This window comes from Pempheris klunzingeri, chromosome 4, assembly GCF_042242105.1.
Source record: "Pempheris klunzingeri isolate RE-2024b chromosome 4, fPemKlu1.hap1, whole genome shotgun sequence".
In the NCBI taxonomy this organism is placed as follows: domain Eukaryota; kingdom Metazoa; phylum Chordata; class Actinopteri; order Acropomatiformes; family Pempheridae; genus Pempheris; species Pempheris klunzingeri.
The window spans coordinates 15,222,478-15,294,566 of NC_092015.1; the positions used below are offsets into that span (position 1 = coordinate 15,222,478).

Below are 72,089 nucleotides of genomic sequence, written 5' to 3' on the forward strand. Positions count from 1 at the left end.
TGCACCACAGTTTGTCAGAAAATTGTACAAAGTGGCGCAGGCATGGACGTTTAAGGTCACAGGAGAGTCATAGGCCACTTAAAACTGTTATAGTATGAGCACAGTCTTGTATGATTTACTACTTGCAGCACAGTCAGTTGTGATTTTACTCTCTTACTGTACATACTCATATACTCGCCCACATCACTACTGTACTCCTGTGAATCATGTCCTTTTAGGTTTTTATGACATCATCAATTCCCGTCATTGCACTTTTGGGTGCAATCTTGCGGTCACGTTGATAAGTGTAATAATATAGCATCCTCGTATTATAAAAAATGTTTCCGTTTGACGGGAGACTCTTTCCATTTGACTTCCGTATATGTTTAGACATTTATATTGCCAAAATAGTTGGGCCTCCATCCATGATGACAACCTTGATATTTTTAGTGAGTGGAAACATTGTCAGCTGTAATTAAGAAAATAATGATTACAGACTGATCTGCATGGTAACACAGCGGGCAGCCTAAAGGACCGAGCCGTTGAATGTTGCAGGTTTTTTCCACTATAAGAGCTGAAAAGGGAGAACAGAGTGGAAACAAACACTGAAACAAACTCTCAAGGACGAGAGCTGGTGGTGATGATGAAAACTGGAAGAAGAGGGACTGCGGATGAACTGCAGTAACTTGCCCAGCAGATTCCCCGTCACTTCCCAGTCGTGGTCATTTACTTGGTTAACTGTGACTAACTTTGCTGTTAGTATATCTAATATCAGGCCTCTCATCACCATGTGTGGAAGTCTGTATATGCTAATTTTCAATGCCAGAGGAGGAAAATACACAAGTACATTCACTCAAATACACTTAAGTACATATTTGAAGTACTTCACTCGAGTATTTACATTTCATGTTACTTTACATTTCTACTCCACTACATTTCAGAGGCATGTATTAACTTTTTACTGACATCTAAAGTTAATTAAAGTGATTCACAGATTGAGACCTGACTTTGAAAAAAAACATGCGATCAGCTCATGAAACATAATACACTGTTAAAGATTAAACCAACCAAGTTCAGCTTCTGACCCTTTGAATAAAAAGCGGTGTCTGTCTGTGTGCCCTTGTCATCTTTTGAATGTTAATGCGTTGTTAGGGAGAAACATTTCACCTCTAAATGTCTCAGTTACAGTTTTGTCAAAATAAACATTCAAGCAACAAAGTAGGCAAATTATACAAAATTATACAGATTATACCTTTGGTTTTTCTTCATTCCTTCTCCATTAATCATCTGATGACCCCTCAGATTTATGTTGTGGCCCTTTGGAGGTGCCAGATCACTATTTTGAGACTTTAAAAGTAAGAGACTGCTAATACAGTTATATATATCAGTATTTACAGTCTAATAATGTCATATGTCAGTCACAGGAGAAACTTTTTTTATTTTTACTCGTAACAGGAGTTTAAAATTCATTGTACTGGTACTTTTACTTGAGTAAACAAACTTGAATACTTGTTCCATCACTGTCACAATCGATACTAGATAATGTAGGAACAGTGAAACAAATCTCAGCCTGGTTGCAAATCGACAAATTGGCTTTTTTTTCAGCAGTACTTGATGGATTTGAATCATATTGGGCTCTACAAAATCGGAAGAGTTCAAGATCGACCTAATACGACAGTTCTGAGAAATAGTGCATTCCTTTACGCCTGTCAAGCACCAGCATGAAGGGTCCCAGCTGTTGTCCTCATGCTGTGCACTCAGCTCTGCTCAAACCCACATAGCACACATTCCTCACTGACTCACCAAACGTGTGTGTGCGTGCATCAGAGTGTGTGTGTGCGTGTGTGTGTGTTCATCTCTCTACCTCTTTTAATCTTCCTCCCTTCCCTCAGTCACTCACACATCATGGGCCTGTGTGTGTGTGTTGTCTGTCATATAAACAAGTCAAATGACTCACAGTCCATTATATAATGTGGTCTGCCTCAGCCACTACTTAAACTGCCAGTCAAAACACTCCGTCCACCCTTTTGCTGCCTGTTGAGAGCAAGTGCCATCTTCTCAAGAGCTAAAGTTCATACTGAATCAGGAACCAGGTTTTACAGTTTGTGTATATACGTTCAAACGCAGCATTTATAATAATTGTTCATGTTGTTGTTTTAAGACACACGCTAGGAGATACGAGGATTGTTTTATCGCTGTACCCACATACACAAACTCACACCGGTGCCTGCATCATTTCCTGCCACAAACTGAAAACAGGTTTCACCTGCTGATGTCATAAGACCTCGCCTTGCTCAAACTGAAGCAATGCCAGACCACACCCTAGATCTTGTCTCCAAGTTTCGCACACACAGAAACACACACATGCAAAGACAGATGCACTCCAACATGTTTGTGGTATACATAACTATGTCTATTGGAGCATTTTTAACAATACTGCATTGTTCCATGCTGTTTTCTATACTGCCAAATTTTTTTTGCTGTACATAGTTGTTACATACTTTTTTGAAAACCATGTTTGCATTATGTGTGTAGTTCATTTCTCCTCAGCTCGTCTAGCTTAACACACCAGTGATCAACAGTGTTGTAGCAATGTTCCTGTCAATGTAAGGACGATGCATTTCAGGGATTGCTTTGTGTTCCAGATGCTTTTCCAAGGCATTATATATTATATTATAGTGTGTGTGTGTGTGTGTGTGTGTGTGTGGGTGGGTAATGGTTATTTTGCGTAAATTGCAGCATGTGTCAAAGTCACAGCATTTTGACCCAGTTAGCATTACAAAAGAGGTGTTGACGCTTTTAATGCCTTGATGACAGATCGAAGACAGCCCATAGAAGAAGAACAGTGACTTGGATTTAGTCTTGGGGTTATTAATAAAGATCTGTTTGCCAGGTCGGGCTGTTGGCTACATTCTGCTCTCATTTCTCAACGAAGCCACGAGGCCAGATGGAGACTTCAGCACTTGACATGAACAGCAAAACCCTTCAGAAGGAAAAATCAGTACATGTACTGCGTCCATTGAGAACAAACTGGAAGTCTGAAATCTGTTACTTTCCACATGATCAAACAGCAGCGAAGGCAACAGAGAATCTGTGCATTTGTGAGGTGGAAATTGTGAAGTTAAACTGCACTGTCACTGTCACCTGAGAAGTGTGACTTGACAAACCTGATCAACATTCTTAAGGAACATGCAAACTGTCTACTGTGTGAATTCCCTGGTGAAGTAAAGGACAAGGATACGAAGGAAGCCTGTTTGCTTTTATACTTTTTGATTCACATTGGAGCTTTTGCACATGAGGCCACAAATAACTTCATGCCAGAGGCTGATAAATTAATTTAATCCTGCCTGATACTGAGGCTGAAAAAACACAAACTAGCATTAGCTCATGGATGACTCTGCGTTTCATGTAATTTAAACTTGAATATGAAATGTCGAGACTTTTTGGGGACAGCTATGCTCTTCCTCCTGTGCACAGTAACATCCCTAAAAGTGTGTGTCCCTCCTTTTTGATTTGCAAAGAGGATCTGGAATGTGACATATGAACATGATCTTGTGTTTTTACCATCTATGTGAAAAAACACACGCACATATACACGCTCACGCTACCTTCCCATTACATCTTTACACCCTCATACTGTTTCACACACTTTACAAGAGAGGCTTTCAAATGTGAAGAGCGAGTAGCAGTAGGCAGTGAGTGTGTGTGTGTCTGTGTGTGTGTGTGTGTGTGTGTGTGTGGGAGAAATTGTGTGTGAAATACAGCTGACATCGTATGTGTTTGTGTGCTTGTGTGTGTGTACCTGGGTGTGTGTCAATAGTGGTGTGGTGGCAAATACAAAGTGTATGTGAGAGAGAGGAAAAGAGCTGAGAGACTGGATAGAGGTTTCAGTCTCTCTTTGTATTCTGTTTCCTTAGCTTTATGTTAGATACATTTTTATTTAGACCTCATTCACGTTTGATTTTATTACTATTATTGTTGTGGTTGTTGTTATCGATGTATTATTCGTCTTTATAATTCAGAATTCATCGTCTTTTCGTCTCCTCCAACTCCAATGTGGACCTGCTCACAATTCTCCCCAAATTTAAGATTAGATACAAATTAAGAAAAATGAATACACATAAATATAACAACAGTAAAGTGTAACAAATCCATGACTCACATGGACTTTCACTTGTCATAAATTTAAATAGTTGAAGTCAGGTCATCTTTGATCCCAAATGATCTTATAAAAGTATAAAGCGATTAGATAATGAACCCTTATTGTCTTGTTTGGTTGCCCCTAGTTAAACTGCTACGTGACGACTAATCCAGGTGGCTTGTCATTGATTTTCTACAACAATAGACAAACGTTTTTCAGAGCTTAGAAAAGGGATGACTTTAAAACTAAGTAAATATTCTGAACAAGCCAACAGGGTCTTAACTGTTAACTGGCATCAAGCCCGGTAAACAAAATTCATAGAAAAAAAAGGAAGAAAATAATTTGATTCAAATTCAAACCCCATGTGTCAGTTATTGAGTATTATTACAACTTTAGCCAAGACACATCTGTGAAACTCCCCTCTTCCCTCATTCTGATCTCTCTCTCGTCTTTCAGTGTGTGCATTGTTCCTGCAGTGCAGCCAGGAACATACTTTTCCTTTTAAAGAAACAGAGTCAGGAGGGAGACAGAATCAGAAAGAAAAGCGTAAGGCAGAATGCTTCATGGCATACAGATATAAAGGTAGGGTCAATACAGCTGAATAAGGGTTCAAGACACAGGGGTGTTATCAGCTCTGTCTGGCACTCAGTCAGGAAGGACTGAGTGATAAGAGAAGATAGTGGCACAACATCAAAGAGGCAGACCATGTAATGACGTAGAGGGGGATAAATGTCAAATATCCATATGTAGGTTGCATTAATTACCCTACTGATGTCTCCTTCAGAATATACCATAGAGTGAATAGTTTGTCGTATCCTAGAGACCTCCACTGGGCTTCGGTGAGCTGCTGGGTGTGTTCCTTCTAGGCAAGTAAAGGATAAAATTTAATTGCTCCATTTTTTAATTAAATTCAGCAAATGTAAAATCTCCCTTGGGCTTTGCTCTTGAAGGTGCTGCGAGCCAGCCAACCTGACATCTGACATCTGTGAGATTCAATCTATGTTATCTTAAAATTCACCACAAGAGTCTCCAGAAAAAAAAAACCAGAGGAACAGGAGCCATGGTCCTCTTAAGCCCCGAAGCCCTCTCTTCTGACAGGGTTAAGTGATGATAAATGAAGGTGAAATACCCTGAAACCACGCAAGTGGAAAAGCAGCCAAGAGTATAAGTTATTTTATTACAGTTCATTTGTCAATATATTCATATAGCCTATCATTCAATAACAGGGTTAACGGGGTTAAGCAAGTGGCGTGCAATGAATACATAAAACTAATGATATGCAGTAAATACTGATACATGAAGGAAAAGGGGAAGGTTCACTGTAGTTCACTGTATAAAGAAGAACTAAGGAAGAAACACATAGCACAATAAAGCATTGCACAGGTATAAAATCATATTCCCTAACAGAGTGAAATTTCAGAATTTCCCTCCAGTTTGTAGAGTCAGAAGAGTCCAGTTTTACTGGAAGCTGCCCGAAAACGTTGAACATTTATCTTTGGCTCTTTTTTTCCTCTCACAGGCAACAAAAATCGATATCACAAGGGGCTGTTTTATGCGGCAGATCAAATTGAAGCATTCCTAAAAATCTGTGTCTAAAACTTACCAAGCTCCCTCAGTAATGTCACAGTGATGACACTGTTGGTGCATTAGTTCAATTTTCTTTTTGCTTTTAGGGACGCTTTTCAGCTTTCACCCAATTTCGGAGCAGTTTCTCCTCAAACTTGAGCTCATTTTCTGGCAGTTGCTTCAGACTGCACTTCAGAACATTTTGTTTCATTTGTTTTATTTTTCCGACTGTGGCTTCCCGTCTATCCCTCCCCCTTCATTCTTCTGCCTCTCTCTTCAACCTGGCCCCATTTCCGTGTGAGAAGGAAGAGCGCTGGTGCTCTGGAAAAGTGGGAAGGGAAATGGAGGCGGGGGAAAGACCAAAGTTTTGAGAAGTGGTACAATTTCAGAGAACCTATTAAGAGCCTCAGCGGGAGTTGACACACATGCTGGGGGGGCAAAAAAAGTAAACAGATGACACACAGGCCAAGTGAAAAAGTTAAAGAAAAACTAAAGAAGCCGACATGTATGCAGCTGTGTCTATTCACCTCTGTTCTATTTTGTAACAACACTATTGGTCAATACTGAAGAGTTTCTGATAAGAGAGATGAAAGGTTGGAGTTTTGAAAACTCTGCCAGTAGATTACCTGTCGAAAATCTACTGCCTTTCCTAGAATAGCACAGACACACACAGTGTACAAATGTTGCATCTACTGTCCTCTTCTGCTTCTCCACTCAAAACCAGGCAATGTGCTGGAGGAAGCACATTTCCACTCAGCCATAACTGACAGGACTTCTTCCTGGTGCTTTTGTTTCTTGTAGCCCTTCTGCTTCACAGTGGTTTAATGTATGACTCCTATTGGGCTTTATCACAAAACCCTTGCTAGTGCAGCCTATGTGATGCCCCCACTGGAGACTCAGTGTCAGAGGGTGGTGTCAGCAGCACAGAAATCTGGCCATGTTATTCCAGCTTTATATATATATATATATATATATATAAATAGATAACTCCTAAAAATAAAAACATCTGCTGAGTTTTTGCAGCTTAACGTGGCGTTCAGAGGACACAGGCTGAAACCTGGACGGCAGCCACAGAGCCGGCCTGCTTTATTTGTGGTGTGGGCTCGCAGTAGATGTGCTGTGGGGCCGGCACAGCGGGAAAACACCTCCATACCAAGTGAGTCATAATGTAGTCAACGACGGACGCACACATCTCCTGACAACACGCAGTGGTGACCTTGAACTAACAGAGAACCTGCAGCACACACACACACACACGCATGCACAGAGGCTTTAGCTCACCAACTTGCTGATAAAGCGTTTTCCTGTTCCATGTTGAGTTTTTTTTAAGGGATAGCTTAGTATTTGAAACATATTCTCAGAGAGAAAGTCAAGTCATGGCTTTTTATTACTTTTACTATGTTTTACATATGTTTTTTTTACGTGTTGGAGGGATGGAAACAGCTAGATTCCCTGCATTGTACTCATAAGTGGTGGAGAATAGACCCCCGAAGCTCACAGCGGTTACTTTGTACCTTGTAGCTCAACATTAGCAACTTCATCAGCTTGAAAGTTCACTGACATTTATGATAATACGTATTTTGTAACAATTTGTCTGCACAGCAATGGAAGACGTTATTATACATACATACACATATCTAAGTCTTTGCAAGAAGGAAATACAGTCAGATTTCTCACACATCCATTCCCAGAAAAAAACACTTCCAGCCAAGGAGCCTCAGCTGAAATTAGATCAGTATGAAATTAGTACTGTACAGAATTGTACAAGTTGTTGCAAAATTGCTCAAGAAGCTCCATCTTACAACATGGTCCAGATTGTTTTCTCTTGCACAAGAAGTTAAATACCATCAGGCCTTCCTCTCTTATTTTCTTGACAGGTAAAGTAAGGAACTCAATGACCTGTTTCCATATGTCTGCTGCATAAGTGAAAAGTTAAAAAAGAGACATATTTTCCTTCAGTCAGAACAAAGATCAAATATATTCCACAACAGAATTAGATTTGTTTTATGCCACAATCCTTCACGCCGACCGTGAAGGATTGTGGCATAAAGCTGATGTGAGATCTTTTTTTCTTCCTCATCTGTTAAGTGCCTGTTTGTTCCTGAGGGGGGAAAACTTCACTCTGAGAAATTTGTTTGGGATGTGGATGAGAAATGTATAACTCTGCAGAGAAAACACACATGTGCACACACTTACAGACACGCACACTCCAGATTTCACTCATTTACAAAAATCCACCACTTCTGGCTCCCCTGAGGCAAAAAGGCTGATGGGCATTTTTAAAACTCCATGCTGGGAAACACAAGCACCAATGGTAATACTCTCAAGTCTAGTTTCAGCTGTAATGATAAATCAAAATTTGAACTATTGCTATTTTTATTTGAACATCTGTCTTTTGACAGAGTTTGGCCTACAGCAGAAATTCCTCCAAAAACCATACCTTTGTACTGATAGAGGAAGCAGGACAACCATTTCCTCATGTTTGATGAGGTTTGCCAAAATCAATATATATATATAAATATAAGCATATGAAAGCCTGGAACCTGGACTGCTTGATAGACTCACATTACATTTGTACATTCTGTACAACTCTAATGATTCATTCAAGGACATCGTTGTTGTCTTACTGGACAAGAAAGATGTGAGTGTGCACACGTTTTTTTCCGCACTGATGACTGTTTTACTACTGCTTTTGAGTGTTTGGCTGCATTGCACATGATCCTGCCTTGGGAAGAAACCTTGCAGAAACAAGTCTAACCAGTCCAGCGTCACGCTGACTAGAGCCAAAGGCTACACCTTAGTGCTGTGTGCATCTTTAACCCACTACAGCTCACAGTGTGACATCCTCAGAACAATCCTCAGTGTGGAAAAGGCTGAAAATGGCTCAGGGCTCATGCTTGTCTATTTCCTCTTGTCCTTTATAGACTTTTTTAGGTAATTCTTAAATGATTTATTCATATAGAGGTTATCACTCATAATTTAATATTTTTATTCTCTCATTCTGTTTTTCCTGCTCTGTGTCTTTGTTTAAAGCTGCCGAACTAATTAATCAATCAATTAACTAAATAGACATTGCATTTGAAGCAAAAGATAATCAATATTATATTATCAGTATCGACATCGGATGCACTGAAGTGAAGCTGTTATTGTCACCACTGTTTTTGTCGGTGAAATCATGGAAAATGAGTTCAAAGTGCAGAAAAAGAATGAACAAATAGACTAAGAATAAGAATCATACACTTTCCTTATTGCCTTCAGTGCCATTAGTTTATAATGCCATTGTTAGTTTCATAACCCCACACCAGGAAACAGACTTGGTTAAAAGATTTTGTGGAAATGCTGCTTGAGAAAGGAAACCACCAGAGTAGGACTGCCAAATGGAGGCTTTGTGTTTCCCTGCTGCTCCCATACGGTGACACATTCACAAAAAATTCTGACCAGTCATCATGTCATTTGGCCTGTCAGATTACTGGTAATGGCAGTCATAATTTACTCAGCATATGGACTGATGTAAACAGAGAGATAGGCTATTGTTTCAACATGCGGGGATTTCTCATGTCATTCTAAGGTTTTTAGGCCATTCACTGCAGCACTGCCATGACTTTAGCCAGCCCTCTCAGAGTGATTTGTTCACTGGATAAGAGCTAATTATGTCCACTCAAATGACCTTCATAATAATGCACGTGTTTGCACGTTCGCAGTCCATTGTGGTGCAGTGTGTGGCGTTTCCAAAATCCACAGTCACTATGAAATCATACTCGAGAGAAACATCCTTATCTGTTACATGACACATATAAGATCAAGATGGAAAGACACTGTGTACGAGCCTCTCCAAATACATATAGCTGGAGTGGCAGGTACTTTCCCCAGCCATAAAGTCAACATGTGCTCTCAACCAGCTTAAACCACTGACTCACTTTCCCTCCTCCCTCCTCATGCTCCCAACTCTCCCATCTCTCCATCTACCTCTCCATGCTGATGAATCACCTGATAAATTCAGAGACATGAGCAGCTTGGTCTCATCACATTTCTGCGGCAGCCATGTTAGCTATACAAACCTGCTCCACAGCTGTTGCCAAGTAACTGCTGAACCCGTGCCTGCTTATGTGTGCAATGTTTGGCATGTCACCATAGCGATGTTATGGAGGGCATGGTTAAATATTTGCAAACTATCACTTATTAGAGGCACCGGCTGGTCAAACTGTATCTGTCAGGGTCTTTAAGTGAAACTGGGCCAAGATAGAGGGATAAAGGAAATGAAAAAAGAAAGGTAATAGAAACTGAGGAGGGATTAAGGGCACAATGTTGTCGTGTTGCTGAGGCCAGCAACTAAAACCATCACATCATATTTCATGAATAAAATCTCAAAATGTAACAAAAATCGATTCAGTTTTAAAATGGAAAAGGTTTTTGAACACCTTATCTTTAACATACTCCTATATACTCTTCATCTCCATCATCGGCAGCAGCATCAATTTTGTTTCAGCACAATGGAAACCTCTGTAGCTTTCGGACGTCTCCTCTGTCTGCTGACTTCACCTTCATCAGCTGTCAGACTCCCGAAGAGTTGCAGCACTTGTTGCCTCTTAACGAAGGAATTCCTGAGGGAAGTAAATATACCAGTACAGTTTGCTTTTCAGTGTTATTATGAACATTGTATATTTCATAGTGGCATTAAAATGATTAAGTTGTTTTGAACAGAAACTGCCATTAATAATCTATAATATTGCGCATATTATACATTATAATGCTCACTTTCATGTGAATTTGCCGAATAAGACTTAACATACAAAGCACATGGTTGAGTTATAAAATATGACACAGATTAAACTACATCACAGTGTTAAATGGTTAAAATTAGCTCCAGCTCAACCATCTGGAACAGTAAAATGTTCTGTAGTTTTGTAATGATACACCAGCAACAACAAGAGGGCCATTTGTCTGTATGATAACATCTTTCACCTTTGCTACTTAAAAGTACATGCTGCTTTGACTTTACATTTCAGTGCTTTTCATTAGTAAGATTTCAAGTCTGCTTGACAACATTTGTGCTTTTCAATTGTTACTTTTACTTAAGGAAAGTGCCTTTTCACTTCCAGAGCATTCAGTCAGTGTAAAAACAAAAGTAATCCGTATTAACTTTAGGTTGTGTTACCCACTAGTGGGGCATCTTTATTAAAGTTAAAGTCAACATTTAAGAGCAATTGTGCCGACTTTATGGACGTTTCCAAACCCTAATCTGGTCTCCTGATTGACTTACGTGTAAACACTGCATGGCTGATAACGGCAAACACTGGCCTATTTCAGTTAATCATCCATCTATATAGCTCAGTGACATTATGCAGTGACAGTATGTTGACACCAGGTAAGCACACTATAGGGATGTGGCACATATATTCACTTCTTCTTTTCTTCGTGTTGTACAGTTACAGTAAACACAGAGTATCACTTTCCTTTGTTCTCATGCTAATTTAAAGCAAAACCACAGGTCACAATTTACAATGTACAATATTAATTTTTTTTTTTTTATCAATTTCATGCAAAGGACATAAAAGACAACACCCATTTCAGTGTATTGGAAGAGCACAGCAAGACAATGAGTCAATTTGGTTTTACGCCATGGAATAACAACTTTTTCATATTAAGGGTCCTGTGATGAGAGGGAACTCGCTTGAGTTAGAAAATTAGATTAAGCATAGACTGTTTGCCACCAAGGGATTTGAAGCCAGGACTTTCCAATTGAGGAATAGTCTTCCCTAAACATTTACATGACAAAACACTCAAAATGTGTTTCATAATGAGAAGTGTACACTGTGTTTGACACTGTAAACACCTGTCTATTGTCCAGGTTCTGTTAGATCTCATTTTTTATTTGTTTATTTATTTCTATACATTAATCCCAACATATCCATCTCCCATATTGCATATTTTCTCACAGCCCACTCACACTCAGACTCTTTTAAAACATATCTGACGTAGCATTATGCCAGCATGTCCCAGCATGTTCTAGAGCAGCATGTACGCTGGTATGTCACTTAAGAAAAACCCCAGTGGAAATCTTGGCATTGAGCAGTCACTCACTTAGTCACCAAGGAAAAAAAAAAAATAGCACAACAACCTAGAAGCCACCGTTAGAAGGAATGCGCCTATTAGCTCGTGTTTGTGTGAGCATGTATGTGTGTGCGAGTGCCCCTCCCTGTTGGAGTGACTTTCCATGCAACTGAGGCAAGAAACAGAACAGAAACAAGTAGCTACAGCAAGGTAAACACACTCATACACCCGAGCACAGACACACAGACTACAAACACACATGTCACTGCGGCCATTAGCTGCCCTTACCTCTGTGCCAGTTTGAGAAAATGTCTGACCCAAAGTAAAAAGTAAAACAAGAAAGAAGAAACTTTCCTCCGCACCTCGTAGACAGCCTCATAATTTCAATAATAATCATAATTTTTAAGTATCTAATGCTGTCAGGTTCATAGTTAGGTACGCTATTTATACTGAGCTGCAGTTATAAATATCTGAACATGAGAGGCCTGTTTGGCTTCAGTTGGCCTTTCAGTCTGTCCATCTGTCCGTCTGTCCGTCTGTCCGCATAAGGAGCCAGTGAGTTGTGGTTCCAACACAGTAATTCTCACTGGAAGCTTCTTACATTACAAGCATCCCTTTGGCATAATCTAAAGAATGAATGCAACGTTATGTTACAGTGGCTTAGAAATAACTCAAATAAATCAAATGAAAAAGGGGATAGTGCCTCAAAACATTAGCTGATGACAAAGATTGGTTTCTGAGTGCATGCAAATCGACATCCTGACAGAACAAGTGACATGGATGCACCTGTTTGTAGAGTGATTATATGGTGAAACTCTTAAGAAAGTACAGTGAGAACGGGGAGAACATAGACGTGTTCTGTAAGAACAGACAGTAAGCTGTCGTGAAAGAATGGGTCTGCGTTTCTTGAAGCAGAAGTGGGAAGTTACTTACTGCATATTCAATATTTATTTTAGTATTATATTTAATTTTGATATTCACTTGCTTCCACATTTGTACTTTTTCACATTTCCAGTCCAGTAGCGTTATGGGATATCTGTAGGCACTTTTTTACTTTTCAAAATTCACAAAGTCTTAATGCATCAAGTAACAGTCTGAGCAGAACTTTGGCTTAGGACAGAACATTTACTCCCAAGATTTACATTTACTAATTTAGATTTACTTTCGCGGTATTGTTACTTGTGCTGCTGCATTTGTTGTGAACTACTGTCAAGTACAAAATGGCAGCCACACGGTTTGCAAAATGATTAATTCCTTTGAAATGGGTGTCAAATAAAGTCTTGCATCATTGGCAAGTAGCCAATGATGCTAGATCACATTTACAGGGCCTTAAGCAAAATACCATATCTGCATTTTAATGAGACAAACAACATTTTGTGTAACTTACATTATCAAGGTATTGCTCCTCAGTGCTCCTGTTTACTACTATCACACGTTACCACTTCGGTATCAATTTTGCGGTTATTCTTTTACACTTGCACAACATCTATTAGAACATTTGCTCCGTCACTGCCAGGACTGAATATGACTCATGTGAGAGGGTGACACATGCAACGGCAGAAGCACTGCTTGGCTGATATCAGCACAACAGTAGAAACAAAAGCAGAAGCTGATACATGTGCAAACATACATCAGATAATATATTTATAAATTGGTCATTTTCTGTAATCAGGGGACTCTTTCTTTTAATATTTCTGCTTCACTCTCAGCCCAATTTTCAAGCATATCTGACTGCTAAGTCACAAAAATGTCTTATCATTCTGTATTTGTCAAGTTCCTGATTAATTAATGAAGCATCAATGTGCACAGCAATGCCGGTTGGGTCAAATAAACACTTTGCCCTGCATAAATAATAAAGCTATTAGACAGTGTACAATTGATTTAACGCATGTATTCATAGGCTGCAAGAAAAGAGTGTGACATGTATATTGACTTGAATATCAGATGACACCGTGTGAAACCAGCCCTTGAAATGTGTGAGTTTAGGAAATATTTCATAGTCAGTGTGTATACAGATGTAAAACAACACAAGATCACATAACACACACTCTCACACATATACACACACTGTCATTATAATACGTTCTTGTAGAGGGGGGGCAGCTGCCACACTCCTCTGAATTCCTGTAAGGAAAACAACAAAAAAAACATAACTGCTGCAATGCTTACAATAGAAAAGATCAGTTTATGGGACATTTGAAGATGAGGAATGACACTTTCCATTGTGAGCCATAAAACTAAAAGTGGTACATGAGTGTGAATCGTAACATATAAAAAGCACATCAACAATGCTTGGTATGATTAATAATAAATACAAATATTTTTTAAAAAGAGCACAAAGAACACAAAGATTGTCGAGCATAAAGGAAACTACGTTCGTTTATTTTGTATCCAATACAAAATAAAAGAATGTGTTTTCTAAGGTATATACAGCGGATAAAAGTCAAGCTTTCCGGTTAATTCAATTTAGATTACTGAGCTCTGCTGTTTAATTTTACTCACTTCTATCTTGTTTTCGGCCTAAAGGTTTCTGACTTCTACGTATCAATACTTGGTTGCGTTCTAGTAACAGTTGGGCTTTTTCATTGCTTTGGCAGATTATTGAAGTTATGTTGTAATCACAACAGAAACCGAAGGAGACAAGGGGAAGTATAGCTGTATGTATTCTGGTAAATACATACTCTCTCATACTCTCTACATCTCTCTCTAGGCAAAAACAGTTAGAAACTTCAAAGTATGTGATGGGGGACGAGATGATTGAACGCTTCCTGAAAACCGTGCATTAGTCATAAGGATGTACATACTGTAAATATATGATTACATGCCTGTGTACGTGTTTAAGCATTTGCCACAGAAAAGCTCTGTTTTACTTGTTCATGTGGGATGAAAAGGATCAGTGTGCAGGTCTAAACAAACAGTCTTCTCTGCCACTTCACATCTGGGTGCTTCTGATCCTGAAAAATTTCACAGAGCTGGAATGATTTATCACTCACTGCAGCAAGTCTCTCATTATTTATAGGAATGAACGGGTACAGAATAAGAATAAACAACAAAAAGTGAAGACTTCTATACGTCTGGATGGAGAGCATGCCTGAGAGCTATGTAAATAAGCCACTTTGCTTTCACATGCCTACGAAACTGAAACATTTCACACAGCCAGTTAAAAATACACAGTTTTCTTTCTTTTTTTCTTCTATTTTTTTTGTTGTTGTTTTACAACCCGCCCTTCTCTGAGCTCACTGTGAAACTTGAGAAGGTGGGAGGGTCATCCGGGAACATAGCAAGTGGAAACTCCTCCCAAACCCTGGGAGGGGTCTCTGGGGCAGCTATAAAGATCAGGCAACAGAGCACACAGGCAACTTGACTGGACACAGGAATCAGACAGTCAGAGCTGAGTCTTCTTGTTTTGGCCAAAGGAGTACAGCATGTCCGAAATGCTTGACGACATTTTCGCGAAGGTGAGTCAAAGTTATGAATTTTTCATTTTGTTTTGGAAAATCAGGGTTCATGAAGTTGAGAGTGGGTTAGCTCTGTAACTCCTTTCCCAGAGTGTTTGTTTACTTGTTTTGCTCCGTGAATCACTGATTTGATAGTAAATTCCTTTTGAACTGAGTTTAGTCACAGAGGATTTTTTCAGTTTAAAGAGATAATGAGTTAAGGGAGACAGCGCTCGGTGGTTTGGTCTTTGAATTCCAATCTTCCACTGTCAAGATATAGAAATAGAGAACAGAAAACAGTCAAAAACTGGAATTATTTACATTTAATGTGTATTTTGGGATTTCATGTAAATGGCAAATAAAAGTTATGCAACCTCTAGTACCTTCCTTTTTTACAATTGCCTTCTCAATCTTAAGACCTTAAATATAAACTTGCTCTTGACTAATTGTGTAATTATATTTATCTTCTGCTGAGCAATAAATCAAAAACATTAATTTAAAGAGTTGTTGTAGAAAGGAGGATTAAAATGATGATGGATGTTCAACACAAGTATATTGTCTTGAGATGAGTTGTGTCAATGTCTGTATGTTAACTGTGTCAACCATCTGTAACAGAACTTTCTGAACCAGGCCCTGGATGATGCCTTGCTCCCACCACAGTCTCACCTCAAAGTCCCAGGCCAGAGTCGACTGAACCGGTCAGCCTCCTTCTTCTCTCCCCCGTCCCCTCCTGCCTCCTCAAGCCACAGCTTGAGCACTGAGCATGTTAACAATGACGATAATGGCAGCCCTTTCTGGTCATCCAACATCTGGGGCCAGGGAGCAGTTTCCAAACCAAAACAGCTCCCCTTCAGGCCCGACCGCTCCATGAGCCTGACGGAGTCCAGCAGCAGCCTGCTCTCCTCCTTCGGCCAGCTGAAGAACCTGGAGGCTTTTCCTCCTGCTACTACTGTGGCTCCGCCGCCGGGCTTCCCTCCCTCATCTGCCCTCCCGGCCCAGGTTCCACCAATGGTGTCCCCCAATCGTTACAAGACGGAGCTCTGCCGTGGCTTCCAGGAGACTGGCAGCTGCAAATATGGCAGTAAGTGCCAGTTTGCCCATGGCGAGGCAGAGCTGCGAGGACTGTACCGCCACCCCAAGTACAAGACGGAGCCCTGCAGAACCTTCTACAACTTTGGCTACTGTCCCTATGGCTCACGCTGCCACTTCATCCATGAGGACAGAATCAGCGGAGGTCCGTTACCATCTGTCAGATTTCAGAATCAGGAGCAATCACATCCCTCAGCAACCAGTGGTCGCCACCAAATCCGCCACAGTGTCAGCTTCGCTGGGTTCCTGGGCTCTTCACGCAGTTCACCACCTCCATCATTTCAATCTTCCTTCAATGACCCTAACTTGGGGTTCAGCCGTGCTCCCTCTGTTTCTCCACCTCCTGCTGATCTCCTCTCCCCAGTGTTTGGTGACTCCCTGCAGCGGGAGGCAGCAGCATTCCAGTTTGGCAACTATCAGACCCGTGCCAGCACCGGAGACATCCACAACATTCCTGTCATCCTGGAGCCAAAGGCCCCACGCTGTGTGTGTGGCCATGGAAGTAACTTTAACAGCAACAACAGTAGAGTCTTTGCAAGCATGGAGGACGGGCACCACCAGGACAGCGCCAAGCTGTTTCCTAGTCCTGGAGGCCATGGAGGATTCTTGAAGTCTGCCGGGCTCCAGCGTTTCTCCTCCGAGGACTCCCTGGAAGACAGCTACAGCAGCAGCAGCGGAGGTTCCAGCGGCACCGAGTCTCCAACGTTTGATGGACAATCCACCAAGAGGCTCACTGTGTTTGAGCGTCTGTCCCTGTCTGACTAAAAGGATCCAAAGGGAAAAAACAGAAGAGAACTGACACCTTTTTAACTATGTTTGTTTATCTGGACTTTCTTCAGAACCAGAACTGATCAGGACAAGTCAACTTTTGATGACACAATAACACTTACAGTTCTTAATTTATGTTTGTAGAAAGGAACTCGCTTTGGATAAACTACGCATAATGAGATCATCTTAGTACCCAAATGTTATCAGACTATATTTTTATACTTAAAAATGTTATGTAGCCTATTAGACCTTTGTATGTGGTCGTCCATAAAAATTAACTCTTCTGCAGGACAGTACCGGTAAACAGTCTGGTTTGTAGCTACTATAATCTGTAGTGATCAAAATGGCTTATTTTTAGTGAATCATTCCTGTGCCTTAAAGATTCTCCCTGCCTTATAGGCCATTTATTCTTGGTGCCACAAACAGTATGTTTGATTCAGTAGCCTTGATCAGTGAGACCTGACATGTGTCATTGATGCCATTTATCTGTGATATGCACTTTACAGCTGATTCAAATGGGAGAAACTGTCAAGTCTCCCAGTAGCATTCAACCAAAGCTTCATCATTCACTCTGCTCTGTGTGTGTATGTGTGTATGTGTGTGTGTGTGTGTGTGTGTGTGTGTGTGTGCATGTGTGTCTGTACATCTGTTCATGTGTGGGTGTATTTATGTCATTTTTCTGAGACCTGGGGTGCAAGCATGTATAACTTGCAGAGTGCTGAAAGATCAAAGTATGCTAATAGATAAATGTATGTCAGCGAGTTTAGATTTGAATGTCTGCCTCCTGACACACTCTTAGAGATTAAGTTCTGTAAAACATTCTGTTGTCTTTGCTAGTTTGTAAAATGCACCCCATCTTTTATTGTCCCCTGTTTGTTTGCCAATCTGGTTCAGGGACTTTAACACCACAGTATTCCTTTCGGTTATTGGTTGCCTTGTGTTGTTTAACTTAAACTAATATATTTATTATGATATTTATTTGTGTTTAAAGAAAAAAATGTATTTTGTACTTTATTTATGGAGAGATATTTCAACATCTGTGAAATGCCAATGTGAGAAAAAGTGGTAAAAAAAAAGAGAATCTTATATTTTTAATTGCCTGAAAATGACAAAATAAATATCTGAAAAAAGAAATGAATGCGTGCTGGGTTTTTTCCTCATGTGTTATTCAGTGAGAAATTGCTTATTTTGCTCACACATGATTCCCTGGGAGTAATAGATATGGGTCACTTGCATAACTTGTAGATTATTAATACATTAGCTATAATTTGCATCTCAGTACAGTTTAGTAACGTATTTACCCATAGTACCTTTTAGAGAATTTAAGGAAATTTAAGGGTAAGAATAAGGGTATGATCGGAGGTGTATTTTTCCTTGAATGTGGGATGTTATTGATACTAACATACAATATAAATGATGTGTTGATACAGTCAACAATATTGGCCCTACAGCAGGTTGTAAGCAGTGACTGGTTTCAAGTAAATATACAATTTTCAACCTCTCGAGAAATCAGAACCACTTTTTAATTAATGGCCTGAGACCAGTTATTTCAACTTAACTGATTTTGTCTGAAGGTTGTGAATCAGTTCAACATAAATCAGGCCACCAAATGTGTGTCAGCCTTATGCTCACAGTAAGTCCATGAGGGCCAGTTTCACTTCTGAGACTTCGGGGTATTTCTGTAATAACAAGACTTGATTTTATACACAGACTCTGTCCGATCACAGGTTACATGGAGCCTATGGCATGTGGAGCTCTTTCCTCCTCTGTGAGTCTCTCCTACTGTGTTTTGTGGCATACAGTGTCTTTGTTGTGTATACAGTACAGCAAACAGTGGTACGTACACATATTATCCCACAGCTTTTCAACCCCGGGTAAAAGCTGTGATGCTGTCCAATAAGGAGTCATGAGATGATACTTGCAATCAGTGTGGCAATAAACACAGTTTTGACCTCTGCAAATGGAGTTACAAATGCGCAAATAGGTGATGCACACAATTTAAAACAAAGTGTGCATGTTTGAATAAGGTCCCACAGCACACATTGAACATAAGCTCCAAAACTACAACACTGGGTCCAGGCGGTGCCTGTGTGGGGGGAGGTCACAAGCAAACTCTGTGATTGAGAAATCTAAACTGGAAAATCCACACTTTTTTATTTTAATCTTTCCAATCAAATGTAGCAGTTGGGCAAGATGGTGCTTCGTAAGGGGGAAAATTAGTAACTAAACAATAGAATTACAGGATTTCATGATAGAATCAGTTTGAGCTAAATGTCAGAGATACCAAAACAAAGCCAGTTTCGGATAAACATACACCTCAGCCTGCCATTGCTATGAGAAACTGGGCCACCTCTTAAGGCATTACTGATCCACATCGCTGTTAAACAGCATCCTTGAATCCCAGAATTAAGTGTATCGCGCAATTTTGTGATGTGTGAATATTTAAAATAAAATCCCTACATTGATTTCACAGATGGTTCACAGTTGAAAACAGCTTACCTGGCCACACGTGTGGGATGATTCGACCTTAGTCATTGACAAACATTACTCATCCGACTCATTTAGCTGAGCTTGAATAAGACAATAAGAAGGGGGAAAATCCCTAAATGTAGACCTACAAAGGTGATGTAGCTGTAATCTGTGCCAAAAAGCATTTGATCCTTAACATTTTAGAAAATACCTTTAAACATGTTTTCTCGATCATATCGGACATTGTGTATCAACCCATTTTTTTCTGGTGCTCCCTCTTTACGGGAAATTTTCAGCTGCCGTCATCTCCAGCTTTTGACTGCTTTGATTGATCGCCTCTGCTTCCGGAGCTGAATTACCATTTTAGTGATAGAAACTGTTATGGACATGGGATTGTGTAAGGCACATTTACAAGTGAAGCAGAAGTGCATGAAAATACCCTGTTGCAATTTCCTCTTCATACTCCCAGTGCACGCTTGTGTTGAGCAACCAGACACGGCCATCACCCCTCTGCCTGTCAAAGTACTGGATTCTGTGTAGCTATGCTGCAATAATGGTATCTGAGAAACAGATGCAAACAATTTTTGAAAAATTGGGCAATGACTTTTGTCTGAAATGTGTTTGGCACATTTTATACAAGTGTACTTGAAACCTATGACATTGTGAAACAATGACGAATCTTTGCTGTGCATAATCATAATTCTGTTTACGCTTTTGTGAAGAGGTGTTATCTTGATTGAAATCTTAAGCAGCTGGTGATTTGCAACAGAGATTTGAAATAACTTTTCCAGGCCTGGATGGATAAGATAAAAATTACTTACAGGAATCAGATTTCCAAGGAACATGTGGGGGAAGATGTAGAGAGTTCTTATGTACAACTCTAACACTACAAGGTTGCTGCTTCCTAGGAACTTGTATAACTCACTCTTAATCTGTAACATATACCCCAGGTGTTTGGTTCAGGTCAAATAAACTTGTATTTTTGGTTTTGGTTTTGGTTCATTTGGGCTGGTTTTAACACTGTAGTGGGCCATGATCCATTTCCACATAAAATTTACTGTGGTGAGAACATATGGTGGCCCAACCACAGGACTGTCTGATAGTGGATATGTGACGCTTGTATGAACTGAAAAGCTAATGTGAGCAAATTTACACACCAGGCATGTTGTCCAATCCCCTTCATACTGCAATTATCCAAGATCATTTGGTAACCGTGGTAATGTGTAAGCATGTCTAGGTGTGGGCAGGGACTTTCCACAATATTCAGGGTGTGAAAAAGTGACTACGTTTGTAACGACCATTCTACCTTTCAAATTTTTGTGATCAATGATTTCTTATTTTATAACTTTATAATTTTATAATGGCATGCTCAAACCTGATGCATGGGAGTAATGTAACAAAAAGGATATACAGACACACACATTTACAATGGCTTACTTATCTTGCGTGCCAATTGTAAGTGAAAGTGACAAAAAGTTTTCTCTCACATCTCACTTCCTATTGTCAGTGTTTATGACAGATGATATCCAGTTGCACTCTTCAACAATGCTCACGATCACTTATTTATAAGTCACAAGTTGTATTTTCATTACTTGATTCAGTTTGAGCACAAAATATATACGTGCTTAAAGACAAGAATACTTTGTTGATTATTTATTGTTTTGTCCAAACCAAGGAACCAAACTACACCTTCAGGCGCTCTCATTGTTTCTCTTCACTTCTACAGCAGTGCTGATCGCAATATGTGTGGGCCTAAAATTGATGCACAGATATACAAATGTATAGGATTAGACTTCAAACACTCAATAAACCTCAGCTATGGCTACCTCTGTGTATTGTGCCTTTACACTTTGTTCCCGTTTGGACCAATGGCAGGATGTGTTGCTATGGTGATGGACAATGACCACAAAGAGTAAACAGCAAAGACAAAAAGAAGGGATCAGTGTGTGTTTGTGTGTTCACAAATATTAACTTCCCTGCCTGTTCTATAAGACCAGACTGGTTAAAGTTCAACAAACTGCACAGCTCTTATCTGACAAAACAACTTCAAATTCAGTTCAACAAACCTGAAAATCCTCATTGGCTTTTTTACACAGCAGTGTATGAAGCTTAAATTAAATAAACCTTTAAAATTAACCCATGGTTTTGCTCACACAAAGTGCATTTAGCTCTTTAACTCTTAATCTTTCGTTTTTTTTTCAATTTCATAACACCTCAACCCTCCTGATCCAACCACTGCAGCAAGTCCTTCTTAACACAGGCCTGACATCACCACCACCCTCTGTAGGACTGTTAATGATCAACCACAAAGCTGCTGCTGTCAAAACTCTCTTTACCTAAGTCACCTGATCCTGAGCACTGTGCACACAACACACACACACACACACACACACACACACACACACACACACATACACACACACACATGCTAGAGATAAAGTTCAAACCTAGATCTATTGGAGCAATTACTTATTATGTATGAGAAAGAGACTGAGAGATACTCTTATCCAAAGGAACTTAGGCAACAGTTTCAAAGGGGCACATCAGGTATTCATGCAACTGCTACTAACAGAAAACAACAGAGAGATTGTTACACAGAGACAAATTAAGTTAGCGATAGGTAGAAGTTAGGCTTTAGTCTTTTTAGACTTTAATTGATGACTTGAACTGACAAAAACTGAATCATGAGGGTGGGAAAGCAGGGATTAAAATTACAAGAAAAGGAAGATAAGAAAAGCTAAAACTTGTTTAAGTTATCAGCTTTTTTTTCAGCTTTGCTGCTGGTCAGGCCAGTCCTGTTGGAACTTCTCGACCTGAGGCAATCAGCAACCAAGATCGGATAGATCGTCCACAGTCACATTCCTACCTGAAAAATGTGCTTACCTATGTGTCTACTGTGTGTCTTCTGTGTCTGTACTCAAGCGCGGCCAGGTTTTAGCCTTGATTTTCTAACGGCTCCTAAAAACGTCTCCCTGCCTCTCTTTCTGTCATAACCTGCAGATTAAGCATTATGGTTGAGTAATCTTTCAACCCTAAACCTTCGTCAGCCATTCAGAGAATGACGAAGTACGTTATGTAACTTCTCTTTTACCAACTAGGTCATTTTTTTTTTCTTGGAAAAGATCAAATCCGAGGGGTTGTGCACCATAAAACACTTAGAAACAGTCGAGTTTTGTCCCAATACCCTAAAATGCCCACTTTAGTTTGGAGTTTCTTGCAGTTTAGAGCAGCATTTGAAAAAAAGAGGTAACCAAAAGGTAAAGCACTACTGAACAAGATGCATGTCATGATCGTAAACCAACAAAAATATGATGGGAGATAAGCAAGAAAGCCTGGAGGGTCACACATTTTATTATTCTACTTGTGTTGTGTTAACAGGATTTCATTTCATTTCCACTCGAATGTTGCAGTAATACCCTCTACAGTTCAAAATTTACGGGTTTCCCATGATACTTTGCTCAGTGCTGGTGACTAACGAGTGGCTTGAGTCATCTCACTGTGATCCACATTCACCTGCAATAAAAAGTGACAGGGTCAAGGTGCAAAAAGAAGCAATGATATATAAAGGTTGCATCTGAATGAGTCATTTCTAATTAACTGACTAGCTCAAACTTGGGAAGATATTACAATTACCTCTCATTACTTTAAAAGAACCCCATAACCTACGAGAGGAACTTCTTCCACTTCACTCACTGATACAACCTCTTAGCAATAAGCATGGTTTGAGCTTTGCCAACCCTTTTATTACTTCACATAATTAATCTACAGTTCAAGCACCAGATGCTGCGGTTTCAAATGAGTTTTAATTAATTTTTCCCCCCAAATATCCCCAAAAATACAAAGAAACTATTAACAGAATCAATTTATCTCATTATGTTTTATGTATTGTCAATAAAAATCACCAAATCAATAACTAGTTAATACGACTTGAGTATGTGAGAATATATGAGAATATTGAGAATATGAGAGATGACTTATCTACCATGTATTTTGCAACTTTCATGCTTAATTTACTTTTTAGCGGCAGAGCAGCATGTAGAATAATTCATGAGAGGCTGCTTTGTTAACATTGTAGACACGATACATGGCCTAATGCATGCTTTGCACACAGATTAATCTATTCATCCATCCATGCACCAAAAAAAAACAAAACACTCCTCTTAGGTCTAGCCTACATACTTACCCATTTATTTAGCTAGAAAGGGAGTAGGGGAGAAATTAAGGAGAAAAAGCAGCGTCAGTAAGTCAAACTTGGAGGAGAAGGAAGGAGGAAATATTTGAATAGTGACATCACAGCAACAGAGTGGAAGTGCTATCCTTTTATAGCCATGTTCTCGCTCTCTGCCACATTCCTCAGCTACAGAACCCAGTCCACTCCGCCTCCTCCTGCCCTCTTTTCCTCCAACTGCACTCCTGCGCGAGCCCAAGTGGTGTGACGCAAACGCAGGGAACAAGGGGAGGAGACGGAGGAGGAGGAGGAGGAGGGGGAGGAGGAGGAAGAGAGGGAAGGGGGACGGGAGTTGGTAAACTCTGCAAGGGGGAAGGCAGAAAAATTCCCTGAACTCCCCCGGCCTAGCTCTCTTCACCACTTCTCTTTTCCTCTTGACTTTCACTGGCTGATGTGATTTGGCACAGGCAGTAGACCTGGAGGAATGCATGACAAAATGGTCTATTTAGGATTCTCAGGAATACTGTTCATTAAGTTTCAAATGTTTCTTGAAAACCCCCTAGAAAACACTACTAGGCAGGTCACATTTTAATACTATAAGACTATTTTAATTCTCATTCAAAAATATTTAAGAATCCCTTTGCTGTGGTCTTATAATATAAAGAGTTTTGTTTGTCATATACTGAATCTGAAAAACTACTATTACTGAGGTCAACTAAACATTCCATATATAAATGAAAAGACGTGACTGCCGACGTGAAATATAATAAAATATAATGCCATGTGATGACTATTTCATATATCATAATCTAAGTGCATTGACCTTCCTATTTTGAACAGAACGAGAAGTGAATCTAGATGAGTCTGTACAAACTCTGAAAAGCAGAAACAGCACCCATGGGCTGTGGTACGGATATGAAAAACAAGATTTATAACTTCAGAGGCCGTCTTCTGTAAAGAATTGTACTGGGCTTTGACAGAACTGATTTACCAGGACAGGAAGGTTGCACCGATATACTGCATTTACAGAAATCAGTTGAACAATGATACAGGTGTTTCTTAAGATGTTATCAGGGTGTGTGTGTCCCTCCACCCCACGGGTGGAGTACTGAGGAAGTACTGAGGAATAAAGAAGAGGAAAAGCCAAACTGAGTGCTTTTTAATGAAATGACAGTATTGTTACATTAAATTACATTATTATTAGTTGAACCTTGCCTGAGCTAATACAGACTTTAAACACAAAAGCCTCCCCACTTCATTGACCATGAACCCTAGAGAAAGATAAGTTTCATCATATTCTTTGACTTTGGCCTTAACTCATAGGTTTGCTTTTACTGCTGTCACTTGTTTTTCTTTCCTCTCCAGTCAAAAATCACTCAATCTTGAGCTTTACGCTTCATTTTACTGTCTGAACACATTTTGCCAATATTAATCATGATAAATTTGCTGGCGTGAAAGCTCTCAAGCTTGTTTATTGCTCCCACATTATAAAGATTCATTTAAGTTTAGATCCCCCCCCCCCCCCAAGTCATGCATGCTGCCTCTGTAATGCATCTCTCCTCACCCTAGGGGTAAGAACCAACCCTCAGCTTGAGAACTCTTTCAAGGCCCGTATTACGACACATAGTAGATCAAAATTAGATATTTGTTTTGCCTCTTATCGGCAGAATTTTCTAACTTTTCCGACTTTTCTAAACTGTAGCCCTGGTCTGCTCTGGGTGTTGGGTAGAAGAAGAAAGTCCCTTTAGACAGTTTCACATCTGTTTGTGTTATTAAAGTAGGTCTTTCACAACAGGCTGGCCCATACATGTTCACTGCATGCTTCCTGTTCATGCTCACACTCAGTACGCGCTTCTCCTTTTAGACTTCACGCTTCCTGTTTTCATGTCCTTTTCTTAATATGGTATGAAAATAAATTAGCACTGCGTCAGTGTGCTTATTACCAACAGATGTGTGACCTGCACAGAGAATAAAAACAGCTTTCTGTGCTAAAGGCTAAATACCTACACATATCAAACATCAACAGAGGAGTGGACTAGTTTGGTTTGAAACTGTACACAGCATCAATCACATCAATATATACTCTTTGTATATAATCAAAAGGCTGTAGTGTATTTTTCACCTGGAGGTGATGATTTTATGGGCAATTACTGTGCAAAGACTGGACCAATATAAATAGTATTCTAATACTAACACTGATTGTGTTTTAGACAGTTTGAGACCAATTTTGGTTTTAGTTACAGCCTATAAGCCCATTAAGACAATGTTGAGTCATCAAAACCAATGTTTTGCTCCGGTATTATTAGATTGTGATTCACATGTAGCATTTCAAAGCATTTTATGGAGTAGTTTAATTTTTGAGAAATTGTTCAAACCCATAGCCAATCTTGGTCAGCTTATCTATGCTTCAAAATTCAGTTCAAGCAGCTCTAATCAACATGTGTATATCAACAGTGGATCAAAAGACTAATGTGGAACATGAAAGTGGCTGTTCAAACTCACTCATCATCATCATGAGTTATCATTATCATCATGACCGAGCTCTACAGAGCATTTTAGCGTCTCATTGTTTTAGTTTTTGCAGTCCGCAGCTTTACTGTTTTGGTTCTCTGTCTCTCATCGCAGTTGTTTCCAGATGTAGCGGGCAGCTGTTTTCAGTAAAGTAAGCAGTAAGTAACTAAAAAGACAGATATTTGTCTCACGTGGAAACCAAGTAGACTTTTGAGTATAAATTCATCCGGAGGCCCAAAATATGGCTCCAAATAAATGACACTGTTCCTAAGTATCTGCTGGATGTGTAAATAAGCAATTGTTTCCTGTAACATTTGTCATATCATCTTCACAAAGTGATAATAAGTCAATGAATTGTTTACATCTTTGACAAAACTTTACTTCCAGACACTTACTTAAGACCTTCAGAAGTATAGTTGGTCCAGAACACATTTTCACAGCCGTGTACTTGAGTTCGCACTGTAATTCAGTTTAAAAACGCTATGCTAATGGAGAGAGGCGAGACAGACGTTATGCATGTGCTTATCTGGACATGTGCATTATCAGTGCTCTATTCCACAGGTATGTTATGCAGGTGCAGGTGTAAAAAATATCAATTTCTCAGCTCCATTGCTGAGCACACCTCTGATCTGTCACCGTGATGTCAGTGTGACATTGCTTATATTTTCCATTTTATCACCTGGCACTGGTGAACATGGACAAATCAGTTCACCTCTCGGTTAGCTAAGTAATCCATTTACATAGTTAGTTAAAGCAAAACCTCCTCTGTGTGGGGAAGCCTTTACACTCCCGGAGAACCCTGTAACGCAAAATGCGATTCACGTACTGTACAGCTCATACAGTTCAGCACTGTGCATAAATTCAAGAGTTCGAAATGGTCCAGTGTTAAATCACACTATTTGGGGCCATTCATCTATAGAAGGAAATATTTCATCTACTTTTCTTTATCCTAGCTGTACCCTCTGTGTCTGCATATAGCAAAGTATGTTCTATTCATCTCATACAACAACCCATTGATTTTATGTTTGTATCTTAATGTAAAAAAAGAAAAGCCTGTTTTTTTTCTTTAACACAAACCAGAAAGTCAAAAGTCATCGCATAATACTATGGTATGTTTATGGTTGCTGGGAAATATAGTACATTGGGGTGAAGGGCGTGGTGCTTCAACATACATTTAGAACTGTGAAGGAAAAGCTAGAAATGTATGGCTTTCATTTTGATTTGCCATGTTGTGGAGACTGAAACCAGGCCAAACTGGGTTATGGTGCTCCTGTCTCACCCCTGGAGCCCCCACACTTTTACACTTGCTGCTCCACCCTGTCTGTGAGTTTATTGACTCTGGCTAAGTCAGACAAAATAGTGCGACTAGTAAATCATTTTCTGTTGGCTTGTTTTATTCATCAGATCATTATTGAAATCACTGAAAAATGATACCGAATAATATTTGTTGTCTAGTGTGAGGCTTCCTTATTTTCCTCCTCCATTTAGGTATTCACAATAATCATGTCTGGTCTAAATTATTATCTTAACAGCAGATAATATTCTCATTTTCCATCGAATGACAATTTTTCTATTGTGTATCACAGTATTAAAGGCATTATGGTTTACATCCTGATCCTCAGAATACCAAAGCCTCAATGCTGAGGGAGCAGTATTTTAGCTCAGCTGCTTCTTCTCCGTGGATGTGTTATTTTAGGTCCAGTGTTTTAGTTTAAAGCTAAAATCAGCAGTGGGCTTGTGGCTGCTGAGCCAATTCATGACACAGCACACACATCTTAGCCCGGAGGACAATAGGCCTCTCTGTAAGGAAGCACTCACACATATACGCATACACTCGCTGCTATGTTTATACAGGTGGGCAGAAAATTAAGTGGTTAGTGAGGTGTGTGTGTGTTTGTATCTGTGTGTGTCTGTGTAGGTGTGTGTATGTGTGTGTGGTGAGTTATTGAAAGGAAAGGAATTGATATGTATGTGTGTTTAGCCTTGGCTCCTCTCCCAGGAATACATACCACAGTGACACTAGCAGTGCAGAGACCAGCAGAATTCCTTCTTATGAAAATAAGCGTCATGGAAACATAGAGGAGAGGAGAGGAGAGGAGAGGAGAGGAGAGGAGAGGAGAGGAGAGGATCAGTGGACACAATACCACAAAGTCCAATACAATGCTCATGAAATGTATGTGACAACATAATACTCAAGGCCGACATAAACCCAATGCATGACAACATAAACTCAAGGTCTCCTCTTGCGCTTTCATCCACATCTCATGGTCTTCATCAGAAAATAGAAGGGGCTCAGGTATCATCACGGTGACCAACATGCGGAGTAGTATAGGTCATATATGGGGGAGACCGTACGAATCTTCCCCATATACGACCACTGATTTGCTGATTGAGGTGTAAGTATTGGGAGGTCACAAACTGTAGGGCACATTTATGCATGTATGACAAAATGCTCAACTTTTGAGAAGTGATTTGTGTGCTGTGTGAGACGGTTTAGAGGTTCTGACGGCTGTAAAAAAAAAAAAAGAGGAAGCAGCGATTGTGATGACGCTGGGCAGAGTGTTTGTCTTGAAGCCCTATGGAGAATTAATGAGCACCTAACAATGGGAAATAAACTGATTGGGGATTTTCATGATGCTTGTTTTCTCCTCTCTTCTATTTGTTCCCAGGAGAATGTAGCCTAGTCTCTGGGTATCCTTTTAGCGTAGCTTTCCACGCAGACACACAAACACACACACCTACACATAGACACACACACACACGTATCATTCACCATGACATAATGTTTACATTACTCTGGCAAGAACACTCCTCAGGAGACAGAGAATCACATCACCTAGAGACGCTCACAACAACACCAAAAACTGAATGTGTATGGCTTTTCAAAACAGAGTTAGCAAATGTACATATTTCCCTTCAAAATGCCTTCAAAATGTTACATGTTGCTTAGCTAAGGTGGACATCATCATAAAGAGGTCTGATGGGCATCATTTACTGCTGGTTTATGATGTGTTTATGAGCGTGTAACAATGTTCAAAACATCATTAAACGATTTACTGTAAAAAGAAAGAATTCAGGAAACAACAAACCTCTAATATCACAATTATACAGTTTAACGCTGGATGCAAAAAAAATCACTCACTGAGAAAGAACAGGGCCAGGAAATGACTGGGGTTATATTGGTAAATCACACCAAGACCATTAATGTAAGTTCTTGGTGGGATGTTTGTTTGAAGAACATAACCTAATATTTTGTGACACCAAAATCAAAATGTACAAAGGGACTATCAAGGACAATATAGCACATAATGAATATTTTGTTCAAATACCTTGGGAAGCTAGCAGGAAAGCTATCACACAGAAATGGCTGCAGGCAAACTCAACCCAACCACGGACTACGGTCGATGTAATCCATTACACGTCTTTGAGATAATAAAGTTTTTAAAGGCCAACATAATTTAAACAATCCAGATATATGTGATCATCATAAAAGGATTATTTCAGCACTCAAGTTAAACTTTTCTTACTGTACAGACACCATGTAAATCATGCACCAGGAAATTCAGTCAGTCAGTGACCACGAGGACTTTCATAAGGACACTAACATCATGAAATAATTGGCAGCATCGTTCCCAAGATTAATGGACATTCAGGCTGGTACGTAACATAAGGTGGGGGGGACACTTCCCATCACACACAGAAACTCACATACCGGAATGACACACACACACACACTCGGGGATGACAAATAAAACAGAGCAAAAAGGAAGTAGAGCAAAAAGGAAGTAGAGCAAAAAGTCACCAAAGTGTGGACATGACCATGGATGCACACAAAGAGCTGTTTTCATTACAAGTTTCCTGGATACCATCATATAAATAAAAGAAAGTGGAAGACGTCATTTGATATGAGGCTCCAGATCCATCAATATCCCTCTGATCAAACACACTGATCAATATTATGAGCTGTTGCCTGGATACAGTTGGATGAGCGCAGTGTGAGAATATACAGAAAGGGATTCATCCTTTGGCTCGCATTCAGTTGCACAGAGACGCACACATTGACGCCCACGTCAGCCACCGTAGTAGCATTACTCCTGTTCGGCTTACGTTAGCAGATAAATTGTGTTCTCTTTAGAGGATTAGAGGACACAAACATACACATGCACTCCATTACCATTATGTATAAAGAACATCTTGTCACAGAGAGTGCTTGCACAAAGCTGCTGGTGGAAAATGAAGGTAGGAAGAACGCTACAGTATATTCACATAAACCTCTCACAGCTGACGTGAAAAGAGGTTGCAGAGCTATGAGAGTAAATAAAACTACATTTCTCTGAGCAAGCAATAAACATACATTGCAACAGAACATTGATTGCCAAACCTGCTGCTCCACTTCTGTCCAGATAAAAGGTCAAACACCAAAAAATACATGTGTACACAACTATGCATATATAAACACACTGATAACACACACACACACAAGTTCATTCACCCTCATGACGCCATATTGCATTAAATTTACACAGGCATAACACTATACAGACGCTTAAATCTAACAGTGTTGATGCGTATTAAGTTTTAGATAGCAGGAATGAGCACAAATGCACACATTAACCAACGCACTATTTAGACATTATGATGTAAAAGTCTTGCTTCCTGTACTTTACTTTACTATTATTATCAGACTGTATTATTTGACCATTTACTACTATGATCATTTCCCAAAAGTAGAAACAAACAGAGAAGCTGTTAAAAGAATTGTTGTTTGGTCCACACAAGGGACCTCATTATCTGTGCACAAATATCTACAGCATGTGCCAAAATGAAATATTTGTGGTTTTGATGATCTTGATTCTGTTTACTTTTTTTAAAAAACGGTCGGCTTCAGGGATTCAACGCGCATCTCTGAACTACAGGTGTGGAGACTGTGAGTCATCCGCAGACAGTCTGTCATTACATGTAATGGAACACAGCGCACCCACCATCGCACCATTATCACAGTTATCATCTCACCAGAATTAACAAAGGATGGGCCTGACATCTAGCTGGATTGAACATCTTGTACCTCTCTCTCTCTCTGTGTCGTCACAAAAACTACAGATGCGACGACTTCATACTTGTGTGTTTTCCTCGCCTTCAGCAGTTGCGGCGCACAAATAAAAATGTCTTAAGGAATTTTTCCACACAAAAATGCCTGACACTGCAGAGTAGCAGGCGAATGGTATTTTGTCTGTGTTTCCCTCTAAACAGTTTCACTAAATAAACACGTCACAGCACAGCTCCTTATGACGCCAGTTGTGCCCTTGGCTGCACTTCAGTAGCCAAACACCTGACATCACTTTGCTCTCTGTCATTTTCTGTTAGTGGTCTTGTTCCTCACTAAGCCTGAGGTAATTACGAAAGAATCTCTTTTTAAGATTTTACTGAGGGATATTTGTCCTAATTAGTTCCAATTATTTTTGGCATCCCTTTAATTCTGATTGAGCAGGATTTGTCTACTAAAATCAGCCATGAGAACCAGGATAAAGTGTTCAAATTAGTATTATTATTATTTTTTTGTGTCTCAAATTATTTCAAGGTATAATATTTAAATTTCCCTCTCTCTCACACACACACCCTGAAACCTGCACTTCTATTGTTTCTTTTTAGTTTCCTTGAAGTTTAAAACTTAAAACAGTTCAATTATCTACAATAACATTCGTAACATTTTCAGGAGCCCTGTTTCTTTTTTGCCTTTGCCTTCTTTATATTTTCTCATTCTTTCTCTTCCTATTTTCATGCTTATCTCCTCTCCTCTCCTCCTCTCTGCCTCCCCCCATCTCTTACCCTCTCTGCGTCGGGCTCAGCATGTTCCCGCTATTGATTTAAAACATCACAACACAAAGACTTCATTTTCTCTCTCATCAAAATTTGTCTTTTGCTTTGATCTGATCACAGAAACTAAATCTGGAGCTTCAGATAAACTTTCTTTCAGTGAAAATCTCTGATCACATTGCTTCATATATATATATATATATGAGGCTGACAAAACAAAAAGTGATAAAGCATTATTAGAACAAAGATTTGGCTGTTTGTTGTGTTTTGGGTTCAGGAGGATCTCCAGGAAATGTTGCTTAACACACACACACACACACACACACACACACACACACTGCTGTGTGGCTCACTTCCAGGGGCGAGGGTTGTGTAAGTTCCCCTGCCTACCAGTCTCTGTGTTCACTCAACAGCCCTGGCTCCCTGCCTTGGCCTCTTCCTCTCAAAAAATGCATTTGTTTCATGTTTAAAGTAGTATGCACAGGCATGGAAAACATAAATACACATACACAGCCCAAGGTAACAGACACAGATAGCTTTACCCATTTTTTCTTTATACACAAACTGAATTAGCCAAATGAATCTAATTGACTCTGTGAGGTCACCGAAGCCGGCGTGGGAATGATACAACAGCTCCCCTCACTGGTGAACCAGGCATCCAAAAGAAATGTAGATGGCACTATGGTGTTTCCCATACATGTCTTTTTCATTACATTTATTCTGAAATCTTAACACAGTGGTTGTGTGGCAATCAAATCATGTATAATCTCAAGTCGGATGTGTTTCTGTGATACCTTTCAATTACTTGTCCGAGGTTGTTGAAAGGTGATGTCCTTTATCTCTTCACTCTCTCCTTGATGTCTTTTATCTCTCTTTCTTGAGAGTGTTGTGACTGCTTATGAAAAGCTGTCCTGTCTCACGTTTGGGTCCTATCCCTAAAAAATCTACTTTTTCAATCTGAGCTCAGTGTGTGGAGCGGACGACAACAGCACGACTAGCTGTCATACTGTTCATTCGTGATCACATTTGAATCCAGCGGAGGGCAGCACAATGCAACAAATACCAGCAAGATCCCAGCGTCATCATACAGTAAACACATGTAAATATCTATTTCCTCCTCTGTCTCTGCCTCTGTGTTGCACCCAGATGATATGAGCTCAAACACACACACTGTTTTCACACAGGTTGTAATTATGAAAGAGTATCTACTTTGAATCAATATCGTCAAGTAAGCAGCCAACTTTTTATATGGCTTGAGTATCAAAATACACCACAAATAAAGTGTGTGAACATCTGAACATTTTACGCCCACATGTAATTGTTTGATTGTCTGATTCCTGAACCATGAACATTAAAATGCTGCAATAACAGTCTTCACCATCTGCTAAGGCTCTAATGGTGTGCGAATTAGTCTGGCTCACAGTGGGCGTTTCAATTTATCCCTAACATGTCGAATGGGTATGATTTCAGGACTGTAAAGGCTTGAGAAGTTCTTCCACTTCCATTTAGAAAATCATTTCTTCGTGCACCTTGCTTTGTGCTCAGGGAAATTGCCTAACATATCCAGGCAAGGCAAACCTATTTGTGTAGCACCTTTCAACAACAAGGCAGTGCAAAGTGCTTCACATAAGGCGCAAAAGGTATTAAGACGAGACATAAAAGAAACACAGGGCGATATAAAAAGACACACAGAAATAGGATTTAAAGAGAGTAAAATTGAATAAAAAAAGGCAGATTAGGGAGTAAAATAGCAGCAGCTGCGGTGTGGCTACGGAGCAATGCAAAATATGAATATCAATGAAATATGATATAAAATATGTCATTGCATGTTAGCATTAAAGGTTCCTTGCCTGGCTTAAAAATTAAAAACTGTCCTGGAGCAAAAGTCTAGCAACAATATGTGATCAGTGTCCACATACTTAGTATAGTATAAATGAGTGTGTGAGACACAGCTGAGTCCTTTCCTCCCAAAACACATTAGTTAACTCTCCCCCATCACTCTCTCACACTCTCTGCACCCTGAAACACGGACTCCTTTTTCATGCTGGACCTTCTGCAGACATTTGTCACTGTTATCTTGTTTTTAAACTCTTACGCCCTCCTCTCTGGCTCTCCTGCTCTCTGGCTTTCTAATTGAATCCACAGGAGTGAATTCCAGCGGGCAGGAGGGGAGGGGAGGCGTGGTGGTGGGGTGGGGAGGGGGTTGATATCAGAGGTCAAAGGTTAAGTTATGACCTTTACCCCTGTGAGTAGAACCCTACTGTGCGGCGTTTCTGGATGTGTGTGTGTGTGTGTGTGTGTGTGTGTGTGTGTGTGCAAAAAACAGAAACAAGACAGAGTCACAGTTGTTATGTATTTATGCATAAATGGACATTCCAGTGCAGTCACTCTGGTTATCATGTCTATTCATGAGCTAGCTGCCATGCCTTCATGCCAATGGTTTGATACAGTGTGCTTTACTTCATTTGACAGTCTATGTTCTCTTTTCTCAATTCTTTTACAGAAAATGTCAGTTTTAAGAAAATAAAGATGATTTTAGGAAAGCGTTGTATTTTCTATATCAATGAAAGACTGAATACACGTTTTTGGAACCCAGTATCACAAAAGAGATGTTAAGATTGGATGGAAATGTGATGTTAGTTTGCAACGACGAGCACAACAACTGTAGATTTGCCGAGGTTTCACTGTGAGGGAAACTCGTTCGTTCGTAAATCCCAAACTCTCTCTGTGAATTTCAAAAGCTCCCTGTTGGCACAAACACACACAAACGCATGCAGGCACACACACAAGCGAATGGGGCAGGGGGTACATTGTGTAAGAGGGAAGGTGGGGGGGGGGAGAAAAGGGAGGAAAAAAAAGAGGAGCAGATGTTCATCAGGTCTACAGACCCCTCCCTCCTCCCTTCCCTTTAATATGTCACTAGTAATAGTAGCCTCTTATCTGAAGACGCCTGTGTGGGGCTGTGGAGGAATGACTTCACTTAATCATGAGGGTTTCAATAGGCTGTGTGTGCAACAGTGTGTGTCTTTCTCTGTAGCAATCACACACACACACACACAACAAATGGTGTTACAATACACTTGTTCCACTCTGTACGTTTTCTACAGAATCACACACACACGCAGTGTTGATTAATACAGTATTGTGATTATGGATAAGCTTGCTCTCCTATTCTGCCCACACACCCCTCTTTTATTTTATTCTGTTGTTTTCTTATATCAGATTATTCCCATTATTCCTGTGGATGAAAACGCACCCTAACGCTTGTTCAACAGTTCTGTCAAATATGAACCCAGAAAAAGCATCACAATGTTGTTTAATTGCTTCAGGAACATCCTGTTGGATTCTGTTTGCAGCAAGCGGCACCCTACAGTCGTCTTAGGCAACCCCACAGTGCAATGTCATCTCTGTAAACCTCTTCTAATATCAAACAGATGTGGAATGGGCAACTGCTCTCCTAATGACTTGGCTGATTATTTCACCGAGGAAGATTAGGTGACAAAGCACGGGAATGCATCCCGTGACACATCTTTATGCATCTGGTTGATTAATCCCAAATCTGTGGATAAACCTTGTTGCAGATCCAGTCTCTGATTCCTTCCTCCGATCCCTCAATGCCTTCCTCTCCCTCCCTCCCTCCCTCCCATTTCCCCTGTTTCTTCTAAATAGCCCCCAATCCTGCCCCTTCATCCCTCTCCTCACCCCAATCTCTCTCCTCCTAACAAGCCCTTCTATCCCACCCATTCACCACCCTCTGTTATTTCCACCGTTTGTGTGTGTGCATGTGTGTGTACGGGGGTAGCGTCGCAGAGGGCGGGCCATTAGTTTGTTAGTTGGTTCTGCAGCTCATTGAGCTCATTGTGCTCCAAAGGCTCTCCAGCCCAGCTGGACTCAACAAGAGGCAAGAACCCTCTTTCAAATCCTCCTCCTCCTTTCCCCTCCTTTCTCCCCTCCCCCTTTCCCTTAGACCCCCTGTCTCACCCCCCCCTCCCCTTTCTCTCTCTACACTCAGTAATCCTCAACTCACCCAAAAGGGATTTGTTTATAGAAGTAAACTCTACTCGCCAACCAAATAGCTTGTTTATACATAACACTTGTTTACTTAGCCAAATTAACAGAAGGGCCTGCTTACCTCGAGGCACTCATGTTGTTGACATCTTGCTAATGGCTTGTTGTTCACAGTGGTGGTCTTCATCTCAGGGTAGAAAACAAACACCCAGAACCAACCTCCTAAAATGATGAACTAATTAGGGCAGTCTCTCATGTCTGGGTTAGCACCCAAAGGTCAGTCGCAACATAATTAGGCCTTGTTCACACTTGGCATTAAATGCTGCTTGGGTCATATGATCGGAAGGGAGCAGCTGTAAATACAGGAGCGAACACTACCAACGTGCACCCAAGGGTCTTCCCAACGAGGTTTGGAGGTGGTGTGGAAATTTACATCCACAGACAACTTTTTAGAGGGCTCCAACAAAAAAGCTGCTGATTTAAAGATGCAGGGTAAAACTTGACTGTTTTGATATGTGTGAGAGAACGTGATGCTCAGATGTGCAGCTTTGTCCTCTTCAGATGTGCTCAGCTTCCTCATGACAAAATGAAATGTAGGTGAAGAGGTGAGATCTGGTAAGGAAAGGTCAATGGAGATGCATTTAGGCTGCAGTCTTATGTCCATCTTCATTGGATTGCAACACAATCTGAAATGAACGTATATTTTCTGGGAGAAACTGCATGTAAACTTTTCCAACACGGGAGCTGGTTTCAGAGGCAGGCACGAGAAAACCAGCGGCAGTTTTGATAGTAACAGCGTGAGTGAGGTGGGACAGATTAGAGGGGTGACACGCAACGCAAAACTACTGCAGGATTCAGGCCTGGGGGGGTGAGGGGGCGGGAGGGGGGGCACCAGCTCAGCTACACCACACAAGTCAAAACACAGCTGTGCTCAGACAACCTTCAGGCTGTATAGAGAGGACCTATATCATTACATCATCACAGCACCGGGAGGGGGGGGGGCTAGGGGATGGGGGCAGGCTGAGACACACAAGCATGTATACACACACAAACACACACACTTAATGGTGACCACTTGGCTGGACCAAAACAAAGCTTTTCGGCAGGCTTTGTCCTCAGCTGAACTCATCCTTCTAAAGCCGCTCAGAGCCCTGAGCTGGTCTCAAGAACTTTTTTTCTCAGAGTGAGGGCTCAGCATTTTAGAAAAACTTTGATTCATGTCCACCTATTTCTGACCAATTTCCGACAATTCTTTTTGCCAGCTCCTGTAAAGGCCGTACACCGTTTCAACCAAATCATTTACTTATCCGTGATATTTCATGAACAGGAACAGTTAGAGAAGGAAACGTTTAAATCTCTTGATTAACTCTCAACAGGTTGGGAGTTAATTTAAATGTCTCACTCATCAAGTTAACTCGAGCGCATGCAGTGGCTTCATCTGCACTTGTTCATCAAAGCTACGAAAATCAGCCTTTGAGCAATGTTCACTGTACGCATCGCCATCTTTAATTTGTTGCCTTCAATCTAACCATTCGTGTTTGCACTCTCCTGCCCCAGTGGGAATCACACCCCTGCATCCGGCCGCTGGAAGCACTGAGCTGTACAAAACAAACTGAAAGCTGTTTCTTTCCCTGTTGTTGCAGCCAACTGTTTTCCAACTTGTCAGGCTACTGGGCACGCTGTCGAAATCCTCTTTACAATCCCAGAGGTGTGACAACTTCACTCCTGGCAGACCTGAGTGGGTGTGTGGCTGCGCTCTTGAAACTCTATCTTTATGAGGACCAAATGTCTTACAGAAGAATGAGGCCTTTATTGTCTGTGACCGTTTTCACAATGTTTCCAGGTGAGGGTTCAGGATAATAAGCTTGGTCGTGATCAGGGTTTGACTTTAGGGAAATAAAATGTCACTTATATATTTCCGGTCTTTGCAGAGATAGAAGAACAAACCTGTGTTTGTGGGACTGTCAGATACTCTCATGGCTCTGCTCAGCAGTGGAATTTTTCACACATCTACCTTTACCTTTGAAATCAAAGACTTCACCCCTCCTTGTCTGTCTCATAGCGCTAAGCTGTCTCCATTCTGTCTCTACCCATGTGCTCAGTCCTCCTGTTTTCTGCTGTTTGTTTGCTGCCTGCGTACCTTTTTTTGTCTTTGTGGTTACCTTTTCTTCTAAGGTGTTTGTCGGCAGTCTGTCAATTTCTTGCAGCTCCCTTTGTTTTATCCCTTTATTTAGTTTGTTTTAGCTACTTCAGTGGCACCTCCTCCACCCCCAAGCATGCTTATGCCCTGGCTTTAAGGGCTTTCCTGGACATCAACCAGCAGACATAATCAGTATGGCTAAAAGTACAAATTGCACTAATTCTTTTACTGACACTTTATTTTCTGTCTCCTCTTTTGCTGTAACTAAATAATTAAAGTCAATTAAAGTTCATCTTACATCGCATCAGGCCTAATTATTTTGATTTGAATTGTAATTATCAGTTTCAGACAGGACGTCTGGGGGTATCAGTGACAAAGCCTGCGCCTCTTGGCTCAGCATTAACATTGGCTCAGACCGCCAGAAAACTACTTATAAACATGTTTTGTGGTCACTGACTTTCAGGAAAAAAAACCTCACACAGATGTATATGACAAAGATCACACAGCATTGATAAAATATATATATTTCAGATAAGTTAATTACCATTAACTTGCATTTATTTATTCACTCATGCCAAGCAGCATCCGAGAGCTCAATCTCTGAAAAAGCAAAGTCTTGAAAATTAACTTTCCAAACCAAGAACCATGCACACAGTCAATGAGGAGACCCTATAAGTCACTTGAGCTATAACTGCACAGCTACAGGACACACACACTTCTTCTTCGTGTTTAATGTGCAAACCTTTGGGCAGATAAAACTCCTTCTCCCTGAGCTGGGTCCCCTGATGCAGCTCTGGGCAGCTGAAAACAGCTTTGGGCTGACTCACTCAGGGAGCCGTGGGAGTGGCTACCAGCGCTGTTAGGTTTTAAACCCACACGTGGTCGCGGTCTTGGGCTTGTTTCGCACCACAAACACAGCTAGAAACTTCTGAGCGACTCATGCCAGCGAGCTGCCCACGTCCATCACTGCGGGGGCAGACGGGATCGGACCGAGCTCTCTGATAAGTCAGCCAGATGCCTTCTTATCCCCTCAGCCACTTTTCTGACCTGGAGGAGATGATGTGCAAGGTAAAACGGAAGGCGCAAAGAAAGTTGAGCAAAAGTTGGCTCGGTCAGAGGGGAGTTGATGCTAGCTAGCTAGCTAGCCGCACTGCTAACTTTACGCTGTTTGCTCCCTCCGTCCTGTCACGTATTTCTAGCGGATAGTCTCTTACTGTCCTGTCCTGTCCTGTCCTGTGTTTAGTTTGTTAACCTGAGCCTTTATTGCGCGCTTTAATGTCACATTTGAGCTGTGAAGTTAGCCTGAAGCTAACTTGTCACTAAGTTGGGAGCGTGTTGTTGAGGTTGGTGTTAACATAAAGGCATCATGGGCCCAAAAACTGTCAACCAACTAAGCTAATTTAGTGATTTAGTTAACTTAATTTAGCCAGTTTTTCTCCACCACTGGCCACAGCTGTATTACAGCTAACTAACCAGCTGCTAATCTCGGTGTCTTTCTAACGCCAGACAACGTTAACAAGTTGAATCAAAACACCATCTTAACTTTTTTTTACGCCTGAAACAACTAAAATCCGCCAAATTAAAGTTGTCAAGTTGCGTTGAACACATGGAGAGTTGTTCAGTTCACTCTCTTGTAAGTTGTAGCAACTACTATTCTAGTTTCTTGTCTTTTTTGTTTTTGTTTTTTAGAGCTAGGAGGGTTTTACTGCTGCACAGTTACTCATTGTAGGTTGTGCCTGCTTGTTTTCATCACAGTAGTTTGTATGTAGGATGCCAGATTAAACCTTAATGCTTTTGTTAGAGGTTTTAAAAGGGAGCGACAGACTGCTTGATTTTAGTGCTGTTAATATGAAAAGTAAGATAATCAAACATTACTGTTAAAGAATCACTACTGTGCCCCACTTCTCACATTTGGCAGTAATGCAATTACTATACTCTAATTTAAGTGAGATATCCGTGTTTTAAGTACACCTCTAAATACAGTAAAGGTTTCATTACGTCTGAAACAAGTCTTACACCGACAGCTCTGCCTTCATTGTTGCATCAGAATGCAGTCTTATCTACGTCTGAATTTTCATGTTTACTTTCATTTTTCTTTTTGCCTTTAATACACGCTGAAACATTCAAGAGAGTAACTTGCATTAGACATATTGCAGACTGAAGTAAGGCACAGCGAGCTTAGTATCCTCAGTGTTTTAAGGCAAAAACATGAAACTAGGGGCTGACAGAAGTTCACAGACGTTAGTATTTGACAGATGTGTGTTTTCATGTATAGTTGTATGCCATTGTTTAGCATTCAGTACAGTTTGTCATACATTTTTAACTTTAATCTGCCTGTTAGATTTAAAAAAAAAAAAAAGCATTTTCCAATAACTCTCAACAGAAATCTTACTGACAAATGTAGTTCGGTTGTACTTGTTATACAGATGAAAGATAGAAAATCAATAAACTTGATATTTAAAAAAAAAAAAAGATCTAGAAAGAAGTTGAAATAATTTCATAACCTGTTGGATAATTAAAGTAAATCTTGCCTGCTATAGCTGGCTGAGGAAAATGTATTTTGCATTTGCTAAATATAGCTCCCATGGTGCTTAGTGAAGAAACAATTACACCTTTTGTAACTGTAATCAATAGCACAGCCATTCTGTAATCGTTCAGTTGTCTCCAAGTGAGATGACAACAGATGTTTAAAATAAGTTGCTCAATATTGATTTGTAAATTGTATTGGCTAATGTTGTGTTGTTGTCTGTCCTTTTTTTTACAGCAGCTATTCAATCTCGACTTGAGGGAGCCGAGCAGACAGCTACCAAACCTCAGTCTGGCAATGAGAACACCAGGTTACATCGGTCAGCCACGTAGCAGCACCTCGTTTTCCCTCTCGTCGCTCTCCTGCCTTCCCACTGATCCTTCAGACAATGTATTTCTGACCTCCGGCCAGTGGGGGCAGCAGTCAGAAAGCCCTTTGCCCTCCCAGCTTGCTAATTCCACCCAGTGGGGAAAGTCGGGCTTCCTTGCCCAGCGCTCAGTCAGCATGGTAGAGACCAGCAGCACCACAGCAGCAAGTCTAGGCTGGCCCGGCACTGACATAAAGCACTCTCAAAGTGACATCAGCCCCACTGCACTGACCATTAGCTCCTCCTCGTCCACCTCGTCTGTTTCCTCCTCCTCATCACGATATAAGACTGAACTGTGTCGATCTTTCACCGAGAGCGGCTTGTGCAAGTATGGTGGGAAGTGCCAGTTTGCCCATGGGCAAGAAGAGCTGCGGGACCTCAGCAGACATCCCAAATACAAAACGGAGCCGTGTCGCACGTTCCACACCATCGGCTTCTGCCCCTACGGGATGCGCTGCCACTTTGTCCACAACAATGAGGAAGAAAAAAAAAACTCTTTCTCTCGATCTTCCTCGTCGTCCTCCTCCTCCTCTTCCTCCTCCAGCATTCACCAGCAGCCTCCTTCCTCCTCCCGCTCACACAGACCTCCTCTTGTCAGACAGAGCTTCAGCTTTGCTGGGTTTCCCTCTGCTCCCCAGCAAGCTCTTCAGCCTGCCCTCACTGCTCATCCTCCTCCTGCCACTGCTTCTTTTGCGCGCGCTCCGTCGGCCTCTCCTCCATCCTGCGCTGACATTACCGACCTCCTTTCTCATGCCTTCCTGGAAATGGACTCTGCCTTTGAAGCCTCTCCTGCCCACCAGTTCCAGCCCTCCGTAGGCCAGGCCACTGCAGCAGATCCCCGCTCTCCATTCCTGCCTTCCCCAGACTCCGGCTGTTCTCCATGCGGGCTGTCTCCGACCGCATCCCCTTCCCTGAGGCAAAGTCCCAGCGCTACTGGGGTCTTCTCAAGGCCACTGGGTGCCCGATCCCTGTCTTACACCTCTCTGTCAGACCAGGACCAGGATGGAAGTAGCTCTGCCAGCTCGCTCAGTGGCTCCGAATCCTGCGGTGGCATGAATGAAGCCAACGGCAGGCGTCTGGCGGTATTCAGTCAGCTCTCTGTTCCTGACGATGCCACTGGGTTCTGCCTTTAGGCTGCAGTGTGCTGGAACACAAACACACATTTTTGCATAGAGACAGACACGTAGGCTCCTGCATACTCAGTGGAGACACAACATGTGCAGCACACACACACATCCATGCTCAAGCACACACAATGCTTACACACCTGACCCCTATAAATGCACCCACCCCCCCCATGCGCGCGCGCACACACATGCACGCAGCCACCGGACTGACACATCAGTTGTTCTTTGCACGCCGACTTAGTGACTGACTCAGAACGCTCAGAGAGATTCGCTGATGAGATGTGTGTGGTTAAAATGTCACTGGCGTTTGCGTAAGGGAAGCCACAGTGATGCTGAAACTAAAATGTGTGTTGCCACTAAAATAGAGTGCATATCAAGATAGAAGTTCAATAGTGCTGGAAGCGTGGCTTCATCAAAACAGTATGCTGAGATGGCAAATTGCGACCGAGATATTGTAATCACAGTGTGATTGGCCACAGTGCCGACTGTAGTTGGGTCCAACCACACCATTCGTATTATCTAAAGAATGTGACCAAGCCAAAGACATCTGTTAGTAGCTGGAATATTTTTTTGACTATGGCGGTACGAACACACAATGTGACACATGTTTAGAAATTGTTGTTCTTCCATTTACTACACAGTATTGTGTTTATAAGCTGGTTAAATTGTTATTTCCTCATAACTGTACAGTCTGAGGTTATGTTTAGATCACTGGCCTCAAACCCGAATGTTAAGTTTTTTAACAACGGAAGTGCCTGTGGCGTTATTGAACAGGTCATGTTACAGTGTTGAAACGAGATTCGCTGGTTTGTATGGAGAGATGTGAGGAGTCCCTCCTTCTTTTTCTTTTTTTTTTTTTCCTTTTTAGTCAAGTAAGCTAGTGCTACAGGAGGAGGAAGGGGGTCTCGGTTTGAACTCGAAAAGAAAAGCCAAGTGGGCTCGATCCCACTTAGGATCTCACGTCAATGACAACAGAATAAACAGGACATGGGGAGTTTTACAGGCTTGGATATGTGCATTAGCACAAACAGCACCATCAGTACTGAGAATCAAAGATGGACCAAAATGAGATGCCATCACGTTATTGTGCAATTTCCACTGATCCAATCTGAACATAGCCTGAGTTTTAAGACGCTTGGCGCAGAAGTAAAGTCATGCGGCTGTTACATCCATGTCCTGTTTTGCCTTTGGCGTGTTTCCTACAGACCTCCTGGTGCTACTGTGTGTTTTTTAAATGATCTTAAACACAAACATTCCCAGGAGTGGGATTTTTTTTTTTTTTCCCCTCCCTTGTCTAGAGCACAGGTGTTACGCTTTTGATAAATATCCATTATTTTTGTGACTCACCCCCACCATGTTTCATCTCTCCTCCTCATTCAGTATTCATTCTTCCTGTTTGTGCTGTTATGAATGTGCAGCGTCCTGGTCACACGTACGTGAACCGTGCACGCAGGGCTGTTGCCTTACTGAGCTAGATCCAGCATTCTGTAGTGTTAGGGTATGTATGCTTAGTGTTATAGAAATTTTACGTGGCTGTTTTGTGTGTTTATGATGTAGTTGGTTAGAAGAACAGACACCGTGCTGTTACTGGTCTATTTAAAATTACCTTTTCATCAACATGTTTGGAGCCTGTTTAGTGTTGAAGGTGATAATCTTTAGTAAATTAATTTCTTTAATTTATTTTAACGTATTTATAGAGGACTTTGAGTTGTTAATGCTTGTATCAAGTTTAATATATTTGTTTTTGCTTTTTTGTACTGGAAATAAAGTTGTTTTTTAAATAATCATTTGTTTCACTTTAATCTTCTACAGCTAAAATGCAGACGGACATATTTCACACATCTGCTTAGAAACCTTGTATTGAGGTGCTGATGCAACAGTGCACACGTTTCCTTAAACTTCCTGTGTAGTTGTATGTATTTTGCTGGCTGCTGTATATTTGCAACAATGTTCACACATTTGTGACATTTGAGATGCAAAGTGCAGGAAAGAAGGAAGGAAGCAAGAGACCAGTGAACTGTCATTTTTGGCTTTTATCGTAGATCACATTCCCCAAGTGGCCCTATATTGTTATTAAGGCTAACTGTATGTACACACAGTATCTTCAGTGAAAGTGACTATGAATTCATTTAACGCTGACTAGAGGTGTGTAGTATGTGACAGCAGTCCAACTGTTGCAAACCTCTAAAATGTCAGCTTTTTATTAAAACGTCTTGCTTTAAGGCTGCGACACAGATGGATTCCTAATGCACTTTAGGTTATCTGAAAACAAAACAATCACCACATACTAGGATGTGTTTTTGTGGTTGTGCAGTGGAAACGAAGCGTACGAAGCTTTCGAGAACTTCCTTTAATGTGACTCAGTGTCACACAGGTCCCTCGTATTTGCTGTTGAGGCTGCACCAGGGAGCAGGAAATGAATTGCACAGTTAATCTGTGACGCAGCCTCAGCTTGAAAAATGTGGTCACAGATCAGTATCGCTGATTGATTCATAAGTGAGCACAATTCTTGGCAGCTGTGTTTTTTCCTCATTCCTTTGAATAAAAGAAGGAACTGTATGAGTTATCAAAGTTTGAACTGTTAAATGAAATTGCCATTTTGTTATCACATTTTATTAAAAAAAAAAAAAAAACAGTAAAAAGGTCAGGGAACACTTCATGTCTTCACGCATAGTTTATGCTATTAAAAACCGATTGAAGCAGGTAGTGTTATGTCTTCTGTGCTGGAACCAGTCTGCTGTAGGATAGCAAGACACTGGTGTGTGAGTGTGTAGTCATGCCACTGAGATTTCATGTGGAGATAAGAAGCCTTTTGTCTGGGGTTTAATCTGACCAATCGTGGGCTCCCACCCATTTCCCTTCTCCCTCACTGCTTCCACTGATTCCATCCTTCCTCCCTCACTTTCTTCCTCTCCTCTCCTTCAAGTGCTTCCCCTCACCTCTGCACTTTCTGCACCCTGCGTAGCAGCTGAGTGAGTTTTGAACCTATTGTAGCCGTGGTGAGCATCGCAGGTTTGTAGAGGCAAGAACTTCATCGGTCCTTTATTAAATCAAACTATATTTATTTAGTGCTACATTTGGGGAAGTACAGTATACTTGTCATATATGTCCAGGTTAAAACAGGCTAACTAGTGTTTTTGAAATCAAATTGTAGTCTAAATGACTTTAATTACTATCAGCTAATGAAGACGTTGCATAAAACTAATGGGGGATTTCATCATCATCATCATCACTTAAAGTTGTTTTTTCCCACCTTTCACAAAGTGCTGCAAAACAGAGCTAAAGGTGCATACTCACGGTTGACCCTCCAGGAATCTCTCTTTCATGCGCACCACACACAAGAGCTATTATCTTGTCACTGTTAACATGAGATGGGCTGTCTGGAAGTGATTAGTGGCCGTGAAGGGGTTAAAGGCATGTGTGTGCTTGTATGGTGCTGTGTGTGTGTGTGTAGTATTGTGTGTGATAGACATTCTCCCACACTCTTGCCCTGTGGGGCATAGGAAAGGCAGGCAGATGGCTGCATTCAGGTCCACCACGGGTCAACATATGGCCCCGAGAGGCAAAGTTTTTGTTTGTGTGTGTGTGAGACAGAGAATCTCACTCTCACTATGCATGAGTGGATAGGAGGTTGAATGAGTTGGCAGGGAGGAGGGAAAAAAAAAAAAAAAAAGGTAACGGTGGGGGCAGAGAAGAAGCTGTGAAAGAGAAGTTGTGAGATGGGGCACTGTGAGAGGATGAAAGTGGGCGGCATCTTGTGAGATCGAACAGGTTGTTAAATGCAGCAGCTTGGTTGTCTCTGGAGGAAAGTAAGACTGGCCTTTTGAAGCAGTGAGACTTAAGTTGATCTGTCTTTTATGCATTCTGCACTACAATTCATTTCTTTCCAAGTTGGTAGAATTGATATGAAAAAGTGATCGGTATTGGTCAAAGCATTGGTAATGAATCATCGCCTCTTGTTGACCAAGACAGATTTTCTTGACTAATAAGCTCGTACATGAAAAACTAGCCAGCAGTTCACTGGTAATGTTAACTAATCAGCTAACTACCACTGTTAATGCCACCTCAGTCAGCCTAATGGTTACTATGGGTTTGTTCCTATTTAGCATTTTATTTCAATTTAACAACTATAACCTAACTGTCAGGGTTCAACAAGGATTTTAAGTTGCATTTAGTTTGTTTCTACCCACAAAGTGAAGGGAGCTGCTTTCAGGGAGCCCGGATCAATAGTCTCTGTCAGCTTCTCACACTACAAAAGACTTCAGCCAGTCTATGTGGACAGTGTTACTGAATTTTAGCAAGTCATCAATTTGAGAGAATGAAGGCAGGTTTTACTTGCACACCCCCCCAACACCTCCTTTCTTTCATCTAGCCCCTGAACACCTCCTCCCTCCTCCTCCTCCTCCCCTTCTCCCCCCCCCTCCCTCCATTCACTGCTGCTCTTTGTGAGTGTCTTGGTGATATTGTGATGCGGGACAGAGCGGGATGATGGGAAGCAGAGCCACGCAGAGGAGGACAAAACAGCTGGTGAACTCTCTCTCCCTTACTTCATACTGTGTGCTGAGACACGTAGTTAATGGTACCAGAAACATCTCAGACCCTCCACTTCATCGTCACACTTTCTTCATCCTTCTTTTCTTCTCTTTTCCTACGCTGCCCTCCCCCTCCCCGACTCTCCCCACCTCTAATAAACTTCTAGTCTACCTTTCATTTCCCCCCCAGCCTCCTGTAGAGGCTTTTCATTCTCTCCATCTCATTTTTCTCTTGCCCACTCTCTCAATCTCACCCTCTCCTCCCTCCAGCGACTTTCTACAATTCTGCCGCCCCCCGCCCTCCTCCCCCCTTCCAGGCTTTCTCTCTAATCCCTCCTTCTGATTTTTTTTCTTCTTTCCAGAGAGGATTTGGGCTAAGTGTTTAATGGGTTGCAACAAATGGGCAAAAGAGTGGGCTGCAGTCAGGTGCTGCACATTTACACAGATGCTGAACTCTGAATATCTTCCTGTTTTCTTCCGTCACATCATTCCTACAGAACCGAACATGGTGCCATCACCTGCGATGCACTATGCAGATCAGCAGGGGTTGAGTGGCAGTCTACTTATAACCAGGGATCTTATTTAACTTTTCTTGAACTCTTAAGCTCATTCAAGAACTCTTGTCTTGAGTGCCCCCAGACTTAAGTAAGGACGTAGCCCAGTTCAAGCACTCACCCAAAATTTGAGACAAAGGAGTTCAGAAAGAATATATTAGGAGTGCTCAAGCAATGTAGTATTGCTTCCGTGATGTTGGGAGACATGGAAGAGAAGGATTTTTATACAGACTGATCAAAGCCGACGCAGCAGGAGCAGTGGCGCCCTATCTTTTTTGCCCCCGACATGGGCCAAGCTCCAAAAACACTTGATCACTTTCCCAAATGGCAACTGTTGTATTGGACCATTCTTCCCTCCCTAATTCAATGATGCCAGTTTGTACTGCATGCTTTTAGTAATAAATATGTAGTCTTCAACTTCAAGCCAAAATAACTGATGACATCACCAGGGTTGTTTTCTTATTCTTTAAAATGCTCCCGTGACAGTCACATAAGCCACTTTACAACCGTTTTAACAGCCTGACTGGATCTCCCCATGGCGAGTGAATTCCCCATGTGTAAAATTAGCGCGGTGCCTCTTTAAGATGTAATCCAAGTCATTCTCTTTGTCTCCGCACACTATTTTTTGGTAATCATTTATGCATCATAGGTATAACATCAAATATTCAGTGAAATAACTGAAGCTGGGGTTTCACCTTGTATGCTGAAATACAACACAAACAGTAATGATGGTGATCCCAGCAGGAAGAGCGCTTATGGAAAGCAGCATCAAGCAGCTGTTTTTCAGGGCCTGAGTCTGAGATAGAGACACGCTGAAAGAACACTAAAATTTGCATGTGACAACCTTTATTGTGGAAAACTATCACAGTGATGGCAATGGAGTACTGGAGCACCGTCAGGGATAGTTTATCAGAGAAGAGACAAAGTTAAAAGCAGACTGAGCACCAAGATCCATAAACTAGTGCAACAATGTCGATGTGGTGCCATGGGAAAATGTAGCTAAAATGAAATATATAAATGTAAAAATATTGTACCAAATCTGATGGATTTGATCCTGGATAAGCTTGTTGGAAACACGAACTTAGAACTCAGACTGATGTCTTGAAAACTGAAGTTACTGAAGTTACTGTTTAGCCTGCTAGGACAAAACTTTGATACTGAATATCTCTGAAGTACAGTGCAGTCACATACAGTCGAACCTCTTAATACCAAGCTCATGATATGGATCAACAACATGAAAGAAACATTAATAACTTAAGCAGGGATGATGGGAAATAGACCTGCTGCTACTAGTGCACACAGTGAAATGTGCTGTTATACAGAGCAGTAATAAAAAAAATGGAGAAAAGGTAGCAAACATCCATTTACATGAGAAAAATGTAACTTAACAGCTCTATTCACTGTGCGCCTTGTTCTTGTGTCCTGAAAAAGTGTGGAAACACTTCTTGGCATGATTTGTCATGTAAACGACATGATCTTGATTCTTTTTTTCAGGTCTATAATGTAAAAAGGGATGTTTGAATATTTCTCTAATAGAATGAAAAAGGTATGTACACATATCCTGCCATCACAGATGAACTGTATCAATAACGAATATTTCAGAAATTAAAGATGGAGTAAGCAATTCTAATCCATTACACTTTTTGTCATATCTCCTCACGACTTGCCGTCTGTTCAGTGGGAGCTGAAAAAAATATGGTGCTCGTACACGGCCCTGGCTCTGTAAATGGGAAACAGAGCCACACCACACTATTCCCACTCCAGAACTGCTGACTGCAGCTTTAATTGAAATTATGATGACTCTGACAAAATATGTCAAATAAATTAATTGTTAAAGATTATTTGCTTACACAAAACATCGTGTGAATAAATACACAAAGGGGGTATTTCATATGGCACTGTACAGACAAAGTTTTTTCTTCAAATACAGGTTCTCCTTTCTCCCAGACAAACGCTGGGAGAACATCAAAAAGAGAAACTACAGATTTGAGTAAACAAGGTAGAACAGACAAGGAGAAACTGACAACTTACCAAAATAGTAAATTGGTAAAGTAACAGATGTGAAAACCATGACAGTTTTATGTGTCCCTCTAGTGGCTGAAAGAGTCCACAGCATCTACCAGAGCGATGAACTAGCAAAAAGGACGGCCTGTGAGTCCAGTTTGAATGATCTACTCTAAAATGTGACAGAGGGATGCTCACTGCAAAAGATGGGTAGAGAAATGGTTATAACACTTAATAATATAATTTAACTGAAAGCACTACATTTGCATTTTGCCTTAAAATGAGCTGAGATTAAATTCACCACCAGCATACATGAAACGCCCAGCTCCTAAAGGCAACCTGCTACAAGGCAGAGGAAAGCACCAGGAGCCGGTTACAGCTGCTCTGTGTCTCTGTAGAGAGACACGTGTTGAGTGATGAACTTGCAAAGGCTCACTAGCTGCTATTTTGATGGATGCTAGAAGAGTTGCTGTGGCAGTTGAACATCCTGACGTATCATTAAAAATGACGTCCTGTCCCAAATTCGACATGTTTTTCTTTTCTTCTTCATTGTCAGGTATTTCTTAGTCAGCACACAGTCCTTGGGGATTCAACATTGCAACACATTACAAAGAACAAAGAGTTACCTTGTGATTCACTATACATTCACATTATTGTATTTACAGCCGCTGACGGTCAATATTTCTTTTCAAAGCTTGACCACGTGTTGTCAGGCAGGGCCAGGCTCACTTGTTTATGAAGTAACGTTGCAGACATCACACATTATTTCGCTCAAAAGGATAATAACATCTAACAAATCTTGTTTTGTATCAGAGTAGAAGTTGTCAGCGGAACCTGGCTAGTATTGTGTATTGACCCAGCTGTGGCAATCAGGATTCTGTTTGATCCTCACTGTGGTTGAACAGGAACCAATGTCGTCTCTTTAGGATTAACAGAACCACACAGGGGTCTGTTCAGCAGCACCAGGTTAGCAGCGAGGATCAGGTCACAACTTCTGGATGACAACCTGGAACTTACCTAGCAAGAAAAAAAAATGACAGAGAGGTGAACCATTCGTTTGGACCTCAATAGATGTAACCAATTTTTAAAAAAAATAAAGTGAATCTGAACATGCAACCACTATTATACATGCACTACTCACAAAAAGTTAGGGAAATTCGACTTTCAGGTGAAATTTCAGGATGAACCTAAAATGCATTCTAAATTTTCCAGGTGAACTTAATGTGACCTTCTCTAAACTTTTGAATGCACATGTCCAACTGTTCAGTGTTTCAGTACTTTTTGCACAAGTTGCTGTTCTCTAACAAGAAGCTTAACAGCAAAATTCACAACATGGTATTTAAACAGTCCTCCTCATCATGCTGTTCACATTCTGACATCATGAGACCAAGACGACACCTAACAGTTGATCAGCAGCACCTCGCCATTGTGAGGCTTCAAACAGGAAGTCCTCAGACGGAGGTTTTCACTGAGCTTAGAGGGTCACAGAGTGTCATCAGGAGGTTGTAACAGTGATACAGAGACTGGAAGAGTCACAGAAAGGAGAGGAGTGGACGTCCTTTGGCCACATCCCAATTTATTGAGACACTGAAATTTTTTTGTTGTGGTATACCCACCACTGTTGTTAGATTTTCTTCAAATAAATTGTTTAAGATGAAGAAATGACCATTGCATGCTTCTACTTAAATGCCCTACTTTCATGATATAATATCACTGTAGCATTCACTTTTTACATTTTCCATATATTTCACCTGAAAGTCAAATATCCCTAACTTTTTGTGAGTAGTGTATATTACCACGTCAAGTGAATAATAACAGCTTGGCTACTATTGGTAGCAGATGAGCATGTTACATTACTTCCCTCTTTTCCCAATTATAGATTGGTATTCTGATGGCACTTACAGGATGGCATAACAGAGACCTCGGCTGTCACCACGCTGTCCAGACCCAGGTTAGACAGAGCTCCTCTCACAACGCCACAGGAAAAAGCAAGGTACTGAGAGAGAAAACACACACATACAGATTAGCATTGGCTACAGCGAGATTAATTCTGATTTCTTTGGCTGGAAACCAAAACATTAAGCCTTAAGGGCCCATGTCTAGTTGATCCCCATGTGACAGCAATAGGAATGTATCTTAGTGTGTGCATGTGAGAGAAACAGAGAGTGTATATAACCTTAGGAGCCTGATCCAGGTACTGCTTCCCACTGGAGAGCTGAGTGAGCAGAGAAAACTTGTTGTCCTGCAGAACATACGTACCCTATGGCAGAGAGTGAACGCATTCATATTAACAAACAATGACAAAAAAACTTGAACACTGAATGTGCTTTTTCATATTTTCATTTCTTAATTTACTTGCATTTTAAAAGTGATCTATGATCCAAGATAATCTTGACTCTTCTTTGCCATAATAATGTGTGGTAAACAGTAATCTCTCACAAACTAAGTCACACTTTTACAAAAGGCATCCAAATTCCTGATGGTGGAAAAAGGATGCTGCTAAAAAAAATGTGGTTTCGCCCTAGAAGGGTTATATTGGTGGCACACTTCTATTATACCTGATGGTTTGTTCTGAGGTTGTCAACCTGCCTCCTGAACACCTTTGTCCAGAAGTCTTTACAGACGAACTTCATCACATCCAACTCATCCTTGAAGCTGGGAGAGTCCCTGGTCAGCCTGGACACAGAAAATGCCGCCATGTGAGGATCCATGCCACACTGCATTTACTGTTACACATGCAGTGTGTGTGTGTGTGTGTGTGTGTGTGTGTGTGTGTGTGCTGGTCTACCTCTCAATGAGTCCTTGTCCCACCCTGAAGCCCATGCTTTCAAGGACAGAAACACACACAGCTCTGTCCTGAAGATTCAAAGATTCAAAGCGTTTATTATCATGTGTACAGTGCAGAAACGGGTTTCCCCTGTACAATGAAAATCTTACTTTGCCATCCACACTGAATGCCAGAGTACAAAAAGAAGAGGATAAAAAAAAATAAAATATAAATATAAACTACTATTGCTATATAAACTGCTATTGCTAACATATAAATATATTTACAAAATGTGCAACTTAACATGAAGTGAAGTGAAAGTGAAGAGAGGACATTTACACATTTATTAGCTAAGTGGACAAGAAGTTGCTTTGCGTGTGTGTTAGTACGATGAAACCTGTAAAATGGTCGTGTTGACGGTAAAAAGGAAACATCAGGCTGTTATGAAGTGCCTTTATTGAACACACCTTGTTGTCCAGCTCTCCTTTACTGGCTTGCTGCTCTTTGTAAACATGCGACACGATCTCCATATGGAGAAAGTCAAATAGAGCCTCGTCTGCCATTCCTGACAAGCGAACAGAAGAGATTATACAGCAAAGTATAACGCTTAAGTGAAACAGTATCTTAGCCAACTGTGTCCTAAAAGTCAACAGTAGCGCTAAATGTGGAAGTCCTCTACAGCAGTTTAGCTTTAGCTAAATGGTTAGCGCTAGATAGCTAGCAAGTGTGTTGTTAGCAACATTTTCCAGGCCTAATGACTATTTTTGGGTGAAGACAAAATAATGCATGCCTGTATGACCTGAAGTTAGCTTGCAGTTAACCTAAAAAGTATAGAAAACATAGTGGTCAGATAAAACGAGTGTACTTGCCAAATATCTGTAGGCTACACGAAGTAAACACAAGTCTGCTTCCTGGGTTGCACTCGATATTAATATCGAGGGACGGCTCAAATCTCACATGGGCGGAGTTAGCCGCTGGAGTAGGCGGTGGAGGCGGATTACAAAACTCCACAACAACCAGGGATGTGCAAAGCAACCATATATCGAGTAATAAAACATATTGTTCTCATGTTGAGGTCATCAATGAACCACGTACCGTACAGCCTTGAACCCGATTGATTATCAGGTTAAATCTCGGCGTACGCCGGATTAAATAACAAGCAGACTCTCGTACGGAGTTATCATATCTTCCAATCACGGTATGACACGTCACATATCAGGTGACAAGCAGCTCACACCGGAATGGCTCTTGGGAAACTAGCCTCTTCCGTACTGCTCATGTGATCTGTGTTTTGGACTCCACAGAGAAGGTTTGACAGATTTTTGGACTTTATATTTAAACACTGAGCCTTTAGCTAACATCACATTATTGATTCTAGCTGAGTTAACTTTTTCAGAGAGCAAAGGCGGACACATCCTCTGCATCGCTTACCGTTATTTAGTCACGGCAACATACCTTACATAGCTTCAGTGTAGCTAACGAAGTAAATGAGAGTGTGTGAGCAGTGATGTCAAACAGGTACCAGATAGTGGTGCAGGGCGAGGCCTCTGAGACGGACTCTGATGATGAAGTCTACATCACCTCCATGCCTGCTCCCCAGACTGCCACTGCAGGAACCAAGGTAGTCTACCAGGCAGGCATGAGTCTGTGTGTGTTTGTCCACAAGCATCAACCGATATGTTTGCCCCTCCTGTCATGAATCTACAATCTGCTTTGTCTGTGGTTGTGGGTGCTGTCAGGTCCCTGGGGAGGCGTCAGAAACAGACAGTGAGGGCGATGAGGAGCAGGCGGGCCGAGCCTCTGCACTGAGCCTGGAGAGTGCTCAGATCCTCAGGAGAGACCTGCCTCCTCTTATCGTAGTTAGAGACCATCCTGATATACAGTCCATTGTGGAAGACAGGCCAAGCCCCACACACAGGCCACATGGTGAGAAATAATCATTACAATAAGTGTTTCAATGATGATACTTAGTGTGAAAGAATACTCTCTACTCAAATTCTCTAGCTTTCAATTGCATCTGTCATCAAGTGTGTACAAGAAGATCATTCACTGATTAAAACTGACGCATTTGAGATGTCCAGCTGTGAAAAAGCCACTTAGGAATATATTGTGGAATGGTAGAAGCAGTTGCGATGCTGAGTTAACGTTCATTTAATAATGTAATATTAAACATTGTAGTTAATTCTCAGGCATTTTTAATCACTTTTAATCAATACTTAGTTATGGATGGCTTCAGAGAAAAAAGGACATGGGGGAAGACTAATTCCGTTTATTTGATATTCTGTTTGCAGGTGACACCCTTTTACAGCAGAAGCTGCAGGAGTCCAACAGCCGGCTGTATTCTGACGTGGGACAGACACTCCGGCAGGTTTATGGCAGTGCCAGTAGAGAGGTACTCAGGACACTTATTATCAAACATATAGATTAGGCATACAAAGGTCTCCAGAAATACCCTTTATAGTACACCATTAGTGCCTAGGTCACTGCCCTTATTCTCCAGTGTTGCAGAACCGAATAAGAATCTTTGAGTACCAAACATACTGCATACAAGAAAAGCAGAACCAACATCATGTGGCATATCACAGAAAAAACAGTGCTGTAATGTAAACTCGTACTAATTTTGAGCATCCAGGACGGCTGTTACACTAACGACAATCCTATATTCAGCATCTTGTAGCATTGAATTAGCTGTGGTTGGAGTGACTTCATTGCAGAAGTTTTGTGGCTGCGACTGTTGTGACTCTGATTATTTTTGTGAAAGGTGCACATCGCCACAGCACAGCTGAACGCTTCGCAGGGCGCCATCATCAATGCCTCCCACAGCATCAGACTAATCCTGGATGACCTGAAGGCCGTGTCCGAGAAGATTGACATCATCACCAGCTGTCAGATACTCCCTGATATTAACATCAATAATCCAAATAATTGTACCGCTCCTATACCTTAAAGAAGACATTTCATATTTATGAAATATACATATTACTAGGATGTTTCAACATTATTATGGGTGCATTTTATACTTATGAGAAAGTAGGATTCAAGCAGGAAAAAACATTCATGTTAGCTTTACTTCAGTGTTGACAAACAATGCCAATGCATATGAACATACCTTAACAGTCACACACCGTATATGTATTTATCTGTCGAGATCTCTGGGAGTATTTCTGTTAAGAGTAGGAGTCAAGGAAAAAAAACATGTTGTCGTCTCATGTTTAGCAGCTCTTTTCCAGGGGTACTCTTTACATTTTATGCAGGAGTTTATCAACAATATTAGTTTTTCCCCCCTGCAGTTATCTGTAAATGTTAATATTTATGCTTTGATTAAAATGTCTTTTTTCCCCCTTTGTGCTAAAACTGTAAAATAAATGTAAGTCAGTAATATAAATTCCTTTTTTTGGCTGCCTGAATGCTGTTAAATGTCTTGAAATGTGTTAGAAGTATCAGAAAACACTAAGTTTTTCTAAGGACATAATTCATAAAGGCACCAGGCGCTGCCCCAATGATTAATTAATATGGCTTTGAATGAATGCAAAGGTGAACATAAGTGAAACAAATTGAGTTTTATCATTAAGGAGCAACTTGCAGGTAATTTAAAAAAAAAAAATTTGCACTTAACCTCGTCTGAAAATGACATTTTTAAGGATAATGCGGGATTTAATATGTTTTACAAAACAGAAGAAGGCGAAAGTGGTTGTTTTCTCATCAGTGCGTCATATGACGTAACATCAGGGAGTCTGCTGCAGGTCAGTGGGTGGTAGTGAGCAGGTGTTTATCTTCCGCCATCGGATCCGTCAGACACTCAGTTCAACGAATACGTGCTCCGTAAGTCTGTTTTTCTAACGTCCAAATGTGTCACAGCACAATGATTAGAGTAATGAGAAGCAACGTGTGACATGTAGTAATTGTAGTCAGGCCGCCATCTCTCTCTCTCTCTTTCTCCACCTTAAAACATAATGTAGCTGCAGAGTTGTATCTGTATCTGTCAGCACTCCTGGCCGCCATTAGACAACCAATGCTAACTTTGTCATAGCCTGACACATGCTAGCAAACTTTACAATGTAGTGATGTGAACGTTAGCTATAGCCCATAGATATGTAACTGTATCGATCTGTAAGCTAATGCTGAACTCCATTTTTCTTCTTTAACCTTTATTCCTTCAAACCCTCGTCTGTTCCTGACCTTTTAGACACCGAACAAGCTCATTATTATACGGCTGTGGTCCGTCATGGCTGTATGAGTAAACATTGATAACCTCCTCGGTATCAATATTGGCTTCAGGTCCGTTTCTGTTCACTTCAGTTTATATCTGCCGCGCTTCCTTACGGTACGTCACTTCCGGGTTGTTGTTGTTTTTTTTAGACGCGGAAGTAAAATTCTCTCCCAAAAACGACTCCAGCAGTCACTGTAGTATGAATGTATGAGTGTATATAATTGTGAAAAAGTAGTTCCCAGAGCATTTTCCTGCACATTGATTGAATGGAGTCTCTAACTTGCAAGTTGGTCTTTAAAATGCATTTATGTTTAATTAAAGAATAAAGAAAATAAATGTGAAATATGTACAGAATAAAACATATGCAAAAAGAAATCACACGTTTTTCACCTCATGTAAAAGCACTTTTGTCTCTGAGGTAACCTGACCACAGTTGCAAACACAACTTCAAAGGTCGGTCATCTCAGACTGAATCCCAGAATATAATATCAGAGAATGCTACTGACATGAAAGGCTCGTATAATGTAATATTGTTATATTATGTTGTATTACTGCTACACTTAAAGGTGCTCAGAGCACCCTGTCCCCTCTTTCTGGTTTCCATTTCGTCAGTCCATCAGTCAGATTATTTAAACTTCTGTCCATCCCATCCATCAGTAAAGAGCTTCACTATGAATCCATCCAAAAAGTCTGTGTGTGGGCGTGTCAGATAGGCGTGTACATATACACTAACACCACTACCAGCAGATTGAGAACTGTGCCCACAATACCCACAATGCCAAGCATGTGGTCGGAGTCCACCTTGCATCTGGCCGATTCAGGAAGCACACTGACACAGTCGTCCTCCTGATAGAGACAGAGAGAGATGGACAGCATGTTCAATGTACATGCACTGAAAACAGAATTTATTGTTTTACTTTTTAACGTCTGGACAGGTTTTAACCACCTGATGGCGCCATTGATTCAGACATGACAACGCTCATGAAACTTTTCTTTTATTATTCTCTGCTGTCTTCTCTGCTGAACATCTTCTATTCTATTCTATTCTATTCCATCAATATGTGTAATATATCTAATGAGGTGGTGGAAGCAGGGCTCAGATCTTTTACCTGGGTAAAAGTAACAATATCACAGTGCAGAAATGGTCCGTCACAAGTCAAAGTCCTGCATTCAAAGTGACTTTATATACTGGATTGTAAATTTCAATTCCAGAGATCTTCACCTGTAGTGATATATCATCATGTATTTGTTGATTGTATTTTGTATCATTAATTTGAATCTGCAAAGTAACTAAAATGATCAAACGAATGTGTAGTAGTGCAGTAGAAGTACTACACCGTATTTGTCTCTGAATTGCAGTGCAGTAGAACTCCAAAGCAGCAGAAAATGAAAATATTCAAGTGAAGCACCTCAAGATTGTGATTGATTGCAGTACTTTAGTAAAGATACTGAGAAGTGTTCTATTCTATTCTAATTGTGGCAATATTTTTGTAGGAAAAAAAAAAGAGTGATCTTTCCTCTGATGAGCTGAAGAAGTATCTTTCTCTTAAATTTACCTCCGCGCTGTTTGTCTTTCCTCTGCTATTCCTCGGTTCCTCTGGCATCATGGGCTCCATTTCTCACCCCTAAAGCTCAGTCAGTAGTAAAGCACTGTAGAAACTCCCAACACACGACTCCCATCCAGCCCCAAACAAATGGATCCAAATAGTCCCAGGGATGATGATTGGAAGGATTGTGTGCACCCCCGGTAGCTCTTGGAGGTAAAGTCCTCTTTGTTTTCTTCTCTCAGGCTCCAGAGACCCGCAGGTCTGTAATAAATGAGACAGAAAAGGGATGCAGTTTTGTTTGGCTGTGCACCGGCTAATGGCACAGACTGTCACAAAAGGCCAAGAAGCTTCTCAGCTGGCAAGCCACTGTTTCTGTGTCAGGTTCTATGTAGTTGAGTCGTCGCTGCAGCTGTGTGTGTTTGTATGTGTGTGTCCAGTGGGTAATGTTGCAGAGGGAGTCAGGAGGCCTCAGATTTGTGGTGACGTCACTAATGCCCTCTCATTTGTGTGTATCTGTGTGTGTGTGCGTATCCAGATTAATGCTTTGTCTTTAAGTTATGATAGATAAGACGTGCCACTTTGTATCTGAAGGTGTTTGAAAGCTGGAGATGGAGATGAAGAAACTCCCAGTAAAGAAACGTCTTTCTTATCCTTAACACTATCAGCCAATTATGACAAACCACTCCAGTGTCCTTTAGGGGTTTAGTTTCCCCTTTACATTGTTGTTCATCGCTCAGCTTAAAATGTTACACACACACACACACACACAGTGCAGTGCTGATTCACATCCATCATGCTTAAAGCAGACCGAAGAGCAGAGTGTTTGCCACTGGAGAACCTCGATAATAGAAATCCACTGAGGCGTCATTACACACAAAGCTGAGGGGCAGAGGTGAGGTGTTAATTAGGGTCATAGTGAAGCTATTCCAGCCCATTGGAAGTGGACAAGTGAGATTCATATCGTTTTCCTGTGCTCTAAAGTGCTTCTAGAAAATGATGGTGAGTGTGGTCCTAGTCACACAGTAGCTACGACCCCAAATAAGAAAAATACTCTCATTTGCCAGTTTATTAGACATCCAGCTAAGATAATTCAGTTCCAGACGGCAATACATTTTTTTTTTTTTTTTTTTTGTTGAAACTGACTTAGAGAGGATGGAGGTAGGATGTATTGCCAGAGTTGTAGCAAACTATGCTCGTTTTATCTAAGTGTACCTAATAAACTGGCAGTGCTGTGTGTTGTGAGTGTCAGTTTATGCTGTCAGCTGAGACCTTGACTAAAATGTTCAAAGTCACTGGAAGGTCTCAGCCCCTCTTCCCTTACAGGAGCAGAGGTAGCAGACCGTAGAGGGAGTGAAAGAAGCGATTGATCGGGGACTCTCATTTGATGCAGATAAGTGTAGATGACTGTAATGAGACCCCAGAGAATCTGCGATGTTCATTTGAGGAACCAGCGTTTCAGCTAAAGAAGCATTTCTCACATGCCCTAACATCTACTCTGTGTGTGTTTGTGTGTGTGTGTGTGTGCGCGCGCGCACGCACGTGCGTTTTTGTGCATCCCTCAGTCCCAGCTGTGCTGACTGAGCTCCAGGCTTTGAGGGCTTCATGAGTGATAAGTAATTTGGAATGAGGGCAAACACTGAAAACACCATTAGGACTGAAACATTACATCAACATCATCATAACGTGTTATCAAAGGCAAACAACAACACCTTCCCAATGATGATGCTGAGGTATGTCACATCCTCCTATCACTGCTTATTATAAAGAAATTATGCTAAGACAACATTAGAAACTAGAAACATGCAGGGAAAAACATTGTCAAATAACAATATGAAGTTTTTTTCCTTGTAAAGGCAAAGATAAGCAATATAAGTAAGTAGTTTACCTGATTTTATATGCTTGTGACTGGATATTTATTAACTACTATAACTATAGTTTTAGACAGATTTTACAAATCTTATTGCAAATGCAATTAGTGACTCAAATGCTAATATATATAATACATGATTTTTTTCAAATTCAATATATAAGCACATTATTGTTGAAAATATATATACATACTCATCTTGCATTTACTTTAGTCTATATGTCTCCCTTGACATGTATGATATTATGGATTTATGGTCATTTATCAAAGCAGTCGTTAATGGTACTTATAATATTAATTGTTACTATGATTCCCCATTAACTGATAAAACAGATATCCAAAGACTGGTTTCCCGACGTCTCCCAGTGGGAATGCAATTCAGTTTGTGAGTGAAATGTAATGTGAATGACTTAGATCTTTGCAGACACACTGTAGCTTGTGCACCAAACAGAGATGTAGGTGCATCCGAAGTAGCTTCGCAACAATAAACGAGCAGAAAACTATGTGACTCGGTGGGTATTTTCCTTCAAGGCTGGGTGAACTTCTGAGGGAATTGTTACACTCAACAGGCAAGTAGGACATTATATTACTGTTTATATAAAACATCTTTCCTTGTTCCAATGACAGTGGCTTGAGGCTCGGAGCCAGGGATGGGGTTCATGCTTGAGCTGGCAAACTAACTAAAGACTAAAATAGGAACATAGAAAACAATGGACCAAGGCACTGATAATAGGTCATAAATGTTTGTGGTACAGAGGGGGCAGAGGGGGGAGAAGGGAGAACAGACAGAGAGGAAAGAAACGCTAGGTTATTAAATCATACTAACTCATACACCTGAGCTGTGGTCAGATCAATGCAGGAGACTATAGGCCGGTGAGTATGAGTGTTTCTGTATATGCATAAACGCATTTGTGTTTGTCAGTGTGTGTGTGTGTGTGTGCGCAGAGGGCAGCCACCCATATTAGTCAGGTCAGTGGCTGTCTCATGGGGCGCCTGAGGACACACTGTTAGTTTATCTGGCTGGCTGAACATAGCTGCACACAACAGCACAGGTCTGACAAAGCAACTACAGTACTTACAAGAGCTCTACTCCGTGGGTGATAACCTTGTTTTCATGCTGCTAGTGCATTCAAGACAACACGGAATTAGGATGCATCCCACTGACAAGCCAGGAGGATAAACAAGAGGAAAAGCCCTCAGAGTTAAAGGGAACAGCGGCACCAAGCTCTCAAGTTGAATTCGACTGATAAAAAGTGAAAGTGTGAATAAGCAGAAAGACTAGATTTTAGCCCTAATTCAGTTATTCCAACTCATTTCAGAGATCCTCCCTAAACAAGCAAACAGAATTCATAGGAGTTAGGATCAGTTTGATTATCCTGTCAGCTGAAAGGACTTACTTTCAGGCTCCCTGATATGATTTGATTGTAATAATAATTTTTAATACATCTTTTTTTTAATTCATGCTTTTATATATTTATATTTTACTTTGTGTTTGAAGTTTATTCTTATTCTTTTGGAGCTGTGTGTAACAAAAAGCAATTTCCCCCTGGGGACTATTAAAGTGATTCTGATTCTGATTTCAGCCAAGAGTCGTCAGGGCAGCGGGATAAAATCCCCTTTGACGCAAGCGTGCAAATGGAAACTGGAAATATGATATCATATTATATTTATTATATACAAAATTATGATGCTAACCCCTCACTTATTGTCATTTAAAATTCAGTGTGCAGGAACATTGGGAAAAACACACCAGCTAGTGCACAAGTGCCTCAAACTCATACGAGGCCATTATACAGTTAGAATCACCACGAGAGATGCTGAAGATGCTTTTTCAAGTCAGATTTCATTGGGATTGTAACCCAGTTCCAGAAATCGTCTCGTGTTGGAATCCCGCATTCCCAGAGAGCTTGAAAAGAGCTGCCTGATCTGTTAGCTAAATTTTTTTTGAAAAAAATGATTTTTTTGAAGTTAGATTTAGTCATTTATGTCAAAAGAAAGACAGCGACACCCTTTGAAAGTTGTATTTTTAGTTTTTATTGGCATTACTATAACTATACATCATAGGTATATAAACATTACATGAAAATACACCAGATCTCACAGCATTTGATCAACGGTAACTCTCAAGGATTGTAACAAACTGTTTCTTTATCATTTTCATCAGAAATTGACACATTGTTCTTACACAATTCTAGAGAAGGCAGTTTTTTTTTTCCTTTGGGAAAATAACTTCATCATTCGCTGATAGAAGAAAACGTTATTGATTGGGTAGTCATTCTGGAGAATCTCCATTTTAAAATCTAAAGTTTGGTTGATTAGTACTGTAGCAGCTGCTGTCCTGGAAATCATCACTTAAAGGATCATTTCTCGGGCTTTCTTAGGCCTGGCAGTTCCCTGAATCACTGGTCCTGCGAGCTCAGAAAATCATTCGCAGTTCAAAGTAAAGTGAAATGTGAAACAAGCAAACAGTATGTGCTGCAGCAAATGCAAGAAACACTGTAAAACAGGAATCTGTTCTGCCCAAATCTGTGCAAAACAGGGCAGTAATAATTCAGCCTTCCCATGCAAATCAGTGTTTGAGATTTAGATAACTCAATATTCTTCAGCTTTGCTGAGCTGAAATCATATTAAAATATCTCAGGGATCCTCTTGTCCACAACGTTTTCTCTTGTCTAGTCTCACGCAGACAGACTGTCCAATGTGCCCTCTCAAGCTAAAAATCAAATCGGCGCATGCATCATGAAAAAACATGAGAACCCGTCTTTGCTTTGGCTGAATCTAACACAGACGCTGGCTGGCTCAGGCTCAGAATGAACATTTGCCTTTCTTTGAGCACTGTTTTCTTGTTCTCAGTGTTTTGTGTTAACAATCCATGCCTGGGGCAGTAGTTAGGAGTCCCAGGTGGACTCTGATGCACCTGTTTGTCTTCTGGCATTGAAATCTATTTCCATAAGAAACTGTGCGTGCATGTTATACTTTGTAAAATGACAAAATCAAATACCATAAACAAGCATCGAATAGATCAGAAACAATCTAAAACTGCATTTTAATGTTAGGGGACAACATTTGTGCTGCATTGTCCATGCTGTGTGTGTGTGTGTGTACACTGAGGAGGTGGCTGAATGTCTGTTAGGACAGCAGATGGCCAGCACTCGCCCTCTAGGCTTCCTCCTCTCATTGGTCGGCTTGGCAGTGAGTCTGTCATGTTAAAACTGGTCTCAACCAAAAACTTGAACTGCACGCAGAATACACAGTAACATGTATCCCAGAGAGAGGTTTAATATACCGTCTAACCTTGTTCGTATAAGACAGGTCACTCTAACTCAGAGTTATTTTAACATTTCAATATTTTAGCATGAACATTTTCAAGTTACAAATGTGTAATATGGGCTTAAAATAAATGTCTTTCAAATGTGTCAGTCTAAGAATATTCAGAAAATCTAAAATTAATGGTAAAATTGGTACCACTGTCATATAAGGCACCCTTTGAAAATTGTATACAAAGGTTAACCAGTTGATTTAGCAGTGATTAATAAATAATAATAAATCATTAATCTTTTACAGATCAATTACAAAGGTTTATTGACATTAATAAGACATTAGTTAAAACTTTATTCCTTTATCATTTACCAAAGGGCCCAAAAGTTGCCCTCATTAATGTCTTTTTATCAGATTTATAAAGCATTAGTTAATTATTCAGAATTCATTAATTAAGCCAATAGTTAGAGCTTATAAACCGTAAAGGGTGCTTTATTAGAAAGTGGTACCTTACACCCTTTGCTAGTATCTAAGTAAACCTGAGCTAAACAGTTGAGTAAGCCTGCGCTTGTTCACTTTTGCCAGCATCAAATGACTCTTGAGGGCACACAAAGTGAGCCGATAATCTCCAGTACTTTTAGGTTTTTCAGAGTATATTCGAAAGTGTTTCTGCACAGCTGTGTCTTCAAGTGTCACAGCCTGACAGCAGATGTCTGGCAAACCAAAGGTGGCTCATGCTGCGCTTTGGTGCACACTTAAAATGGATTTACCTCAACAAACTCCACTGTACAGTTATTAGATGTGACAGGAAGTAAATGTGCAAGTCACATCGATCTCAGCATGCTGACGGTCGAATCTCCTGATCTGTGTTGAAAGATGGTATGAAATTAAACTCATGAAGAGAGATGCAAGTCACTATAGTGTGTGCGTGGACTTGTATTTCTATCTTTGTAAGGGCCAATTTGAGTGATTGAAAATGATGATTCTCACACCTTCAAAGGGCTGTTTCAGGGCTGAAGTGAAAAATTACGTTTAAAATTTTTTTTTTTATATAATTTCAGTTTCACAGCTTGTAATACCAAAAATATGTCCAGTTGGTACAGGGAGCAGTAGCAGTCAGATGATCATGATCGTGTTTTTGCCAGTTTGGCTCCCACTGTAATTGAAGGTAAAACTGAAAACGAATGCACTGGTAATGTTGCTAATAATCCCTCATTGCATAGGAAAGTTTACAATTTTTGTGTGTGCATAACTACAGCAAATACTGAAATTGAAGTTGAATGAAGTGTACGTGTAAACTGTGACGGAATGGAAGATTTACAGAATAAGGTTCAGCACGTTGTGCTTAAGGTTACAGAGCAAGGGTCTAATACAATTTGCCAATAAGGGTCTTCAAGTAAAGATGTCCAAATGTGTGTGAATGTGTGAGAGGGTGAGAATCCTAAGGCATGTTACTTATGCATTAAGGTTCATTGTGCCCTTCTGATTTCCCCTTTTTGCTGTTTTAAATCTCAACTAAGCAAATAATACGTTTTAGTAAGAGCTAATTATTCCAGCAGACAAACTGTGGTCACTTGTTCATCCATCCATTCTGCGGACATGGTCATGGAAATCCTTATTATACCATCTTCACTTTATAGAAAATAGACTGTGGCCACCAGAACCATAGATATTGAGCATCCCAAACATTTTCCAATGTAGTGACTGTGACTTTCAGATTTGCTTGCAAACCTATCCAAACAAAACACTCAATGATAAACTGATACTAAAACTAAGAGCGTACATACACAATGCAACAGGAAATCTTATATGCGAGGATTATCAAAATCTCAATGCTTATTCTCACAAGCCAGCATGTAAAATTGCAGTAGGTTAAGTGAGCAGTCAGAGTTTCTGGGGTCCCCCGTGCTGTGTCCTCCCCCCAGTGTGTCTGATTGATGGTGTATGAAATAAAAGTCTGTTTCGGATCACAAGTGTGTGTGTGCGTACATATAAAGTATTGTGCTATGTGAAATGACAGCAGAGACTCATGCGGGTCCTCTCAGTACTATGTCTTCTCTGGCGTTAGCTTGTTGGTGGAGAAGAGAATGACGAGGATGAAGTGTAGATTCATGCCAGTCCTCTCTGCCTGCGTGTCAACTGCATTTAGGTTCGCTCCTCTGTTAGAAGCACAGTGCTGAAACCTAAAATCATATCCATAGTGACATGCAGCTCCAGTGGAAATGTTGTAACCAAATCCCAGGGAGTTTTTTGTGACTACATGAGTTTCAAGACAGATGGTGCGTCCTTGTACAGAGGTTTTACGTCCTCTTTTCTCAGACAATCCACGCGGGTGCAACTTGATTCTTTTGTTACTGTCGCCTTCCTTTGAGTTGCACTGCAACAAAGCGGTGTCTTGATTTATTGGACGTTGTCTCACTTCTAGACTTCTATGATGCCGCTCTGTGCCTGACGTACAGATCCAATCACAGAAACATGACAGCAGAAAATAGACCATTATTCTGTGGTACCGACCTTCCACGGAGGGATCTTTGATGGTTGGCAGAGCTGCTGCACAGACAGAAACTTCAATATCATACAGAGTCATGTCTGGGTGTTTTCAACATCAATGAGCATGTAGAACAAACAGGATCACTGTAAAAATGGCAGTCCTCACATCAGGTATTTTGGTCAGTGTGTGATAAAGTAATACAAGCTTTAGTAAACATCTCGTCATGCACATGTGAAAGAGTACTGTATCTACAAAAACACCAACTATAGGACACAAATTTATACAAAAAAGGGTTTGTACATTTTTGTAAAGTGTATTTCTTTTATAAAATAGTCTGTGAACAGATCTCCCTCTCTTAAGCTCTGTGTGTCACTACCGTTGCCTCTGTTCACCATGTTAATAGAGTATCACTATATCATTAGGCACAGATATCATATAATCCCAAACTTAAGGTGTGCTTAGGTACAATATATACAGGTGTGGTTGAAGAACACGATACGATCACTGGCACACCTGGCTGTTTGGTACAGGTGCTGTTATGTGTGGCGAACTATCTCATAACTGATACGGTGTTCAGGCACATATATCAGGTGGAGGTGTACATGTAGACGAAGACGAGCAGCAGGAGGTTCAGTACGATGCCGATGACTCCGAGCACAGCCAGGAATCTCTCCTCTGGTGTGCTCAAGTATGGACACGTTAGGTCCATGAAAGACTTTTTTCACCGACTCTGTATAAAAACTGATATTTAGCAGTGGGCGTGCGTGATTATCTGCATATTTGTATCAATGCTCTATTCAAGTAGAGTTAAGGGTGCTCAGGAGAAGACAGGCCTTGATAATTCACTTGGAAATTTTGGTCCCTTTTTTAATAGTTATAATAGCAGAGTCCCACCGTCTCCTTATCTACTTAGTCAACTTCACTCATGAGTGCATTACTTGTGCAATCATTTGCATTTAACTGGCAGCAATGATATCCTCAATGTCACAAAGAAGCTTGATTGATGAAAGACAAAAACCACACACTTCTACATGTTACGCTCACAGAGATGCTTTGCGCCACATCATGGATCAATAGAAATGCACAGACACATCAGCAGTACCAGCCCAGACACGCTGTCCAGTCACTTGACATGAGGATATGTTAAATTGTCTTGAAAAATGAGAAGATGGGCCTTAAAAGTGGAGGGAAGTGCCGATGATTCCTCCTCCTTCTCTGTGACTGGCAGCAGTCTTTAGCTAACAGAGCAAAACTGTCTTAAGGGATAAGCAGTGATGCAGGTGTAGATAAATATGGCTACTATCCAGCTGAACACACCGCCGATGGTTCTCACATCTTACTGCTTACTCTGCATCAAACCCTCTCAGTGCATAAATTCTTAAAGAGGAGTGTGGCAGTGAGAGAAGTTGGGGACCGCGCCAGCGTCTCTTGTTCAAGTCTCGCAGAAAACCTTAGGTGACGGAGGTGTAGATGTAGACAAATATGACCACTAAAAGATTGAGGATGGTTCCAATGATGCCCAGCACGGCTAAAATTCGCTCCTCGCGGTCATTCGTGGAGTCTTCCTCTCTGGCGTGAGCGCTGCAGACATAGCGGCTGCCGGGGACCATGGTTACCATCACAGAACCCCACCCCCACAGGGCGCGACGCCTGGAAATGGAGACAGTGACGAAGAGGCGGGGGCAGAGGCGAAGCGGAGGACAAAGTTGAAATTGAAGAGAGGAGAGAGGCAAATGGAAATAAGAGGGAGAAGAGAAAGAAACAGGTTAATTATTTCTGACACAGAGTGGCTGAAAATGGTCCCTCTCACCCAAACACACACACGCACACTTTTAATCTTTTTAGTTACAAACTTTTGCATGCATGCATTTGGGCATTGAATATTAATCACAGAAGTGTAAAGAGAAAAAAAAAGTCAGTGGAGAATGAAATGAGATTCTGTCTCATTTGAAAGTATTTCTTCTTCTGTTTTTGTCCTTTTCTAGAACTTTTTGTCCTCCTTTTCCCTCCTTTCATTTTTTTCCCCTCTTTTCCAACTTTTTCCTCTTTCTCCTCCTACAGCTCTTGTTCTCACTTCTCTTCACTACCTGTTTTCTCACCACATTTGCAGCAGAGTCCGACAGGACAAGATAACATCCAACACCATGAAGTGTGATCAAGGAACTGCTCATGGACCGTGGCCTTTTTCAGTCACCTCTTCTCCTCCTCTAACGTTTCTTCCACCATTCACTTATGTGTTTTGTCATTGTTTTCCTCAACTTTTACCTGTCCCTTCGTCTTTCCGTTCTTTTCTAACTTTCCTTTTTTGATCAATAGATATCATATGAAGATTAAAACACTTAATCTGGTGCTGGAATTTCTTATAGTCCCTCTTTCTGCCCATCATTTTGTTTCCTGTGTTCATTATTTTGTTTCCTCTGTTCATCATTTTGTTTCCCTCTTGCTGCCACTAAGCATTAGTGCTGATGTGGGATCAATGGTGTCCATTAAAAATGAATGAGGTCGTGTGCTGATTAGGGAATTATCTGCAGTCCTCTGAGACAGTTTGGGAGCACCGAGAGAAAGGGAGGTTAGGATGAGGACAGTACCAGTGTGTATTTATATCTGTGTGTGTGCTAAAATGAGAATGACTCCTGGGCTTTACACAGGATGTGAGATTTCCACTACACTGAACCATCAACAATTAGGTCCACTGGTCACTTTCGTCAGCCAATTTTGTCAATAATTCCCATCCCTTCAATAAAAGCACAAAAACAAATTGAACAAACTCTCTTAATGATATATTGTTATGGACAATCTCAGGCTGCACCTGATCACAACTTGGTGAAATCAATAGCTCTTTTGTTGTGTACACATTGTAGATACAAACACAAAAGATTCATTCTCTAAGTTTTGCCTCTCCTGCCTCCTCTTCTTTTATGTTTGCATTACTCTACTTTCCACTTGTTGTTCTATTTTCATTTTGTTGGTGTGCTGGCTAATATTTCAGCATCCAGCAGCTGTTCTGGCAGCCCAGGGGTGTGTGTGTGTGTCTGTGTGTGTGTGTGTGTGTGTGTACGTAGAGTAAGGACACGGACATAGCACTATCTTTTGATGCAGCTTAGCCATTCAGCAGTGTAACATGATTATTTCCAGCCCAATTAGAGGGAATGCATGGCACACCTCAAAACTTCAGGCCATAAAAGCACACAGATAGGGGGGGGGGAATCAAAGAGTAGCCAAGAGTAAAGGAAAGTGCAACAGATAAATGAGAATACACAACTGCTGGATTTCAGTAGTAGCTGAAGCCACAGTCAAGTCAAGGCAAAATCAGTCCAGTCTATACAAGCTATATTATACAGGCACATACATGAGCTGCAAGTTTACCTAAAGCACAGTGCAGGACAATACTGTATGTGCAGTGCAGATAGATGTTACATAAAGACACTTTGCCCCAAGTTCGCGAAATTTGTGTATGATGTACTGCAGCAGTTTTAACATGATATTTTCATACTTTTGGCTCACAAAGCATTGTAGTACATGTAGCATTTGAGTACTGTCACTGTGAAACTTAACGTGAAGCATGTGCCAATAATCTCTACTCCTAACTGGATTGTGTCCAGTGTTATGCACCTTGCCTGCTGCCTCTCTGCCTTCTTTCTTATCTCTTCTGAGGACACTGAAATTAGGCAGTGATTTGTACGGTGGCCGGGAGGTGCAAAACAATTTTACAATACGAGAAACACTTTTACAAGCGGCCGAAACAAATTTACAAGTAACTTTTTCAACCGGAAAGGGAATGTACCAACTGTCGAGTAGAACCGGAAGTGATAAGGAGTTCATGGCGACCCACGATGGACGGCAGTCAAGCGGTCTTTTGCCCGTTTTGTGGTAAACATATGAGCCGATTAACGCGGTACATTCCCTTTCCGATTGAAAAAGTTACTTGTAAATTTGTTTCGGCGTTTGTAAAAGTGTTTCACGTCTTGTAAATTTGTTTTCTCAAATGTAAATTTGTCTCAGGACTTGTAAATGTGTTATGGCAACGTAATTTTGTTTTCTGATTTGTAAAAATGTTTTCTAAAATGTAAATTTGTCTCCAGCTTTGTAAAAGTGTTTCTCGTACTGTAAAATTGTTTTGCACCTCCCGGCCACCGTAGGATTTGAGAGGATACCTGAGCCAACATGAGTGTGCACCCAACTTTGTTTTTCTATTTATTCAGTGTCTGCATGTGATTCGCTTTTTGTGACTTTCTCCTGGTAGAATTTAGACTTGTTTGTTACAGTATATATGTGTGTGTTTTGTGAATGTGTGTAGAATGAGGCCCCTCCTGCAAATACAGAACACATCACATTTATCACACATACATCTGCTGCACTATCATGCCATACAGTTGCAGCATTCTAACACACTCTCTTTCTTTTCTACTCTTTTTTTCTCTCCCTCATTGCCACCCAATTCTCAAATGATAGTGAATACGTAAAAACGTGAAAACGTTTGGAGGTCATCTGTTCATAACAGATTTGATTTTCCCATTCTTTCAAGCAAATTGCAAATGTTTAGCACATCTATGCAAATGAGTAAGTACGATTGTCTACAATTTGCACAATTACCAATCAAACATATCTTGCTGATCTAAACTGCTCATGCTGCCTCTCAGTGTTACTCTCCAAAACATGTATGGATTCTTTCATTGTCATCACATCCACAATAGTCCACTCCACATTGTCAAAAGCTGTCAGGCATATATACCATGAATATCACTACAGTAATTTGTGTTTTTTATTGGTAAATTGCCTGTCAGGTGAAACTTGAACTTTACAAAGTAATGGGGAGTTTCTCACACCTCACATCAACCAATCACAATTATGTCAGGGTAGTTGACAGGTGCTATCCATTAGCATGTGTTGTTTATAGAGCTTGACCACAGCAGAATCGCTCCAGTTTCTGAGCATGAAGTAAACCCGGACAGGTAATTGCTGAACAGAGGCAGGAGGAAGGCAAAGGCCGTGGTGGTTCAGTGAGAGGAAGACAGCAGAATAGAGGAAGAGGCAGAAACGTACAAGGACATGGAGCTGTCCCAGGTGAAATATGTGCCACAGTTACGGACCATGTAATTAACCATGGCCTTACAACGGCAGAGGCTGGACGCCGAGGGCAGCCAAATGTCAACAGTGCGACAGTGACTTCAATTAACCAAACATGCTGCAGGCAACAACAGGTATGCAGTCAATGCTGGAATAATTGATGTTACAGTATACCAGTAATAGCAATACTGTAGAGTTACATAAGGTCAGAGTAAAAGTCAATGTAAGACTGGAACTCTAAGAAATACAAGACGCACACAGTAAAGCAAACAATGGTGCATTACAGTACAGTACATATACCACCAGCACATCTAGTCCTACTCATTAGAATTCAAAAATAGATAACATTACAGTATAAGAGCAGTTTTTACACCTTAACAAGAGCAAGAAATCTTCAGTATGGTGGCAGCACCATACACTGAGAGAGATCCAGAGCGCAAACTTAGAGGACAAAGGCATCTTTCAAAATATCAAATCTGTCAGCATATCTACAATAGACAGAGTGCTGAAAAGACATCAAGTGACAATGAAACAACTCTTCACTCTTGACAGAATGAAGGAGCTGCGGAATCAAAATGTGCAGGTAAAGCAGTGGTGTTCCACTTTTTGTGCACACCACTACACAAAAAGAGAGACAGCAGCCTGTCAGATGTCACCAGCTTAGGGCCTCCCCTATCCCAAAGATAGTCAGACCATCCTCTCCTTGTCCTCGCAAGCAAGGAACAAGTCAAAAAACGAGAAAATAGGCTTGTATATACTTATTGAAGTTGCAGAGAAGAACACAGAACATTTTTACTCTCCTGTGACCATATGATTTTATACCAAAACTGATTTGATATTTTGGTTATTGTATTATAGAGAATAATTTAGCTGGAGGGAAGTGAAATGTGTAAGGTAAGGCTTGACTTGTCAAAGGATACTGGTGTTTTTTTTCCACCATATTCCCCATTCCTGAATCCAATTGGAGAATTATTTTCTGTATCTAAATTAATGTTTCTGCTTACTGCAGTGGATGTCATATGTGATGACATCACAGCCGAACAGGGGATAATAATTGCATGCAAAAAGTTTTTGCTCCATTTTATTGCAAGGGGAAATATCAGGTGTGGCGCTGATAAAAACCTGTGGTCAGACAGATGACAGGGCATGCTGTGTTACAGTGTTGGGCCGTACATTATTCATATACACTCCATTTTTTTGTTTTGATGTATTTTTTGTATCATGTTGTGCTGTGGAAGTTTTCTGTTTACTGTGGTGAGCGATAGTTTCTCCTTGTACTGTTGAAATCAGCATCTGAATAGCATTTATTCTGAACCATTCAGTTATCTAGACAAAATAACTTTCCAGTTCAAGACTGAAATGTTTATATAAGGAGCATTTCCAGGGTCCATGCAGACAAAACGTCTAAACGTTTTGACCAGTATTGTTTACACAATTTTTCATTTTGAGGGCAATGACTTATTGTATGAGACAATAACTTTTTTTCGAAGTATGAGTTAGGCGTTTTGGATGAGGTATGGGCTTTTGTAGGTGAGCTCTGTGGTGCCGGTGCTGGCTGGTGTGCTGTACCACATGAGCTGTTTTGACAAATCCACCCAGAGGTTTGCGAATGTGTACATTGTTTCAAGAA

General features: G+C 40.8%; 4 protein-coding genes across 4 annotated transcripts; 3 read left to right on the forward strand and 1 right to left on the reverse strand.

The window, feature by feature from the left end:
• The first annotated feature begins 15,107 nt into the window (after positions 1-15,107).
• On the forward strand, positions 15,108-18,165 carry LOC139199981 (mRNA decay activator protein ZFP36). The gene is made up of 2 exons (XM_070829203.1): positions 15,108-15,195; positions 15,790-18,165. Exons 1-2 carry the CDS (start codon positions 15,163-15,165, stop codon positions 17,026-17,028), a joined length of 1,272 nt encoding a protein of 423 aa, XP_070685304.1. The 5' UTR covers positions 15,108-15,162; the 3' UTR covers positions 17,029-18,165.
• A 20,889-nt stretch (positions 18,166-39,054) lies between these two features.
• Positions 39,055-43,884, forward strand: LOC139199890 (mRNA decay activator protein ZFP36L1). The gene is made up of 2 exons (XM_070829086.1): positions 39,055-39,209; positions 40,906-43,884. Exons 1-2 carry the CDS (start codon positions 39,156-39,158, stop codon positions 42,166-42,168), a joined length of 1,317 nt encoding a protein of 438 aa, XP_070685187.1. The 5' UTR covers positions 39,055-39,155; the 3' UTR covers positions 42,169-43,884.
• A 4,188-nt stretch (positions 43,885-48,072) lies between these two features.
• trappc6bl (trafficking protein particle complex subunit 6B, like) lies at positions 48,073-52,932 on the reverse strand. The gene is made up of 7 exons (XM_070829153.1): positions 52,889-52,932; positions 52,487-52,584; positions 52,041-52,108; positions 51,811-51,928; positions 51,429-51,512; positions 51,155-51,248; positions 48,073-50,269 (listed from the first exon to the last, which is right to left on the reverse strand). The coding sequence occupies exons 2-7, from the start codon at positions 52,580-52,582 to the stop codon at positions 50,238-50,240; spliced, it is 492 nt and encodes a 163-aa protein (XP_070685254.1). The 5' UTR covers positions 52,583-52,584; positions 52,889-52,932; the 3' UTR covers positions 48,073-50,237.
• A 367-nt stretch (positions 52,933-53,299) lies between these two features.
• On the forward strand, positions 53,300-55,404 carry bloc1s3 (biogenesis of lysosomal organelles complex-1, subunit 3). Its single transcript, XM_070829549.1, has 4 exons — positions 53,300-53,640; positions 53,759-53,945; positions 54,311-54,411; positions 54,781-55,404. The coding sequence occupies exons 1-4, from the start codon at positions 53,527-53,529 to the stop codon at positions 54,964-54,966; spliced, it is 588 nt and encodes a 195-aa protein (XP_070685650.1). The 5' UTR covers positions 53,300-53,526; the 3' UTR covers positions 54,967-55,404.
• The last annotated feature ends 16,685 nt before the right edge of the window (positions 55,405-72,089 follow it).

Excerpts from the sequence above, each read along its gene's own strand:
- LOC139199981 (XM_070829203.1), top strand. The coding sequence starts at position 15,163 with ATGTCCGAAATGCTTGACGACATTTTCGCGAAG. Across the intron at positions 15,196-15,789 it reads TTGACGACATTTTCGCGAAG|AACTTTCTGAACCAGGCCCT; the intron begins GTGAGTCAAAGT and ends CATCTGTAACAG.
- LOC139199890 (XM_070829086.1), top strand. The coding sequence starts at position 39,156 with ATGCCTTCTTATCCCCTCAGCCACTTTTCTGACCTGGAGGAGATGATG. Across the intron at positions 39,210-40,905 it reads TGGAGGAGATGATGTGCAAG|CAGCTATTCAATCTCGACTT; the intron begins GTAAAACGGAAG and ends TTTTTTTTACAG.
- trappc6bl (XM_070829153.1), bottom strand. The coding sequence starts at position 52,582 with ATGGCAGACGAGGCTCTATTTGACTTTCTCCATATGGAGATCGTGTCG. Across the intron at positions 52,109-52,486 it reads AAGGAGAGCTGGACAACAAG|GACAGAGCTGTGTGTGTTTC; the intron begins GTGTGTTCAATA and ends TTGAATCTTCAG. Across the intron at positions 51,929-52,040 it reads GGACAAGGACTCATTGAGAG|GCTGACCAGGGACTCTCCCA; the intron begins GTAGACCAGCAC and ends TTCTGTGTCCAG.
- bloc1s3 (XM_070829549.1), top strand. The coding sequence starts at position 53,527 with ATGTCAAACAGGTACCAGATAGTGGTGCAGGGCGAGGCCTCTGAGACG. Across the intron at positions 53,641-53,758 it reads CTGCCACTGCAGGAACCAAG|GTCCCTGGGGAGGCGTCAGA; the intron begins GTAGTCTACCAG and ends GGGTGCTGTCAG. Across the intron at positions 54,412-54,780 it reads ATGGCAGTGCCAGTAGAGAG|GTGCACATCGCCACAGCACA; the intron begins GTACTCAGGACA and ends TTTTTGTGAAAG.